Source organism: Pelmatolapia mariae, linkage group LG23 (assembly GCF_036321145.2).
Source record: "Pelmatolapia mariae isolate MD_Pm_ZW linkage group LG23, Pm_UMD_F_2, whole genome shotgun sequence".
NCBI lineage: Eukaryota > Metazoa > Chordata > Actinopteri > Cichliformes > Cichlidae > Pelmatolapia > Pelmatolapia mariae.
In genome coordinates, this window is record NC_086246.1 from 47,855,472 (window position 1) to 47,921,648 (window position 66,177).

The 66,177-nt window shown below is 40.1% G+C and overlaps 2 protein-coding genes and 1 long non-coding RNA gene across 4 annotated transcripts; all 3 read right to left on the minus strand.

Annotated features, from left to right (window-relative positions):
• Window positions 1-12,851: 12,851 nt before the first annotated feature.
• Window positions 12,852-28,717, minus strand: plpp2b (phospholipid phosphatase 2b). 2 transcript variants are annotated; one of them, XM_063467161.1, is made up of 6 exons: window positions 28,478-28,717; window positions 18,821-18,972; window positions 18,345-18,607; window positions 18,074-18,131; window positions 16,900-17,076; window positions 12,852-15,964 (listed from the first exon to the last, which is right to left on the minus strand). In XM_063467161.1, the coding sequence occupies exons 2-6, from the start codon at window positions 18,950-18,952 to the stop codon at window positions 15,809-15,811; spliced, it is 786 nt and encodes a 261-aa protein (XP_063323231.1). In that variant the 5' UTR covers window positions 18,953-18,972; window positions 28,478-28,717; the 3' UTR covers window positions 12,852-15,808. The 2 variants fall into 2 exon arrangements, with proteins under 2 accessions (XP_063323231.1, XP_063323230.1); XM_063467160.1 differs by having other exon boundaries at window positions 28,252-28,717.
• A 4,119-nt stretch (window positions 28,718-32,836) lies between these two features.
• LOC134620664 (uncharacterized) lies at window positions 32,837-35,358 on the minus strand. The gene is made up of 3 exons (XR_010092127.1): window positions 34,918-35,358; window positions 33,924-34,096; window positions 32,837-33,603 (listed from the first exon to the last, which is right to left on the minus strand). It is a non-coding gene; the product is annotated as an uncharacterized LOC134620664 (long non-coding RNA).
• An 8,313-nt stretch (window positions 35,359-43,671) lies between these two features.
• mier2 (mesoderm induction early response 1, family member 2) lies at window positions 43,672-60,008 on the minus strand. Its single transcript, XM_063466243.1, is given in 13 exon segments — window positions 43,672-46,215; window positions 46,217-46,632; window positions 48,797-48,939; window positions 50,321-50,451; window positions 50,547-50,641; window positions 52,520-52,601; window positions 53,110-53,255; window positions 55,285-55,354; window positions 55,957-56,036; window positions 56,806-56,917; window positions 57,148-57,261; window positions 58,587-58,758; window positions 59,916-60,008. Coding segments are annotated over 12 exon segments (1,608 nt in total). The 5' UTR covers window positions 58,734-58,758; window positions 59,916-60,008; the 3' UTR covers window positions 43,672-46,143.
• Between the last annotated feature and the right edge of the window lie 6,169 nt (window positions 60,009-66,177).

Genomic DNA, 66,177 nt, shown 5'->3' on the forward strand with positions numbered 1-66,177 from the left:
CTACAAAGATCCCACTACAGCGTTTCAGCTGGATGGTCCAGGGGCGATTCTAGGAATTTCTAAATTGGGGGGGCTTCACTGGCAATCACAAAAAGGTATCAGAACACTTTCGTAAATTGTCTTATAAGCCAGTGTTATATTGATTACATTTTTTACATTCATACAACAATGATCAACATTTTTAGATATTAAAAGCTTACAGTCGAGATTATCAGTTTTAAAGTATTTGTAACAATCATTTCAGTGTATTTGCTCTCAAACAAATCAATGTTCTCAGCTTGTGCTCTATAGATTTTAAAATTCTCTTACATGCTTCGTTCCCTTACAAACCACAAGCTTTACTTAAAAACACAGACAAATTTAAGCTATTAAAAGTTATGCAGCTACAAATCCAAACAGAAGTAAGGCAGTCACATGAAGTAAGATAACAGTTACATGTTTTAAAATCAGTATTTGCCCTCATAAAAGCTATTCTAAGCATTAAGAATAAGAATAACTTTATTTATCCCGATTACAGCAGTATTTGGCTGTATACTTTGCAACACAGAAAAAAACACAACATCCCAGTTCACAGCTTTAGAGCTTTATAACCAACCATGAAGAAAGATGTGATCGGCAGCCAAGTTGTTTGAAAAAATTATTCCAAGGGGGCATGTGCTACCCCATGCCACCCTTCAATTTGGTATAGCTTTAGCTATCAGATGGATGCACACAGCTCCATGATCTGCTTGGTGGATGGTATGAGGTGTGTTTGTGCTGTTTTGGTTGATTTCTTTCCAAATGTGGTGCTGTGCATTACAGTCAAACAGGACATAGATCCAGAAGCTTTGCAAACTTAAACCATGCTGCCATTTTTTCTGTTTGTTTTTTTCAGAGTGAAGATGCTTTTTTCTGTTAACCCTTCCAAACATACAATACTTGTTTAATCCATATCTAATTATACTGTTGTGCAGTTTAACATTCAACATGCCATCTAAGACCTGTAGTGTCTGAGATATAGCTCTTAACTTCTTTTTTTGTGTGCATGGTCTGACTTTGGGGTGGGGCAGCAGTGGCATGGTAGTTAGCACTGTTGCCTCACAGCAAAAAGGTCAACTCAATCATCAGGCCGGGGCTTTTCTTTGTGAAGTTTGCATAGGTTTATCTGGGTACTCCTGCTTCCTCCAACAGTCCAAAGATATGTAGTTAGTGGGGTTAGGTTAACTAATTCTAAATTGCCCATAGATGTGAATGTGAGTGCAAATGGTCCTCTGTTTCTCTGTGTTACAGACTGGCAACCTGTTCATGGTGTACCCTGCCTCTCGCCCTATGGTAGCAGGGATAGGCTCCAGCCCCCCCCCGCGACCCTGATAAGGATAAGCGGAGGAGGCTTGATGGATGGATGGATGAACTTTAGGATGAATTTTGCATTGTATTAACAAACATCTGATTGTTCCAGACCAGGAAACTGCCAAAATCAAGGGCGTTTGAGGTACTGTGACCTTTAGAAGCACATTGCTGCTATTTCCTCACTTAATTCTCATGGAAGACGTAAGGGTGTACTTGGTTGTACTTAAATGTACTTTCTGAAAGTACATTTGAGAATTAAATTTTAACTATTATTCCACCTTGATGGAGATCTAAGTATTTTGTAGTTAGCACTAAGCGCCTAATTATCATCATGGTTTCTTGAGATTTTTTAAAGTTTGTTGACACTAGTATAAGCTCATAAGCCATTATTTTTGTAAGAAATCTTCTACTTCAATGTCTGGTACCTTATGGAAACATTCCAGCTCATAGTCATATGTAGTGGATAATCTTAAAATGAGTTTATTATATAAACTTTTTTAAGGTAGGGATCAAACAGCTCCACAACAACACACATAGAATCAAGACTACACAAACAATATAAACAAGAAGTCACATATAGAAATTACCTGAGGCATTTAAAACAAATTGACTTCTATGGTAGCACAGTCTCCTAAAAATGCTTTGAACAGAACACACCCAGCATTATTTAATCTCCTGATTACTAAACTCCTCCCATCTGCACTGATTGGTGGATACCTCTGCCCACTCCTGGTCTTACAGAACAAGCTTGGGATTCTTGAGCAGCTGCCTGTTCATATTTGAAACTGAAGCTGAATTTCAAACTAATTTGTAATTAGGTTGCAACAACTGAACCAGATAATAAGGGACTGACATGCTGATCCTCTCTGTTTCTGTCTTACTACTGAGATGATGTCTCGCACTTTTCTAAAGTCTGGCTTTAGAAAACAGTGTGGAGGAGGCTGGGAAGACTGTCATCATGGGTCAAGTGCAGGTTAACATGTCTTCCTTTATTTTGCTGCGTGTTCTATACTCAACAGGGAAAACTGCAAGTCACCACAAAGTTACAAGCTGTGCAGATTTTTACAGAATATGATAGAAACTACCGCAAATAAAGAAAATGCTACAATAAATACTGAAAAAGCTGAAATTAGTTCTCAGTGTACTTTGGCTTAATTACTATTAGCATTTCAGTTTTGCACCTGAAAGAAGAATAACATCAAATGATGTGCTTCTCATAAGAAACCCTCAAAAATAGAAGTGTGTGTGGAGATGCTTCCACAGTGAAATGCAAAAGTGACAACTAGACTGAACAGCACAAATAACCTTTAATTTTTTTTTAACAGTCATTGCAAACAAAGAAGAAACCAAAAAAGAAGGAAATTCATGAGTGTGAGAAGATTACTGAACAACCTTCAGCTTCTTTTTATGCTTGTCTGAAAAGTTACTTGCACATAAAATGCTGTATATTTGTGCTTCACATGCTGAACCATAACCATAGTTTGTTTAGATTTTTGGTCAAAATTTCAGACCACCTTACAGAATTAGCAACATTTCCCATACTGTTCCACACAAACATACTCTTTGTCCCACATTTAGTTTGTTGGGATCAGGTCTAACCACAGCACTGACAGATCACTGACCAGTAATGGTTCCGCCCCAGCCTGGGCTTTTTCAGCTTTGCAGGGAACTGCTGGCATTGTTTTTCCCACAGCTGTTTTCAGGATCCATGATAATAACAAATTCTCCTGCTTCTCTTTCACAGTTGTGACAAGTGTGGAGTAACCCGGGGCCAAGAAGGTCAGTCGTCGTCTCCTACCAAGGATCTCGGTCACTGCACACAGCCCAAAGGAGGCAGTTTCTTTCAAGGACTTTTTACAAAGTAAAGTAATATAAAACAAAACATTTTTGCTTGAGGTTCATATATTATTAAATTGCCTGTTGCTGTGGAAGTTAAAATTACTACTATATACTAAAGATGATGATTTTGTGGTTGCTGAAAGAGGAACTGACAGGATGTGTTTGAGTGACCTTCACTGCCTAAACTTGGTCCCCGGCAGAATTTAATGCACCAAAATTGTGTAATTACCACTTGTAGCCATGTAGGCTGCTTTTGCAACTGCTTATGTTGCTACATACTGCAATTAATTTTGACTTTGAAACAAACTTAAGTCTTTTTTTTTTTTACTTTGATGTTTCAAAAGCATAATAGTGACCTCCTGGAAAAGTTCCTGAGCCAACATGAGCCACAAAACATACAGACTGCTAAAAAGGAAAAAGACTTTAATTTTAGTGTTGTTGAAACAGTTACCCTTTGTTGGCACCTTCTGTGATTAAGTGTGTGCTAAATGTCAATTCTCACAAGGTTGGTGCTGAAAACCTCTGGCGATAGATTGGATATGTTGGAGGAGGACTGTCCTGCTTGTTTGCTTCACCATCAGGCAGCTGATGGAGTTTTTAAGCATTAGAGAGGTTGTGGAAACTAAATGGGTCTGAAATTAAAAGCCATAATAAAGAAAAAAAATAATAAGAAAGCTGTAACCAATAAAGGATTTTGGCTTCTACATACTGTATACCGCAATCTATTTGTACATTTTACATATCAGAATAAGTAAATTCAGATTATAGTAACTAATAACCAAAAAGCATAGTCTTTTTCTTTGAATTTTTGTGTAAAGTCTGCACAAATTGGGAATTTTGTAAATAGTATGGAAATATGCAAACAACAGTAAACCTACCCAGGAAAAGAAAAAAAAACATTAAAGATTTTTTTTTTTAACAGTCATTAAATGCTTTAGCATAATTCATACAAAAGAAAAACAGCACTTCAAACTCACTTTAAAGAAAAAGCTTCCAGTATTACATACTTTACCTACCCTATCTTTAAAAGAACATAATCCTTAATGTCTCAGGCCCAGACTGTAGGTTTTTCTTTATCAGTTTTACCTTCTGAGGCAAAAGGAACTTTCTTTCTTTACCCCTTCTAGTAATATCTGCCAGCACTTTCCTTTCTTCAGAAGATTGTTGAATTTAAGAATATGAACCAGTCTTTCCTTCTCCGTCTTGGCTGGCATTAACTACACTAACATTTTCCCTTCTTTTATTCACTGTTTGTTCTTGATCTGCAGATTTCTGGCACAGGAAGGCAACTTGTATAGTTAAGCAGACCCGAGCCTCCAGTTTCCCCTTGTGGTCCTTTTCTCTTTTCTACAGCTACATGCACTGCGGCTACACGAGAAGAGAAAAGACAGTTGGAAAGATTAAAGATCATTTTTCTGACAGTCTACAGAGAGGAAAAACTGACTTAATGTTATTCATAGCGAGAGTGAAATCTTTTTCAAGAGTCAGAAGTCAAATACTCGTGTATATGTAGAACATCCTCATTCTGCTTTCTCCTTCTGGTCCTGCTGTTTGAAGAGATCATGTAATCTTGAACACAGTCCAATAGAAAGAGGGAAAAAAAATCTTGCAAAGCTGTTGATTTCATATTTGGCTCTTTATGACAAACCCAAGTTAGAGTCGCAGTATTAAATGACAAGCTCTACGTGATATACAACACCTCCTAACCCCATTGGGATGACTGTCTGTGTACTCGGCATGGCTGATTTAACAACTGGTCAGAACGTTTAGTTTTCATTCCAAAAAATGCTGTTAAAGTGTCATTTAAGAAATACGAGAATTGTGAATTACCATCTCTACACTGTGCAAATGCTGAGTTAGAGAGTTTGAACTGTATGTCTTGGCCTTGTTGTGGGGTTCAATCCACAAATACAGTGCACTGAGGCCTGTATCTGCTCTAAGTTTCCAAAAGATAGCACACATCTCTCTGGAATCTAAATCTGGAAACTCCAGCACAGCATAATAAAACTATAAAACAGACTCATGGCTCTTGGCTGATGAGATGGGTGGTCTCTGTAGAGTCTTTTACAGTCTGTTACTGTATATTCGCATACCATTTTTCCTGTGTAAACATGTGACAGAAACAGAACTACACCTTTCCGGATTAACCTTCTTGTGCATTAATACTAAGAGATGAATATATGTGGCCTCGAATACATGGTGCACTTCCATTTGCAATGACATCATTTGAGTCTGAAACAGGACCTTGGGCTGTTTCCCAACGCAGGCCGTGTCACACATGGCAAGGTTTGTTTACCTCTCTGTGTCACTACTATTCCACAGTGGGACACATTTTCCCCTTAACCATAAATCTACAAAGTCTTGCATGACTTGCAGAGTTGAGGTGGAGGGACATGAAGCCCATGGTCAAAGCAAGTAAAACAGTGTGTGTGTTTAAATATATAAATCCCTCATCAGGGTCACTGGTGGTAGTGGCGAGGATGGCCAGCAGCCAGATAAGCTGCTTCTGCTCTCTCTCCTTCTGACTCTCTCTGAGCTGCCTGAAAGAAATGTGCCATTATCCAGCGAGGCCCCTGCAGCCGGGCCCCTGAGCACAGAACTAGTGTCCAAAGCAACATGCAAATGCCAAGACACTGGAGACTGGAAGCTGCATGGGAGAGAGCTTTAGATACCTCCTCAGACTGTTTACGACCACCTCTGCTACAGCCAAAAGTTCCTCCTGCCTCACTACCCTCTCTTTACTACTTTTTTCTTTCCAGCAGGCCACTGCTAGTTAGAATGAAGCCGTTTCAGTGAAGCTATGCAGGCTTTCCTCAGCCAGTGTGAGGCTGATCTCCAGAAAATTAAAATTAGTCTGGAGACTTTAGAAGGCTTTTCTCAAACAAAAAGTCTCACTCAGCTGTCCAGACTGCAGCTAAGATTGCAAGAGTCACAAATAATGCATTAAATTTTCCTGCTTACTATATGTTCATCTGACTGTTAAGCAGTAAGACAGGCCTCAGTAATTCTTTTAGTCACTTATTTCTCTTGGACACTTTGTTTCAAGAGGGAAAAAAAAGGTGATGAGTAAAAGCATGCTGTTCAGCAACAACTTCACGACTCTATATGGATGCGCATTCTTTGATCCATTCTATGGTCTTTAACTGAGAGACTCAGTGGGCTTTCCAAGCGGTGCTTGGAACCAGAATACGATACTGGTCAAAGTCAGATCGCAGCCATATGTGCTTCACATGCAAATATTTGACAAGAGGTCAGAAAGTTCATTTAATCATTAGTACAACAATGGCTTTAGAGTCCTGTCCTTGGACAAGTAATGGGTAACTGTTTGTTACAGAGCAGTGCATCAAATAAGAAACATAAAATACCACTATATGTGTATGTGTGCTTTAGCTCTAGTTTCTTCTTTTGCTAATGTGCTGCAGTAAACTGTGCGGTCAAAGTGGAGATTTTGAGATCAGCTTATCTCTTCCACTTTGTTGGCAGCCATGTCTGTGTTGTCTGTTAATACAGTGTCGTAGAGCTCAAGAAGCCTGGTAACTACCGATTATGACCTTAACTTCTTGAGAAAAACATCTGCAAATAAAATAAATAAAATTTTAGAAAAATTTATTATTATAGCGGTAGCTTCTCATAAAATAGAGTCCTGATATAATTCACATGCACCAGGCACTGTTGATGTTCAAGAAGCTGTGGCTTCCCTCCCTAGAAAATGTCCATAGCTGACCATCAGTCAATTAAATACAGGGAAAGCCTACTTGTAAACTTTATATTACAGGCGTAGTTGGGGTTGTAGTGTTGTCGGGCTCTGGCTACAGTTACGCATCACAACTTTTGCTGCAGCCATGACAAGATGGGTATACTGGAGCCAAAAAGGAATGGACACGATCAGTGTTCTGTAAGGTACCCATTACATCGATAGCAAGGTGACCCTGATACAAAGCAGAATGGATTCCTGCTTTCATCATGTTGAATTCAAAATCCTGCTCCTCACATACAAGGTCTTAAATAATCAGATCCCATCTTATCTTAATGACCTTGTAGTACCATATCACCCTATTAGAGCACTTCGCTCTCACACTGCAGGCTTACTTGTTGTTCCTAGAGTATTTAACAGTAGAATGGGAGGCAGAGCCTTCAGTTTTCAGACCCCTCTTCTGTGGAACCAGCTTCCAGTTTGGATTCGGGAGACAGACACCATCTCTACTTTTAAGATTAGGCTTAAAACTTTCCTTTTTGCTAAAGCATATAGTTAGGGCTGGATCAGGTGACCCTGAATCCTCCATTAGCTATGCTGCAATAGACGTAGGCTACTGGGGGATTCCCATGATGCATTGAGTTTTTCTTCTTCAGTCACCTTTCTCACTCACTATGTGTTAATACAGCGGTCCCCAACCCCCGGGCCTCGGACCGGTACCGGTCCGTGAGTCGTTTGGTACCGGGCCGCGAGAGTTGAGGCTCGGGTGTGAAATGTATGGTTTTCAGGGTTTTTATCGGTTTTCAGCGTTATTTTGTTATCGTTTTTATCGTTAACTCGGTTTCTCTGGGTCTTTTCACGTGTGTTATGAATAAATCTTCTTTTTTTCGGTACCGGTACTAGTTTTATTTTGTTGTATTTATCCGCAACACCTTAAAGGCCGGTCCGTGAAAATATTGTCGGGCATAAACCGGTCCGTGGCGCAAAAAAGGTTGGGGACCGCTGTGTTAATAGACCTCTCTGTTATTAATCTCTGTCTCTCTTCCACAGCATGTCTTGTATCCTGTCTTCCTTCTCTCACCCCAACCGGTCATGGCAGATGGCCGCCCCTCCCTGAGCCTGGTTCTGCCAGAGGTTAAACCATCTTCTCATTCATAAAATGTAAAGCCTGTTGTAGTATCTGCATCATAGTTACTGTTAGGCTGGTATCAGCTGACCCACAGAACAGCTGTGTCTGTGTAACACATAGGACCTAAAAAAAAGATTAACTACTAAAACTCTAACCATAAAAAATACAAAGGGGTCACTCCAAACTATTCTTCAGACTAAAACTTGAGAGCCAATTATACTTTAACCTACTGGTTGATGATCCTGGATAAATAATGTAGGTATGTTTGAGAATGTCCTTTTGTATGAGGAACAGAGTGGCCTCAATTAATGTGTCTCTCTGCAGAAGCATAGCTTTTAGTGATGATGAAAGGACTAGCTGCTGTCTATAATAGGAAGAGAAAAACAACAGAGACTAGCTGCTCATTTCTGGAGGCATTTTAATTGCTAGAATACAGAGCCAAGCTAAAAATGTCTCCACTGGCTTCCAGCATGAGAAAGTAACAAAAGCTGCTCTCTGTAACACCTCCGAATCAATACTGGAGGGGAAAAAATGGTAATTTTCAAAATTAACATCATACAGCAATATACTAATAGCGCTAGATGAAACTAGTTCTCTGCATCAAAAAGCAAAAAAGAAGAAAAAAAAACCTGCTAAAGTTTACAGAGTAAAATGATATTCTCAGTCAGTAGCACCAGTAGTTCCAATAGTGGTGCCCCATGCATATCTGTGGTTATGAGACTCTAAACACTAATTGATTTAGATGCCTGTCCCCCTTTAAGTGCTGAAAATATGATATAATCAGTTCCAGCTCAATAGAAGCCACAGAACAATTAAATTAAACACTGGAGCCACTTCTGTTTATGTAAAACAGCTCATGTCTGATTCCGACCTTCCCTTTTCTACTCGCATTCTCCCTTACTCTCTGTCCATAAACTGATAGATAGACAATACAGATTATTGTGATTGATTTTCACTTCCCCTCCTTATATTAAAAACTATAATTTTTCCATCAGAAATTCACTCATAGTTACAAAGATACAGCAAGAGGAAGAGAAAAAAGGGAAGCAGAATTAAGAAGAAGAGAGTTCTAAATATTTACAGTTTCAGGACTAAGATGATTTTCATAGTGTGAAATACACGATCGAAGGATTTCAAGCAACACCCCTTCCTGTTTTAAATATATGGCCATCTTCCACGGGGACGTTGACCAAAGTGAGCATATAACATCCAGCGTTGTCTGCCGCAGCATCAAAATACTGGCAACTAAGTCTTTTTCTGTCATGCGTTACTGCTTTCAGTGCTGAGGTTTTTCCAAAGCCAGTCATCTCAAGAGCCACTTTGCACCAGACTCTCAGTCATTCACATAATTCCATCTCGGAGGACGGGACCATTCATGGTTTGTGATGGCTTCTAAGGAATATTTTTCAGCTTGTTTCCGTAGAGTAGATCCGATCCATTTGTTGTTTTTTGTTTTTGTGTTTTTTGAACATGTGCTTGAAAGGAGTGAAATACTGGAACTGCAGAAAGTAGCTTAAGTACAGATTTGAGTGTTTCTATTTATTCCCATTCAGCTGACAAAAAACATTGTTTTTACTTCTGCTACACTTGAGCAGGTGATGAATAGCTCTATGATTTATTTTGGTAATAATATAGACTTTTACACACCACACTCTCCTGTCTGTACACAGGGTCTATGGAAACGGCTTGTTAAGCAAGCTTCCTAGTTAGCTGATAACTTTACATACCACTGTTTCCTAAACACTAGCAGTGGCCAAAGGGTTAAAATAAAATTATCCAAACAGGAGTTCACCAAGCAGTGCGTGAGTCATGGGTCTAAGTATACATAACCATACACAGAATCTATGGTTGGAACTACCACTACTACTTTTAGTTAAGTACAGGATGTTAAGGCACTATCAATTTAGGATTTTGATGCATCACTACCATCATTACTGAGTATTTCTTCCTCTTCTTCTTCTTTTCAAAAAAATCTAAAACCAGTGGAATCTCTGTCTGCACTTTACCTGAAATATTTCTTAAATCTTTCATTAACCTTTAGTTAATTGTTTAGTAAACTCATAAATGCCCTGGTTACCACACAGAATACATCTCGTGACACAAAGGGTTAAATTTTTCACCAGACCTTCAGGGTAATTTATTCAGTAGGGGTATAGTATGCATTTCTCTGGAGAAATTAATGACACAGCGGTGAACTCACATATTGTAAATCACCCTGAAGAAGAAGCAGCTAAATGGCTAAATTGTCACCTAAATAGAAGACGTTAGTGTTTTCCATTTCTACTTGTTTTGACATCGCAGTAAAAAAATAACCCTGTGTCTGCATAACTTTCACAACATGCAAGTGAGTAATACTGTTTTAAATGAGGAATGGTAGTGGTTTTCAGTACAGCTGCCAACAAAACTCCCACAAATGTACCCCATGGGTCCAGTGTTTATTTCGTTATAAATATATGTGTTTATTTTTGTGGCTTGTTCCATTCTCCAGCCGAGACGCACTGACACAGTACAGCGAGGCTTGATTAACCCTTCCTGATTCATCAGCAACAGGATTTTTTTTTCATGATGAAAAGAAATACATTTATTCAGTATGTCTCTCAAGGTAAAACTAAATAAGAATTTCAGTGCAGCAGCACTCAAAGCATTTGTTGTATCTGAAACCTCACATACTGTGTGAGTCTAATATTACCCATTCTGACATTTGAAAGCAGCAAAAATTCCCTAAATGTGATTTATTTACTATGAAAGTCACTGACTTTTCCAAAAGTGACCACAAAAACACAAAAATGAAAATATTTTTAAAATTCTACACCACTGTACAAGTGCACCAAATTTTTGTATATTGAGGCTGCTCCTGTTCAAATTTCACCTGTATCTGTTCAGATCCACCGGTGTGGGTCAAATCAAGGAAAATTGTGGTTTAGGGAATCTTGAAACCGTGAACCAGTACATGCCCTATCTGTGTGTATTTGTTTATGGGACGGTGGTGACAGAGATTATACTAAACCTTGACACTGTCAAAAAGAAATATTTGTATTACAACCACATTGTCCCATGTTTCTGCAGAGAAAGGTACCTGCTGCCATTTGAAAATATAAAATAGTAAAACACCAAAGGACCAATCATATATGGTGCACACATGGAACAGAGGTCATATAGAGGTTAGAGGGTGCCCTAACACAGACATGAGATCTGCCCCTGCAAGCACTATACATAATCTAAAAATAAATTAGAACCAGGTTGAGATAAAACCAGAGGGGTTTAAAGGCACCTGAGGAGAGGATATTATATGAAGGTATTTAAAATCACATCCAAACAGTTAACAGCATAACAGGTTGTCCATTTTCTTCTCTTCACTTCTAATATAAAGTAATCCAGTCTGTGAGTTAAAAACCTGTTATGTTGTAAACTGTTTGGATGTTTCTGGGAAAAGAGATTATTTTATTGTATAAAATAGCACTGCTGCACAGTGAACTCAGCCAGACAAGGAAAAATCCGTTTTTGACTCCAGCCTGTCGACGCAGTGAACTCTCTCATTTAAAAAGTGCTTTACAAAAAATGAACATTACAGCTAACATCAACAGCTGATGCAGCTTATTTGCAGGATCAGGTGGCCCTGAATCCTCCCTGAGTTATGCTGCAATAAGTCTTGGCTGCTGAGGGTTTCCCCTGATGCACTGAGAGCTGCTTCTTCACTCACTATGTATTTATACACCACTTTGCATTTAATTACTATTATTAATCTCCTTTTCACAGTGTGTCTTTTGTCACACCGTCAAACCTCTGGCAGAAAAGGTTTCTTTCTGTTAAGATTCAGTTTTTCCTTCCCACTGTCAACAAGTGCTTGCTCATAGGGGGTTGTTTGGTTAAATGGGGTTTTCTCTCTATTATGGTAGGGTCCTTACAATATAAAGCACTTTGTGGCAACCGTTGTTGTGATTTGATGATATATAAATAAAACTGAATTGAACATAAGTGAACTGAGCAGTAGAGGTTTGGGAAATTTAATGATAGATGCCATCTCTTGTCTCTGAAACTTTAAATAAGGATTAATCATTACTAAAGTCAGAGGGACTGACATTTGAATATCTAATATTTCAAATAGATCTCTAATTTAAGATTAATTATACACAATCATTATTAGTAATTCCTTCCATTTGCTTCCGCTTATCCTTTTCAGGGTCGCAGGGGGCGCTGGAGCCTATCCCAGCTGTCAAAGGGCGAGAGGCGGGGTACACCCTGGACAGGTCGCCAGTCTGTCGCAGGGCTAACACACAGGGACAGACAACCATTCACACTCACATTCACACCTAGTGGCAATAGGTTAATTCTCCAATTAACCTATCCCCACAAGCTGCATGTCTTTGGACGGTGGGAGGAAGCTGGAGTACCCAGAGGGAACCCACGCAAACACGGGGAGAACATGAAAACCACACAGAAAGACCCCGGCCTGATGGTGGAATTGAACTCAGGGCCTTCGTGCTGTGCGGCAACAGTGCTAACCACCGTGCCACCATGCTGCCTTATTAGTAATTCTTGAGTCAAAACTGGCCTATATAATACTGAGAACACATGAAATATTAACAGTATCTAAGAGCTAGAATTATGGCTCAGTACCTTTATGTGACCTTGTGATTCTTTCACATAACTCTCTTCAGCAACCTAAACCTGAAGACTCTAGTAATGCCTTTATAAAGCATGGCAATATCTATATTATATATAAAATCTATGAAGCTTCAAATCTTATTGTTAACGCTTTTCATAGTCAGGTCTGCTTGTATTGTAACATCAGTCATGCTAAAGAGATACATTCCAACAATACATTTGAAGTGTAAATTATAACTTTATTTAAAATTTGCTGCTTTAAAGACTATAGATATAATCTATAGGTTACACACAAGCAAACACAACATGAACCACAGGCACAAGTAAATATATAAACAGAAGTATCAAATCTAAAGTATTAAACCAATAAAGCATACACATGGAGACATATCGCCAGCTGAGAACTTTAGTTTCCAAAAAGCTGGAGGGGAGTCGAACACCATGATACCTCTACACCCTCATCCTCATTTTCTGCCATTCGTCAGGTTGAGTTATATACACATGCTTTAGATATAAGTAGCAAGCACAAGCAGAGCATTGCACATCCGTGCAACCACTTCCAGATGCTTCTTGTTGTAAATGTGCGCTTTAAATGTGTGGAAATCCCTGTGGACCAAGGTTTGCCATAGGATACCCCACCCCCACTGCAGCACAGCTTTGGGGCCTCACAATCACTGCCAGTTAAGATTCCCTCTGTGTTCTTTTCTCACCAAGTCCATCAGCCTATCAGGTTTGTGGTCTGTCTGATCTATTGTCCATCATCCCTGTGCTTGTTTATACACTGTACAAGATCTACACATGAGACCTTATTCACACCATTCATCAGCACAGGAAGGGGAAAAGGAACATGGACCAATGTTTGAAGTGGAACCAGAGCAGTGTTACAAGCTTCAAATACACAGCTGGGTATGTAACTCTTTATCATTACAGCAGCCATTTAAGAGCCCTGCCAAGGCATCTGGCATCCGTTTAGACCTGGAATTGGATTTGTTTGTGTAGCAAATCCAACAGGCACCAGTCTGAGAAATCCCGGGCCAAAGCACACTGTACAGGTAAGACTAAAACATCCCTACATTTGAAATAAAAGCATACAATTTATATATTAATCATTCTTTTTGTTGTTGTTTTTTATTTATTTCAAATATAGGTGTATAAACACACACATGTCCTTCACAAAACTTAAAAACATGTCTTATAGCATTCATGGATACAGTATTTGTGGCTCATAGTGGCAAGCTGGGGTGATTGCACAAAAAACCTTAGCGCTGGCACTTCCAACATTATAAAAGTACATAAAGAACATTTTATATTCAAAATAACTTATGAACCGTTTTCAAAATGGCTGTCTCGTCCATCTTTGATTATTATTTGCTAAACAAAAAAAAATTTTCTAACAAAAAATTAGAAAAAAAGTGAAAAAGGGACACAAGATGGAGGCAACATTTCTTAATATTTGATTGATTGTATAGTAGTGGTATGACACATCAAGTCCAGCAGAAATAAAAGCTACAGGCATCAATGGTGGCTGCTACTGCAGTCCATTTCACATAGGTGATAAATAAATCATTAATCTAATCCACAATTACATGTTTACATTTCAGAAACTAATGTCGACAGCCTTTCCAGTCTGGACATGAGCCTAAAAGCTGAAGATTCGATATGTCCTCACCTTACCTCAGTTTCATGCTAAACGTAATGAAATCAGTGATATCACATGATATTTAGTGAAGTCTGCCAACATGAATGAGTACTAATCTAATTAGTGTGTTGTCAGCTGGTAAACCTGTCTAGCCACTTTAAGAACAAAATGTTTTTTCTAGCAGAGACCCAGATCTGTTTGTACAGCAGTTATGAAATATTACTGGATGTTCTTGTTTCCCATGTTGGTTAACCGGCTCTACAGCTCATCTAAGCAGCTCTGGATGGTCTATAGCTAACGTTTCAGGATTTTCTTTAGGGCCACACGCCAATAAGATTTTAGCCAGAGTCAAAGAAAAACCACCACAAAATCAGCAATGTAATAAAAAATTATAACAACATTGTTAATTCGGGTAATATTTACTCAAGCATTTTAAAAATGTGTTTATCAAACAGGCAGCAAGATCCATAGATTTCTGTTGAACGAGGTGACACGGACTCCACGATTTGGTAGACTGCCAGGAAAAAACCTGTATTTTAGCTTTTGAGACATGCTGTCAACAGGATGGCATTATATAGGAAAATAAGTTAACCGACAGTCAGAAATTCAGTATTCTTCTACTGTAGGTCCAATAAAATGACATGAATCCACCAACACTTAGAAACATTCCTGCCTGAACACATTCTCTTTACAATTATTCCAGACAAATTTGGTTTTCTACTTTCACAAATCAAAAAATACACTCTAATGTTAAAGCTCCATTAATCGGTGTCGTTTTAATTAAAATGAAAGAACTCACTGGAAGTGAAATAGCTGCTTTGAATTCTGAAACCGTGCCCAGATTCTGGTGCAGTTTTCGGCACTTTTCAGGCACTTTTAGGTTATCACTGCATTCACTCTGTATAACTGAAATCTAGGTGCTGTCACTGATCCATTCTGGAACAGATAACGTGCATACTGCATAATAATAACAACCCTAATTTGCAAGTAATGAGTAAAGAAAGTAGAATATGTATCAACACAAATGCAGAGAGACTTTTATCTGACATTTTTTTGTCAGTGTGCCGGAAAAAGACACTGGAAGCTTATAGCTACCTGCATTGCTAACACAGGTAACAATGTTACCCATGTTGCATTTGGTTTGTGATGTTTCAGTTAATGCAGTTTTTTTGCTTTACCGTTAATAACGATAGCTTAAAAATATGCTTCTTTCTCTCTTACAGGAGAAAAGTGTCATGGTTGTGTCTCAGGTGCCTAGGGATGGGCTGCATCGCTCAGTCCAGTGCAGCAGGTGGAAAGTGAGTGGTTGATGCAGAGAAAAGAGGTTGAAAGTTATAGGCCAGAAGTCTAGCTTTTCCTTTCTTTTTAAAAACACAAATACAAAGGGCCGATTGCCAAAATTACCAAAACATTAAAATGTGACACAGTTCCAGGACAGAAGGCATCCTGAAGAGTCAGGATTGCATATAACCCAGGTTATTACCTGATCTAACCAGGTTGAAGCCCCTGGATTTGATGCTATCACACAGGTTTGGGGTCTGCAGGTTTGCAGTCTTTGTTCCTAAGTCCACTATCACACAGTGCCACGACTGTGGTAGTTGTAATGGTTGCTGTTCTCAGAGTCTGCAATCTGCACGCTGGGTTTCCTTTCTGCTTCCTCACTATCGCGAGTGCCAGGCCTCTTGGAACGTTTAGGACACTTTTCGAAGAAATCCGACACAAAGTGCACCTGCAGAGGAGAGGGAAGGAGAGATTAAGAGGGGACAAAAAAAGGAAGCCAGACAAGATTGCAGGTCACTTAGAAAATTATTTGTGCTACAGAGATTGGAGTATAAACAAGTAAGGGACACTGAGGAGGTACGGGCAGAGCTGGAAACTGTGATTACACATGTCTGGAGAGGACTGTGAACAGCTGTTAAATGACACACTAACGCAGACTCTCACACACATCAGAGAGGAACACACAGAGAGCAGGCACAACCCCTGCAGACCATAAAATCCTATGCCCAGGAGGGTCTCTAATTGCGTGCAGCACTGTGAAGGCCAAAGGTGCAGGCTCACATCCCAATTAATCATGCATGGACACACACAGACACACAAACACACGTTCTACCACTCCAGAATTTCCACAAGGCAGAGCTGACAGTGGTTCAATCATAACAGGGAAGTGGCCAAACAATAAAGAAGCCCAGCTGGATGAAGGAGGTGAATGGACTTGTTACCTGCCAGCTGTGAGTATGTGGGTTTGTATCAAGACACACCATGCTGCTGTCACACTTCACTCTACTCATACTTCCTCTCTACATGGCTTTAACTTTGGGAATAAAATATATGGCAAAAAATATGTTTTGAGCTATTCTGCTAACGTTTCCACTAAATGTCATTTTTATGATTTAGACGGTCACACCTGTGTTTGCCTTTCCAGCACTTGGAAACCACAGGACTAAGATGCAAAGTTAATATGTCATCAGGTAGGAAGCTGGTGGTACAAAAAATGTAATGAAAAAAAAGTCTCCATGTAATCATAAATTCTCAAGAGGAGAAGTAAAAAGAAAAACTGCCAAAAGTTCCCAGGCATAAGCTTTTAAAAGTAATGGCTGTGTTACTATAAAATCACTAATTTTTGTAGCATTTATCTTGTAGGACGTTGCCGTGGAGACTCACATTTAGCAAAGCAACAAGTGCTCCCTGCAGCAGCCCCACCAGCACATCGCTCCAATGGTGCTTGTAATCAGAGACTCGGGTGTAACCCACATAAACCGCGAAGGCCACCAGGAAGAACTGGATGGTGGGCCGGAGAAGTCTGGCCCACTTTGCCACAAATCTCGCCTGCACGTAAAGCTGGAGGTGGAAACAGAGAGGAAAAAGAGAGCAATGATGCTGTTAGCACTGCTGGAACCTAAAAAGGTTATCACACCAATACATAACAGCGTAGTCACCAGTTATATTATGGCAACACTGCATCATACATCATAACTGCAATGTGATATGCTAACGAAACAGTAAAGTAGGGAAATTTCTGCCATTTCTAAATGTGCTTAAACTACAACACTATCAAGATACTGGTTGGATCCTTAAAAAACAGGCTATGACTTTGGTGCTTGAGTTTGCAGTGAAAACAGTAGCTGGCACCTCTCAAATTAGATTTAACTTTAAAAAGGTGCTGAGTACAAATCTAATTTATGTTCTCCACAGACTCAAACCCCATTTATGCTGGAAAGCACCGATGCCAACAAAATATGAATCTGGCAATAGTTAAAAATTCTGCTCGGCTGCTGTTAAAGGTGTAAAAATTGGCATCGCACCACCGTCCGCCTGCCGTATGGCTACGCTGCATTCAACACTATAGCATACTCTTTCAAGGCAGCCCAGAGGACAAGGGCTGGATGTCACAGCTGAGCTCTATGTTTGTTTGCAGCATATGCCTGGCAAAACAGAGAGTGCCAAAGACAGGAATGGACACTAGCTGGACGCTCTTTTCTTGGAACTGAAAAAATAAAAGCTGCTTTGCTTGGAGCTTGCTGTCTAGCTGTGGTGCCTTTTAAAACAAAGAGATGGGGCCAAGTGGAATGAGCTGAATAGGCCTGGAAGACAGGTCAGAGCTCGTGCTTTGCTTTCATCATTGCTGGGAAAAGGGTTGCAGACTATTCCAGATCATTTGTCTCACTACATTCTTCCCCTGGACTCCACTTTTCCCTTTTATGTCTCTGAGTACAGATCTAAATGCATGAGAATGCTCTTAAAGGAGCCCAGAGGTTTTGGAGTTTTTTTATTTACATTTTTTTTAACTGTACAGAGAAATGGGTTTTATTTCTTGAGGCTCATGTTCTGTACTTACCGCTAGGAAAAGCATGCAGTACATGCTAAAAGAGGAGTGACCAGAATAGAAGGACAATCTAGAGAAAAAACACAATTCAGATGTAACTGCTTTACACAGGATATTTGTACAGTAGCATTTTGTAGCATCAATATCATGTAAAATGTGTTAGACCTCATTTTCACAGACAATACCTGATTTTTTTGTTTTACAGTATGTTACAATCTGTGTAATTAGTATGAGGTTCTTGTTTCCTCTATAAAGAAACTGATGGAAGTTCTTTCCCTCCTACCTAGACTCTGTGACATCCTCAGGAGTCCCAGTGCAGTTGATCACCGGCATGTATCCTGTGCAGACTTTCGGTAAACATACTGCCATGAAGTTTGGCCTTGGACGCCCAATAGTGTACTTTGCAAGGTCAGTAAATGACTGGCTGACAGCTCCTCCAAACAAAAAGGTGCCTACTACCTTGTAGAGTGCAGCTATATACTGATTGAACTGTGTATTAGACTGAATCCTCTGTCTGTAGACCAGATAAGCCTCTCCAGATGAGATCTGAGGAGAGAGAATAAAAAAAATAAAAGATTATTTCTTGGGGTTTTTTTTCACATTTTTCCTCCAGTACATAAAATGTCTTCTCCTACTTTCATATCAACTCATTGTCAAGTTCTGGCAAAGTGCATTCATTTATTTAAGAAAGACCATAGGATCGTGTCAAATGAGTAAAGTCAGCTAGAACAGTGTCATGAAACGTCCTGTTACACTTACAATGACGAGAGTGCAGCAGATGGTGACAGCTGCCAGCATACCGGGGGTGATGGTGTCTGGTTTTAGGGGATATTTGATGCTGTCATCATTGCAGTAAATGCCTCTTTGGTATGGCTTGGAGACAATGGTCATAATGATGAAAGGCAGTGCCGCTGGAGGGAAAACAAACCAGATGAACAGTCTTATTATGTTAGACTAATTGCATATTTGGATAAATTTTGCTCTTGCTGGGATGAGATGGATGCATAGGTGTTTGACTGTGATGTAACAGAAGTTCCTGGGCTTTGGTCATGATTGGGCGGCACAGGATATGGATTAGAAGATCCCGGATCCAAGTTAATGTACTTTAAAATCAAAGAAAAATGAGGTAGAAAAACACATTTGGCTATTTTTCTGTATTTTTCAGACATTACCTCATGTCCTAACTTGGAGGATGAAATTTTTTTTCTAAGGATAAATGCTAAGTTCACAAGGATGAAAACAACCCACAAGGAGAAACACATTTTGTGCTTTAAATGTAGGCAAAAATACACAGTGGGAAATAGATTTTATATTCATGAGCATATGCAAAAAGAAAAAAAAAAGATCGGACATCAGACATATACCCATGTGTACAATATAAACAGTTAAGAAACTGTACACAAATTCCTGCAGGCATGTGGTTGTGTGCAAAATAAGCCCAAATATAGCTGCTTACAGCTCCCCTGAGAATGAATGATGTCCTCGAGAGCTTCAGAAAACTCCATTCCTAAACCACACGCTCACCATCTTCCTCTCGTCTAACAGACACTCACTAACAAGCACATTTCAGAATGTGAAGAATTTAAGACGTTTAGTTAAAGCGTGTACTAATAAACAGTTGCTAAATACATTTTGCAAATTGCTTTTTTGCTATGTGAATCAAAAACCTGTTAAATTTGCAGAAGCTCAAATGAGACTTGAAGATATGAGACTGCTGAAAAACAGCTGATACTTATTTCTACATCTTACCAATGTGACCCAATTAAAACGAGCTTCTACTAGCTGTCTTTGGCTATTAGACAATATGTGAGACAAAGGCCTTATATGCACAGGTGCAGAAACTGGAGGTATTTGATCCTACTTTGGGCTTGTTGATAGGAATAGTAAAGTAATTAATGTTCAAGAAATCATTAATACATTATCCAGTTATTGGTTGGACATATTATATAGCACATATATGACACATAACATCCTAGAAATGCAGGGAATAGGTATCTTTTATCCCTTACATGGCACTGCAAATTTGTAGTTTTATAGGGTTACGGGTATTTCTGACATTCATTAGAGAAGTCAAAGACTAAACAATCAACTGACAAATGGCTGAAAATGATCAGGTATCACATTCCCTAGTAAGGAATGTGTTCTCCACCCCAATATCCACTACTGCTATCCATAGAAGGCAGACAGTCTTGGGCCCACTGTGAAAATATCAAGCGCCTGCATGCGAAATGCAAGAAAAACAGCAATGCAAAAGCATCGCAAGAACTTGAAAAGTTCACTCACCAATAGCATTGAATTTCTGTGTAAATGAACTGTGCACCCCTCCCATTTAAAAGCAAAAAAAAGTCTGCCCTTGACATAATTCTAGGAAGACTTCCAGTGAGCCTGACTGGTGAGAGACCATTAAGACTGAAACTAAAGGAAAATATACAACAGGAAGGCGGATTGGGATTCAGCTGAGATAAATGCTCTGTTAATTCCATGTTTAATTCCACCTCGTGACAGATATAGGAGAACAGCCTACTGCAAATGTATGAACACTGTCACAAAGAAAAGAACTACTTAGTTTGTAAGTGGACCCGAAAACTGTCACTTCAGTACATTTAACAATTGGTTAAATTCTTAGAAATACCCCTCGCTATTGTTCAGTATTCTCGGCAACAGGCCATGTATGATGACAGAAGAAGAATAACATGCACTTGATCTTATCTCTCTATGTCGAAGGTGACACGGGATGAGATGGGATATAGTGACATGTCGCCTGCACACCTGTGGACAAAGGGTTTTATGGGCTCAGTGAGCAAAGGCAGCAGCAAAATACAGGCTTTGTGCTGAGAGCAGAATAAACAATAGCGCTCAATTGGATAAACACATGATTGTGCATTGACTCCTGCTGACCTAGCCTTGATGGAGCTGGATTTAGACTAGACAAACATTGAAGGAAAAAAAGTAAAGATGTTACCTTTAACAAAGACAGTGTTCAGTCACAAAGTAACTTTATTTAAAAGCCTTTTGCCAGACTAGTCTTTCTATTCAAAGTACCCTTGGGAGGGCGTGGGAAGCTTTCCCACTATGCGTAAAGACAATCAGAAACACTTTCCAAAACATGCAACTATTGTTACATGCAGCAGCCATAAATTTTTAAGTAATTTTAGTGCCTACAGGCAGTTTAACTGCATTTCCCCCCCATCCCCCCTTTCTAATACCAATATCATTACAAGCAGCAGCTGGTTGTCACCTTTCACTGTGTGGCAGATTCCCACCAATCACTGCATGAGCACAGGACCCCAGTGTGCAGGATGTGGTAAACCAGGATTTTAAAGTCCTATTCCACACATTTTCCTGTTACAGCCACTAAATCCTGTCTGTGATAACGGTAGTGTAATACAGTCTCTTATATTTAACTAACATCCTGTCTGAAGCACCACAGGGGAGCTCGCTGATTCAGATTTACTGATGTGGCTTTTGGGTGGCAGCTTATCCATCTGTATCCTGCATCCTGCTTCCAGCTGGAAAGAATGGAGCAAACTTAAAAAAAAACCCAACAACTACTACTTTTTATTTCTCTGTGGAGTCAGGAAAAAATAGTTGCACTAAAATCAGAGTCAGATTTAAATGAAACCTACCTCCATGAATACATAACACCAAGTTTGAAGGTTTTTATAAGATTGGCCTAGACAAACTCTAGAGAAATGTTTATTTACCTAACACAGAATGGTAAATGTCAAGCAGCAGTACAACATAATTATTTCTATGCTGGAGTCGCATGATAGAACCAGGCCATTAATCACAGCAAAGCAGGAGAAGAATTAAGGGGGAAAAAAACCTTTAAAATGATGTGCCAGCTAATGAAATATCGCACAAATTCACACAAGGCTAAACAGCTTTTGCACGTCCATCATCACCATTATTCTACTGCCAGCAAAAATGTATTCATCTCATCAGCTCAATATCTTTATGTTTTTAATGCTTACTAAATCCTCTTAACAGGACAGGGTTTATGGACTGAGTGAAGTCAGCCTGCAGGTCTTAAAAAAGCCCCTCTGACTTGTAAAAAAAGTATTAATTTTTCATGTCTGTTTTCATCCATGAAGCACTAATTCAGCTGACACCTGACTTTAACTTTTAAGTCATGAATCAGAAGCTCGGATGAAAAGGGGGGAAAACGGCAGAAATAAAATGATGTAAGGAGTCTGGACTGCTCTCATGGGCAAAATAAATGGTACGCCCTGAGGTGCATATGCGAGTGTGTCTCATGAGCAGTCCCCCTGCGTATAATATCTGCAAGAAACAAACCAGCCAGTCTCTGGAAAAGCAGACATACTCCAACACAGTTTTTAGACAAAATTAGACCCATCGGCACACAAAATAGGCCTCCAGCATACCACGAGACAATCCCACAACCCAAATTGACATTGCTCCAGAGCTGCCTCCACTTAAAGACCGAGCAGTGTCTCTGACTCTGCTGGAGATTTTTCTGTTGAGAAAATCTGAAAGAACACAGAATACATGGAAGTAACAATAAAAAGAGTAGACTTATTTCTTTAGCGTGCGGAAAGCCTTGTTTTTGAATGTTTCCTCCAACGATTGAGGGAGGAAAATGTGGCCAGGAAACGCTCCTGCCTGAGCCTCTAATGTGCAGTCCTTCTGCCTCCATTTAAAGAAGGTTCACTTTAGAGTCTTTGGTTCCACTTTGCAGTAATACCTTGGTGACTCCCACTGCTACAATGGATACTAGAGCAAAATGAAGCTATATGAGAGTAACTGAGAATGACTGTCTGAAGAATCCAGCTCAGTCAGAGGGAGATTTCTGCATTAATTGATACATGAACAACACCAGCATGTTCATTCTTTCCACCGCTGCTGAATCACATCCTCTCCCCCTGTTTCTCTGTCATGGTTAAAGCCATTCATTCTTCTCTTTCTGTCACTCACTCGATCACAGTGTCCTCCCACACACTTCTCCCTCTGTTGTAAATATAGAGGCCTCACTGGGTGATGCTTTATTTAGCTGGTAGATGTGCAATTATGCAGGACCATTTGGACCACAATCGCACTCTGGTGCTGACATTCAAGGCCCGTCACATCCTCTCTTTCTCACTCTCTGCTAGCTTAGGTCTTTTTCTTCCATTTCCCTTCCCTCCTTTTCATGTCTACATGTATTTGCTGTACAGGGTCCATTTTTCTGCTGTGGAGACCTTAGTCCCTTGAGTCAAACTGCTATGATTATCTGGAAGTCACAGTTTGAGAATAACTGACACCTACTGACCGTGGTTTCTCTGACATAACTCGCTGCACCTGCATAACCACACAGATGGACAATTATGTTCCCTAATTTGAAAAACATACAGTCTGGGTTATTATTATGCATACCTAAAGAGTGCATAGCCTGTGTGTGGCGGGAGATGGGTGTTCCCATGCCCTTAGGCTGCCCTGCGGGGCCTAAAACTTTCCTTCGGGGTCGTAGCTGGAACATTTGCCCTTCCATCTAATTTCTTCCACTCTGGTTTCCTGTCTTTGCAGCATGAAGGTCAGCCTCTTCTTATTGTATTTCTAGCCTTCTTTTCTTCCTGTTGACAGTTTTAGTTTCATCTCACATTTCACCACTTCTTAGAAATCTGTGTCACTCTTTAGTCATTTACTCAATTCCTGACTGCTTCCAATTCCACCCTGCGTGGATGAGGACAGAGGGAGGCTTTCCCTCCCCCTTTCTTTTAGCTGGAGTGTTTCCACTTTTTATTCCTTTGAATAAAAAATTCTCTCCTTCGTTTGTTCCCTCCAATTCAAACATGTTTTTATGTCAAAGCAGGTCATGCTCAAGAAGATGTGTTGCAGTTAAAAAACCAGCTAAAGCTCTCTCTCCTTCTAACTGTCTCCCCTCCAAGCTGGACTGACTAATGTGGAAGGTATGTGCTGAGCCTACAACCTCTGCCGGCGTAGGCCTCTGGAATTCTAATTCACATGAGGAACGCCCAACTTCACCAGTCACACCAAATCCTGCTGCTGCTGCTGTGGTCCATTCTTTATTTTTAATCCCACTGTTTCACTCCGTCCATCATTTACGCGTGCTTAGCTTCAAGCAGAGCAGAAGGAGACATGGCGGCAGGCGAGGCTGTGCGAGTGGTGGGAGAGCAGCTAAATCTGGGTGAGCAATCAAAGAGTCTGGGTTTGGAGGGGATCAAAGAAGTAGGCCACACAGGTTTCAACCTAAACCAGAAAGGCCTGCGGGAGGAGTTAAAAGGCAGTCTGATGTGTGTAGCTACAATGAATGATCCTGACCTTACTAAATAAGCTGCTGCTGCCTTGCTGTGTCGTACTTTATCCTGTATATATTTGATGTTGCCTTTGTACATTCCCAGTTTGTTTGGATTAGTCCTTAAAATCTAGTTTGGCTTGACATTAACAAGAAACATGTCTTTTAGACTGCGTTTGGCTTATTTACAGCTCGTATCTTTTTCTAGTGATCAAACAGCACTGTTTACATTTTTGATACTCGAGGTTTTATATGATGTCAGTGACAGCTCTGGCAGTGAGCACAGCAGCCCCAAACACCTGCTGTTCATCATTCAGAAGAAAAGGTTACCTAAGGAGAGAAGTGCTTATAGAGCTTATTCCAGAGTGCACGAACTGGGGGGGTTACACCAAAACAAAGATTATTTTGAACTGTGAATCATGCTAAGCTCTGGTAAAGTCCAAACTAATAACGTAGATCTGCAAAGAGCAGTAGGTATCCTGTAATAAACACCAATAAATATACAGAAAAATAGAATATTGGATTTTGATATGGCAGAGCTACATAAAAGAACATACAAATAAAAACTTTAAAAACAGTAGAAACAAACAGTCAAAAATAATCAATGTATGCCTATAAAATACCTGAATTCCACGCTCAACCTCACTTGCAACGATTTAAAATAATTTGAATATCAGCAACCAAAATATAAAGAAACTAAGTTCTCTCAGTGGAACGTGTCTGTTTGTTTAGAAGGGCTTCAGTTTCCATGACATGGCTCTCCTAAGGAAAACCATTCCCATCAAGCATCTTCATAGCTTTGCTCTGAGAACTCAAGCCAATCAGTCTTACCAACAAAAACCACAAGAGGCCCGGCTCCCAGGAGACGCCACTGGATGGCTTCACTGACAAACTAACCAGGGTTGGCAAGCAACACAACAAGGGGACAGAGTGCATTAAAAGTAAAAAATGCAATGAAATGCGTAGAAAGTCTGATAGTTTTCCTGCCATGGGAATCTGTGAGCAAGCGCTATTGTATGTGTCAATGTGACTGTGATCATATAAAATACTGAGAACAACTTAATATGTGTAGGCCAGGCGAAAATCAAAAAGTCTGCTGCCATTGTTCTTTGGGTGTGAAATGCAAAAGAAACCAACAAATGCAGAATGATAAGTGATAAGTATACAATTCACTGAAAACAAAATTATAAAATACTGTAAATCTTTGGGATAGGCTCCAGCCCCCGTGACCCTTATTAGAATAAGCAGAAGAGATGGATGGATGGACTCTAACACCATTTTAAGAAATGCAGGCCTGTTTCTGAAGGTTAAAAAGAAAAAAAGGAACTTTTACATACTGTACAATACATACATAACACGTTTTGTAAGTGGGTCAGCAATCAATGACACAGAACAGGTTTGTCACAATCTTACAGACAATAACGAGCGCACACATGGGAAAACAAGAATGTGTTTGCAGTGCCTTGCCCCAAGGCCATTTAGTCTATTGGCCTAGTGTATTATCGAGCACATTACTCACAATTCAAAATGTCATTCATTTTTCCAACAGGAGCACCCATGAAATGAGGAATGTGAGCTGTGACATACATGTTACACCTGCAGAGCTGTGGACAGGGAGAGGTTAAAACCCGGTCTTTCCTTTCTCGAGCCAACACCCACCATCTATTTGTGCTGAGTGTAGACTTACACAGACGGGGTAGGGAGAGTGGGAGGAAGGGAGGAAGAAAGAATAGACGAAGAACTGAGGCCAGAAGTTCACAATAAACAAGAAATTCAAAACCAAGGTAGATCTTTGACAAGTACAACAACCTCAAATGTCCCTCACAAAAAAAAGAGACAGGAGGCTTAAACTAGACAAATAATACATAATACGACAGACTTCGAGTAGGAAGGAATCAGTAAACTACCACAAACCAGCTATTTTACACCAAATTCATCCATTAAGGTGCTCAGTAACTGTGTTGTGGACTGTATTAAACAAAAAACCACAACAAAAAAGACAGAGGCATTCATATGATACCAACAGTTATCAGTGTAGTTTGACCTGGGCAGGGCAGGGTGAAAGAGATAGAGAGCATGCCAAAGAAATCTTTCTTTCATGTTACCATTGATTTTGGCCTTTGGATTCCTGAACAAAAGATAGATGAAAGCAGTCTGCTGAATGTGAGACATATTTCTTCGGCTGAGCAACAGTCCAGAGAGAAGAAAATGGCAGACGCTGATTTGAAAGGCTCACAAATTCAAGAAATGTAAACAGTCTGAAAATGCAGAAGAAACCCAACTCAACACTGTTTCCATACAGGCTAATGGTCAGCATAATTATAAGCTCTATCGTGTTGTTATTACACGCCTGGGGAAACCTCACATAAGCTTGGGGTTGACTTGACGATTATTTGGGTGAATGACATGGGTGGCAGTAGGGAAAGCGAAGGCAAAAAGGGTGGGATAAGCCATCGAGATCTGACCAACCATCCGACCAACCCAACCCAGACATTAATCCCAGACTTGTGACAACGAAATGGTAAGGTTTATCATGTTCAGCAGTCTGTGGATATTCCCATTGATGGAAAATACTCCTAAGCTCTTTGTAAAGCCCGGGATGGAGTGGGGGCCCTGGAAGTCTTCGTCCTGAACTCCTTCCTCTTTTGTAACCGAGACAAAACAAGGTGCCAAACACCACACCGTTGCAAAACAGATGGCTGTCGTGCTCATGTGGCATTAACACAGTGAACCAACCTCCCACCACACTGGTATATTCCACATGTGCATATTATCCTTGTGTCCGCATCTGAAAACAATTTCTTCTGGACATGTTAGCTCAGAGTTTTTATGTTTGTTGTTTTTTTTGTTTGATAAAGTTGATCTAATCATTATCTTTATGATGAAAACATTTGTCAGATTATTAAGCTCGGTGATTTATTTATTTTGGCATCTGTATTTATATGCTTTTAACAAACCCCTTTGAATCTCAGCTAATTATTAAAAGATTCACACGTCTGTCAAAAGTCTGTACAGTATGTATATTGTTATTTTCATCATGCAAATCGTAACACGGTGACATTAACATTTCCTCCCTAATCGTGTTCCATACCTTGAAGATGAATGTCAAAAGACACTCATCAGTGTGGAAAGCTGTTAATACAATGTTTGTTAATATGGTGCATTTTCTGACACTATCCAGAGGAGGGAGGAGACGAATCCGATACATATTAGTTCATTGGTTACAGCAGAAAATACTGTTTCTTGGGGGGGGGGGGGGGGGACCGAATTCTGCCTGAAGTTAAACGCGGAACATGCGTTTCCGAGCGCAGCAGAAAGTCAAATGTCGAGAAATGCACCGAACGTGGGAAGTGGGGAACAGTCTTTTTAGGATTCCTGGCAGACAAAATATGTGGAATAAGCGGGGCGCACACATGCGTATCAGATTTCCATAAACAAATATTCAGCTTCCTGGGGCACTGTAAAGTCCTGCAAAGTTTTGGTGAGTAGGTTGGAGCATGCAGCCTTGCGAGGAGGATGACACTGAGGTTTCCTCTTATGTTCTGCCATGGTGCAATTGCACCAACATTTAAGGCCGGGACGTTATCCCAGCCCGGATCTCCATAAACAAAGTGAGTGACAGGCTGCTCATTTAGCGCTAGACCCGAGTGTGGCAGTCCAGCTGCTGGATCAGCCATAGAGATTTAAATCAGCAGCCATCCAGAAAACCTTTTGTCTGATTAAAAAAATCGCGCTTGAGTTTAACGTGCAAATAAACAAACACCGCTGAGTTCCCTTTACTACAAGAGACCCTAAGCTGCTGTCATTGGTGCAAAACACACAAAAAATGCGAATTATGAGAAGAAACGGATGTAGCCACAAATATATTACCAGCGACGCCTGCCGACTTTTGCGCATTGTCCGTGTGCTAAATAAAAGGAACAGGTTGTTAACTTACCAGCTGTAACGCACAGCACATCCACCACCACGAACAGCTTCTTCTTCTTCTGATCCTTCATTTTCTTTCCGCTAATTTACTTTATAATCAGAAACTTTGAGAGATAATTTTTTTCTTGAATAAAGTAAACAAGTCCATCTGAGTTCGTTCACTCAGAAACGTACAAGTAACTCTAAAAACAAAGGGTAACCTGTACAACGAGTTCTTCCGGGATCCTGGTTCGTACCTGTGCTGCGATGACAGTGACAGCGGAGGTGTGTAAGTTTCTTATAGCGACACTTTATCCAAACTCCTTTCAGAGCAGCACACCTCTGACGCTCTGCGTCCTTTTGCGCACATAACTGAATTGGGTATCAAATAAAGACCAGAGAGAGACCATCCGATTGAACTGTGACGGAGGCGTCCGCAGAATCCAGAATAAACTCTTTACTCCGGTCAAACCACGCCACTGCTCCTGATCCCTCCTCCTTGCTTCCTCGTCTGGCTCTTCTCTTCATCCGATCGCCACCAGGCACCGAGCTTTTGCGCACATGTGCGCAGAAAACAGGGAGGAAGACGTTTTTTCTCTTTGTGCTTTTGCCAGTGTTAAGCCTTTCATGTATGTTCAGTAGAGACGACTCAATTGCTGCTTTAATTGGAGCTGAAAAAAGTGCACTCAGATTTAAAATACGAAGGAAGAAGGAAGATGCCATTTCCCGAAACGGATAAATGTATTAACAGAAGGAATTGACTGATGGGGTTAATTATTAACGTTTACTTAAATAAACTAAAGTAGCCTCACGTGAATATTCCGCTCCCATTTCTTAAATCACTCCCACACAACACACTTGGTGACCTTTTCTCTTGAGATCTTTCTTCCCCGAAACCCCTCTCACACATATTAAAGAGAGATATTAAAATATGGCTAAGAAGTAAACATATTAGCCAACCCTTTTATATCAGTTAGGACTGAGCACACTTGGTAGAGGACAGAATTTTCATCCCAACAAAACCAGGGAGATTTTTACAAGGCATCCTGCGGCTGAAGCAAAATTAGCATGACTTTACGTCAGTAGGACTCCAGGCCACAGTGCTTTATGCCCCAGGCAGTCAGGATGTTTCCCCACGGCCAGTCATTACAAGGTTTGCTGTCTGCATGCAGTCATGTGTGTAGAGCTTTAAGTCATGAGTGTGCATTAACAGTTAACTCTGTTTGCATGCCAAACACCACGTTTACCCCCCGAAGTATATTAGTTCAGCATCCTTGAGTTAAGCAGATAATCTTGCATGCACACACTAAAGCTTTACTTGAATTTTACACGTTTTTAAGTAGTAAAATCAACTCAGTAGATAAATTAAAATGTTATAGCGTGCAAAGTAAACATCAATAACACACAGAACAACAACAGAGAGCTGCATACTTGGAGTCATTTTAAAGCTATGGCTTCTCTGCCCCCTTCTGGTTGTTCCTAACAATAGACGGCTTCTTTTAGGTGACAGAAGAAGCCAGAAATATGATCCTCCCCCCAAACCCATTCGCCCCCAGTACTGAAGCTAGAAACAGGGATTCACAGAGTCATTCATATACTGAGCAGGCAAGAGCTTCACAAGTGTAGTGTACATTCATACGGGAATGCCTGGTTGTGGTACTTGTTCATGCTCAGCAATCCAGATAAGGAAATCCCATCTGGACACCCCCTTTTCATAGAAATGCTGCATCCAGATGAACAGAATCAACTTTCAGGTATAACATTAAATATGTACACTACTGACCTGATCATGTAGATCAGTGAGTTATGCTGATCCACTGCAGAGGATGTGGTGGCAAAGATGACGTTTGTAGCAATTTATAATGTTATAAAAAAAAAAAAGCACTGATGGTTTAACTAAATACCCATCTTCACTCCTTGGGTTTGCACACCTCTACTACATGTCATTAAATTGTGTCTTCTCTTTCCAGCAATGTGTGTTTTGCTCTTCTGTCACTATGCCCTAATTTTGCTCTTCCATGAGCCTGGTTCTGCTGGAGCTTTCGTACTGTTTAACGGAGGTTTTTCTTTCCCACTGTCACCAAATCCACACTTACAGGGGATAATCTGATTGTTGAGGTTTTCTTTCTAATATTGTTGGGTCTCATTATTACAACATAAAGTATGTTGAGGAATATGGAGGACCAGAAGAGCCACGCGCATCGAAATAAAAATTTCTGTGCTTTAATAATGAATTGTAGAATAAATTCTGCAATTGTAAATTCATTTTTGAATTCCAATTTAATAAACTGCATTTCAAAATCCTTTTTCCAATTGCACTTTAATAAACTGCATTTTAAAATCCTTTTTTCAGTTGCACTTTAATAAACTGCAGTTCAAAATCCTTTTTCCACTTGCAATTTAATAAACTGCAGTTCAAAATCCTTTTTCCACCTGCAATTTAATAAACTGCAGTTCAAAATCCTTTTTCCACCTGCAATTTAATAAACTGCAGTTCAAAATCCTTTTTCCACCTGCAATTTAATAAACTGCAGTTCAAAATCCCTTTTCCACCTGCAATTTAATAAACTGCAGTTCAAAATCCTTTTTCCACCTGCAATTTAATAAACTGCAGTTCAAAATCCCTTTTCCACCTGCAATTTAATAAACTGCAGTTCAAAATCCTTTTTCCACCTGCAATGTAATAAACTGCAGTTCAAAATCCTTTTTCCACCTGCAATTTAATAAACTGCAGTTCAAAATCCTTTTTCCACCTGCAATGTAATAAACTGCAGTTCAAAATCCTTTTTCCACCTGCAATGTAATAAACTGCAGTTCAAAATCCTTTTTCCACCTGCAATTTAATAAACTGCAGTTCAAAATCCCTTTTCCACCTGCAATTTAATAAACTGCAGTTCAAAATCCATTTCCCTTTCCTGTTCGCTCCGGGATTAGCTGCTGGATTAGCTCCTGGATTAGCTGCTGGATTAGCTCTTCGATTAACAACTTGCTGGAGGCTATTCAAATTAGCCACACCGTGGGATGTAAGGAGCTCTCTGATTGGTTGGTCAGACACAGGCTGTCTGCCAGCCTGGATTTTTCTAGCTCATAGCTTCTCCCTGCTACGAAGCGTGTGTGCTTGTACAAAGGCCGTTCAGCCTCGGGATTTACACTTGGCTCGACACGGATATGTGAAGAATGAAGGGACCCTGCAGCGAAACGGAGAGCCAACCTCTGACTGAGTACTTGTTTACGCAGTCTGACCACCTGTTGAAGGTAAGGTGCTAACGTGGCTAACGCTAGCATCACCGCATGTAGCCCCATTATTTTAAGGACATCTTAGCTAATGAAAGTTTTACGTCGCAGCTGTACGAGCTCGCTACGTGTTTTGTAAGCTGCTGTGCTCTTCACAAATAAAGCTGGAAGCAGCTCAGACTGTTAGAACCAGCACTGAGGCCTGTTACATTTATACAGTGTTAGAGCAATGGCTGCAACCTACAGCCTTTAAACTAGCGATTACAATGCTGACAGTAAACTCGTCAGTCCAGATGTTACCACATTACTTTGTGATACTTAGAGTTAAAACAACTGAGACAGGCTGATTAAAATAACAGCTGTCAGTTCTCTCATTCCTTATATCAAGACTGGAGATCACACTACTGATTTCAGTTCATTTAATATGTGAGTGCACAGATTCATTCTCAACTGGACATAAATGATGATCAAAAGTTGTATATATGATGAATTCATCCAATCCCAGCCTCTAACACAGTGCGCTGAATCTTAGCTTTGAATGTCCAGTATATTCTAATCAGTGCAATGTAAGCATTCACTGAACCTACAGTATCTACACCTGTGTGGCAAATGTGTGGTAAAGATACAGATAATGAAGTTTAATTATTAATACAATATACATCATGAAAAATGAAAGCTGAAATTGATTCAGTTTAGTACTTTTCTCTGTATGCTCTGTGATTATAAAGGCCTTAAATTCTGTGATATATATACTGTAAATGATTTTCACAGAGGTCTTAAAGTAGTTAAATCACTGCTGATAGTCTGGTTGTTTGTATTTTCACATGTTTTTGTGTCTATAGGGCTATTTGATGACGATATGAACTCCTCTGGGAGATGAGGACACACCCACATCTGTTCCATACTGCAGCCATTGATGGTGTTACAGCTCTGAGGCAGCTTTGGGCCATCAGACGCACACACTGGAAAACCAGCACCTGGACTTCATGCAGGAGAGACGGCCTCAGTGATGATGGACTCTGCATCCTCTACTTTACCTCTAATCTCTTTCTTCTTTAACACACCATTAAAATCACTCCAAAAGAGTGTAAACTTACTGAGGAAGTCTCTAACTTGTACACATTTGTACTTTTACTTGTTTTATGAGTTATTTTTAAGAAGAGTAAAGTTATTCACATAAAGTTGTTATTCTTCTGTATTTATTCTTTTGTATCATGTACCACAGTCATACTGAACTTTACAGACCTGGTGAATTGGAGAAAACAAAGCTCGCTCTCTCTCTCTCTCTCTCTCTCTCTCTCTCTCTCTCTCTCTCTCTCTCTCTCTCTCTCTCTCTCTCTCTCTCTCTCTCTCTCTCTCTCTCTCTCTCTCTCTCTCACACTCACACTCACTCACACACACACACATATATCATTCAGCTTCAGCAGTATTTCTATTCATCTTATGAATTCCAGTCTAATGTCATTTCACTGAGTTCAGTTTTGGTCTTAAACCCCAGAGAATACCACCTGGTTCAACAATCTTTTTATCTGATTATTGGCAAAATGTTTTCTTCTGAGAGATGCTCCTAGAGCTGAAATTGAGCCCAGAGAAACAACAAAGTTTAGTTCCTCTGGATTTTCCATGGGAAATTGTTTTATCACTCATCCAGGTGACTTCTCCAGTGTCACGGATGAGTGATGAATGTATCTCCCACTGGAAACCATTGTGTCCAGTTAAAGTCATTCGTTTTCTTTTAAGGAGAGTTGTTAGATGCTGTGCTCATGAGGACAATAGGTTTTAACTTGCAGCACAATACAAAGCTGCCATACTGGATCAACGATCAAAACACTTAATTGAGCAGAATTAAGGCAAAATGTAATATCCTCATATGATGACACATCACACATGACCCAGCATTGTTCTAAGAATGCAAACTTTCTTATTGGAAGTTTCCACAGCTGCCAGAAAGGGACAGATTTCTGGCTGGTCTTAATGAGTGGTCGTTGCTCTCTCGTTTTCTCTGGAATCGCGGCACAGAGGATGTAACACCCATGATAAGCGCTGAGGTGTGTGTCCCTGTCAGAAATCAGCCATCCTCAGCTTCCAGGTTAGGAAAAGTGGAACCAGAAGATATTCAAATGCATCTCTCCACAGCTGCTGATTAATTCTACAAAAAACAAAGTTTGTTAAAAACATTTGCAGGTGAATCACCACTGATTTATCAGTGACATCCATTTACTCAAAAATTACTGACAAGTGGACAACTAGAATATATAGTTTATAATTTCAAAAATGTCCTGTACAAAATGATTTATATATGACAAATGTGGTGCTTGTGGAATTTTTAACAAGGACCCTACAAAACTTTACTCATGCTGCCAAACTTTTGACAGCTAGGTGTGCAGTTCCTGCTTTAAATGCATTCACTTTTGAGATTAAAAAACCTAAGTGATAAGAGGCCAGAAATGTTTGAACTTGCTTATGAACCTAAATCACTGAGGCCGTCTCTCCTGCATGAAGTCCAGGTGCTGGTTTTCCAGTGTGTGCGTCTGATGGCCCAAAGCTGCCTCAGAGCTGTAACACCATCAATGGCTGCAGTATGGAACAGATGTGGGTGTGTCCTCATCTCCCAGAGGAGTTCATATCGTCATCAAATAGCCCTATAGACACAAAAACATGTGAAAATACAAACAACCAGACTATCAGCAGTGATTTAACTACTTTAAGACCTCTGTGAAAATCATTTACAGTATATATATCACAGAATTTAAGGCCTTTATAATCACAGAGCATACAGAGAAAAGTACTAAACTGAATCAATTTCAGCTTTCATTTTTCATGATGTATATTGTATTAATAATTAAATTTCATTATCTGTATCTTTACCACACATTTGCCACACAGGTGTAGATACTGTAGGTTCAGTGAATGCTTACATTGCACTGATTAGAATATACTGGACATTCAAAGCTAAGATTCAGCGCACTGTGTTAGAGGCTGGGATTGGATGAATTCATCATATATACAACCTTTGATCATCATTTATGTCCAGTTGAGAATGAATCTGTGCACTCACATATTAAATGAACTGAAATCAGTAGTGTGATCTCCAGTCTTGATATAAGGAATGAGAGAACTGACAGCTGTTATTTTAATCAGCCTGTCTCAGTTGTTTTAACTCCAAGTATTACAAAGTAATGTGGTAACATCTGGACTGACGAGTTTACTGTCAGCATTGTAATCGCTAGTTTAAAGGCTGTAGGTTGCAGCCATTGCTCTAACACTGTATAAATGTAACAGGCCTCAGTGCTGGTTCTAACAGTCTGAGCTGCTTCCAGCTTTATTTGTGAAGAGCACAGCAGCTTACAAAACACGTAGCGAGCTCGTACAGCTGCGACGTAAAACTTTCATTAGCTAAGATGACCTTAAAATAATGGGGCTACATGCGGTGATGCTAGCGTTAGCCACGTTAGCACCTTACCTTCAACAGGTGGTCAGACTGCGTAAACAAGTACTCAGTCAGAGGTTGGCTCTCCGTTTCGCTGCAGGGTCCCTTCATTCTTCACATATCCGTGTCGAGCCAAGTGTAAATCCCGAGGCTGAACGGCCTTTGTACAAGCACACACGCTTCTTAGCAGGGCGAAGCTATGAGCTAGAAAAATCCAGGCTGGCAGACAGCCTGTGTCTGACCAACCAATCAGAGAGCTCCTTACATCCCACAGTGTGGCTAATTTGAATAGCCTCCAGCAAGTTGTTAATCGAAGAGCTAATCCAGCAGCTAATCCAGCAGCTAATCCAGCACCTAATCCCGGAGCGAACAGGAAAGGGAAATGGATTTTGAACTGCAGTTTATTAAATTGCAAGTGGAAAAAGGATTTTGAACTGCAGTTTATTAAATTGCAAGTGGAAAAAGGATTTTGAACTGCAGTTTATTAAAGTGCAAATGGAAAAAGGATTTTGAACTGCAGTTTATTAAATTGCAAGTGGAAAAAGGATTTTGAAATGCAGTTTATTAAAGTGCAAATGGAAAAAGGATTTTTAACTGCAGTTTATTAAATTGCAATTGGAAAAAGGATTTTGAAATGCAGTTTATTAAATTGGAATTCAAAAATGAATTTACAATTGCAGAATTTATTCTACAATTCATTATTTAAGCACAGAAATTTTTATTTCGATGCGCGTGGCTCTTGTGGTCCTCCATAGCTAATCCCGGAGCGAACAGGAAAGGGAAATGGATTTTGAACTGCAGTTTATTAAATTGCAGGTGGAAAAGGGATTTTGAACTGCAGTTTATTAAATTGCAGGTGGAAAAAGGATTTTGAACTGCAGTTTATTAAATTGCAGGTGGAAAAAGGATTTTGAACTGCAGTTTATTAAATTGCAGGTGGAAAAAGGATTTTGAACTGCAGTTTATTAAAGTGCAAGTGGAAAAAGGATTTTGAACTGCAGTTTATTAAAGTGCAAGTGGAAAAAGGATTTTGAACTGCAGTTTATTAAATTGCAAGTGGAAAAAGGATTTAGAACTGCAGTTTATTAAATTGCAGGTGGAAAAAGGATTTTGAACTGCAGTTTATTAAATTGCAAGTGGAAAAAGGATTTTAAAATGCAGTTTATTAAAGTGCAACTGAAAAAAGGATTTTAAAATGCAGTTTATTAAAGTGCAATTGGAAAAAGGATTTTGAAATGCAATTGGAAAAAGGATTTTGAAATGCAGTTTATTAAATTGGAATTCAAAAATGAATTTACAATTGCAGAATTTATTCTACAATTCATTATTAAAGCACAGAAATTTTTATTTCGATGCGCGTGGCTCTTGTGGTCCTCCATAGAGGAAACTGTTGTTGTGAATCGGTGCTATACAGATAAAACTGAATTTAATTGAATGTTTTCAAAAAATATGTTGATTTATTTATAACAAGGGCAAGCATGTTACATGAACCACACTACACACCAAACTAGAAACTTGAAGTGAAATCTCAAGAAACACAAAATGCAAACACATCAAGACAGAGATGGAGAACAATGCACAGGGAGCAGACTGTCGTATAAAACACCAAGAATACTGCAGAAATATTATTCCTCTTAAACTGACACATTCATGAACACTGCAGGGAAATTGTTAACATGCTAAAATCAGTGGAACTATTATTCATGTATGTCGGGAAACTTGCTTTGCATTTTGGAGATTGTACAGTTACAGTTATGGACACCAAGCATTTTTGAGTGCGATCAGTCTCTTATTATTTTTATGTAGCTGTAGTAAATATAATACAGACAGGCATATTTCACTGACCAGCTTTAAGAAAGCAAAAAGTGATTTGCAGCCAATACAGACCTCCACCAGGAACAGAGAGGTGAAGCAGCCAGCTACAGCACCATTAAGTGAGCCTGCAAGCCATCAGCTGGCAGCTTGACACCCTGCAACTCCAAATTCATGAGCTCAACAAACTGTTCCAGAGTCACAGCTTTTCTGATGAAATTTCTAAAGTTAATGAGGAGCTGAACTATAAAATTCACACTCTGTAGCAACAAATTTAACAAAAGCCTGAAAGACATAGCCATGGCCATTGACTTTAATTAAATTAAAGCAGAACGTGAAGCCATGAACCAACAGCATGAGGTGCTCAATAATGAACTTGAGCACATAGAGGAAGAGGTCCACAACAAAATAGCCTTTGAGGAAATGTGTGGTGTGATTAAAAAGTCCACAGAGAAAATTAGACAACAGAACACAGCAATGCAAAAGGAAATCCAGCAACTCAAGGACAAGCATGAACAACCAAACTCACTGGATGTCACAAAAGCAGCAGAATGAAGCTTCGCAACAGGAGATTCAGGAGATCCACAGACATATCCAGAGCAAAATCTCTGCAAGAAACCACAACAATGCAGTGTCAAAAGAGGCCTTGAGTCATCACAGTGATGCCTTACGACGGGAATGCCAGAATCTCTTCAAGAATGAAAGAAAAAGTAAATACTGGAGAGGCTCTGTATGGTTAAACACAATGAAAATGACAAATTGGAAGCTCAAATGCATGTTGTCAACCATCAGCTGCGGATCGAACAAACTTTAAAGGATAGATACCTTTAACTGGAAGCTGAGGAGAAGGCGGCACCATGCAGGCACAGAGCTAAGTCCTAATTAAAACTAATGTGAAGGTCTACAGAAAGGTTCTGAATGAAGAAGCTTGGGAATATAAGCATAAGCTGAGAAAATAACGTTGATGCCTTGAAGAAAAGAATTACTCTCAATGAAAGTCAATAAAGTTTATGAAACTTTGAATACTTATAAGACTAGTTATAAGTCAGAAGGTGCTGAGCAACACACTCTAAAGGGGAAAGGTTTGCAGGAGAAAAATAATGAGCTAAAAGCTGAGAAACTGAAACGCTCTGCAACAGACTCTGAGGTGAAAAAAAGTTTTATGTATGACTGACTGAAAACAGAGAAAGATGCCATCAGCCAACACATTGATTCTTATTTAGTTTCCTCCCCAAATTGTTCATAATTTGCCATTTCATTAAAGTAACCAATTAATCAGTCACTCAGTCAATCAAATAAATTTGGAGATCCATTAAAATAAACAACTAAATAAGTATTTTCATCTGTAAATGTGTGTTTAGTTTTCATTTCAAAGTCTTCTAATACCCTGGTCCACCTTATTGTCTGGTGATTGTCCTCGTGGTGCTGTGTGAAAGTCAGCACAGAGCATTGTAGAAAATATTTCTTTGATAGAATTAGAAAACATAGAGAACATGATGAAGGAACAGGTTGAGCTTTACGTGCTTTACATTCAAAACTAGTCCAATAGATATATCTAAACATAGGTACCACCTCACCCACAGCTATGCAGGGAAAAGATGTGTCAGCGTGACTGTCCTATCAGAACGAAACAGCTGCACATCTTCATGCATGTAGGTTGATCCAAGCAGGAGGTATGTCCTGTACTAAGTCATCATAACTCTTAACTGCAAGTCTGCTTGATGTTCAAGCAGCTTGTTCCGCTTATGTTATATCTGCAGACCGAGTAAAGAGTCTGCCCAAAGAAACCTTGTCTTTTCTTGTCTTTACACGCACACTTAATATGATCCTTAAGGTTCTTAATAAGTCAGAGGTGGTCAGACTCAGTATGTTTTCCCAAGACTGAGAGCGCTCTCTAGTGGCAGATCACTGAATACAATGTCCATATTCTTACTCCTGGTTTGTCTCAGAAGGTGGTAAACTCTCAACATGTATTTGACATTTACCATGAACCTGTGTAGTCAGAGAGCCCACATGGCAAAGAGTTTATGTGCAACTCTGGCAAGCTAGCATCCTCAGCGTGTTGCTTTCAACATAAAAAGAAATCCATAAATACCTTGCAATACAAACTGTCACACATCTTTGGTGCGACACTTGAGGACATAGTTTGCACATCCAATTGAGGAAACTGCTTTAAACTGATGGGTGGTCAGTTCAAGTCCCGGTGCTTCCATCAAAGCAAGCACCAACACTTGTAATCAGCTTCTTCTACACTGCTCAAAAAAATTAAAGAAAGACTTTGAAAACACTTGTGATCACAGTGGGGGGAAAAATAATGCTGAATAATGTATTAGGAACGAAAGGATGCCACATCAATTGTCAACCTGCAGATTAAAGTGGCAAAATGACGCGGCAGGCTGGTCCCTTTTGCAAATATTTCATTGCAGCATCTGTGAATGGTACTCACTAGTTTGTTTGACCTCCAGGTGCCTGTATGCATGTCTGACAACATCGGGGCATGCTCCTAATGAGAAGACAGATGGTGTCCTGGGAGATCTCCCAGATCTGGATCAGGGCATCACTGAGCTCCTGAAGCTTGTGTCGTTTCTTTGCATCCATCTCTCTTTTTTTGTGGTAGGTGAATGTAGTATTATTTGAGTGTTGAGCAGTGGATACACACCTTTGTGAACTTTTAACACACATGAAGCTGATGCCTGGGAAAGAATGCATGGAGCTGCAGTTTTTTACTGGTCCAATCTTCTTCTCGTTCTCATGCTCAGCTGTTTGAGAGGTGACCTTGCTTCTTTTAGTGTCTCTTTGACTTCTCACGGTCTGATGAATGAACAGAATAAAAGATAGGACTGTAGGTGATCTCAGCTTCATTCAACACAAATGTATAGAGGTCCTTGAAATTCTTGTGTTGTGCTTACACTTTCTGTTACTTGCCAGATTTCAGATTCCAGTGGGAAGCTTTCCAGTCTGGCAATTTATGAACAAGCTTGTGATGTTTCTCACAGTTATTCAATGTCAAGCCCCTTGACATGAAGCAGGGCATCTTAACAGACAGTTAAGAGTCAGCACAGAGAGTCTAAGATGTTTCAGAGTGCTTAAGCATTCTTTGGTTAAATTCTAGGCCACTGGGTGAGTCTCTGAAAGCTTTCTGAGTGTCAAATATCTTGCTAAAGCAACAATTCAGGCATGCTAGTAGGCTTCATTATCATTTATGTAGAAGGTAATGTCCATTTAATTTTCAGTCTGAGTTATTCAACTGGAGTGATTGTAATTTCATTAATGAGGAGGATAAATACTGCAATATTCTCATGAAAAAGTGTTTGAATGAACTGACTTTGAATTGCTCTTCAACAGGAACCTTATTTAAGGTGACCCAGTTTGGTAACACCTGAGCAAAGGTGGAAACATCTACACGAGAAGGTGTTGGTATTGTTGTTACTAGCATGTTTTTTGCTTTCATGTTTCTTTGTTTTTAATATACTTAATGTAAGATATAAAACCACAGTTTTGTCTCATATTTTTTTTTACAATGAGCACAGAACACTCAAAACTGAGACATTTTACTACTTCATGGAAAATATTAGCTATAATATTAGTCTCAAAATACTGGAGGAACAACTTATTAGTTTCACTGGCAACAGGTCGGTGAGATGATTAAGTATATAAATGGTGTCTTAGCTCAATTCTAAATGCTACATCTCTGACAGTATAGAGTTGCATTAGTGCAGTTAGTTTCCACATCTGGAAAGCCATCATCTGTGATGAAGTGAAAAAAGCATTTGCCTCCTTCCCTGAGTTCTTTTTTTCTGTATTTTTCACACTTTAATGTTTCAAAACATCAAAGAAATTTTGATATGAGATTAAAAATGTTTTACCCAAGTAAATATAAAATGATACTCTTCATGCCTGTTGCTCACTAAACCCGTCATCTATGGCTCTGTTTTAGACAGTGTTGAGGACTTCTGGGGTCATGGATATGTATCAACATGTCTTCCTGAGTCATTTCAAGGTATGATGAGATTTAACACTCAAAAATACCTGTTTTCTGTGTCTTTCTTATTTTTCTTAGGTTCTTCAGTGAGATTTCTTACTTTGCACACATGAATCTTCCATTCCTCATACACATGCAGCAGCTTGGGGACCTTTAGCTAGATTGCCCTCCTTCTGATTGTTACCTTGGAGAGTATACACCCACTACCAAACATTGGTGTGAATGTAATACTTTCTTTCCTTTGCTGTACTTGACAAGCTAAGTGTGAAATATTCACTGGTTCACTCCACAAAGATGAACATGCCACATTAACCTTTTTGGGAATGCCATACACTGTGTAGTCATAGGATAATAATCACAGCTCTGTTGCAATGTCAGGGAGTGGGGCTGTACTTGATCACTGCACTGAATCCATGAGGGTACTGCTGAAATTGCCAATTAGCTCACGCACTGTTGTGTGGGAGCACATGCTGACAGCATGGAGCAAAGTAGCATTACCAGCAACAAACAAGACCTTCCATCATTTATCTGAACCCAGCTCATAAATGTCAATAAATGAAGGGCGTACTGTCGGGAACCAGGCCAGATAACAGTATGCTGAAATATATTGAAGTTCTGAGAAGTAATTATATTCAGTTTTAAACGATAAAGACCATAAAGAGAAGGGAAATATATGGATAAAATATTATCAGTGTGGCATGTCAGTGACAAACTTCTTTACTGTTATATTACGTCAGCTCACACAGTCATAAAACAAACACTACCGTCTTCCCATTCGAGCTTTAATATTAAAAACTTTCAGGCCTTAGGTTGCAGAGTGGACTCGCAGCATAACTTTGCTTCTTGTTGAGAAGAGTCAGATAAATATTTTAGTGCTGCATCGTTAATCTGTGAGAAAAGGTCCCAATATGTCAGAAAGCACAGCTGACAAATCAGTGGCAGTGGCGGAATTAAGTTGATTTATTTTAAGCCTTCCTAAAAATTATATATAATATTTAATTGAACTTTCTTTTTTTTCTGTTTTTTCTACCTTTGTTTTACTGAGTGATGAAGTCCCCATGCTTCTCCACAGAGCCATGGCCCGCGTACAACGTAGGAAAGCTGCACTGCTGTTCTGGGTCATTACCTGCAGCCTTGTGCCACTAGAGGGCGCTAGAGAATCAAGTAGTAAAAAGGTACAAAGCTGTTTAAATAACAGTGGAGAGGACACAAAGGCAAAATCTCTTAAGATGGTAAAACACAAAATCTAGAGGGGTAAAAATTTGGGCAGAATTAAAGTTGTACTGACAGCAAACTCTGTTCTGGTTCAGCTTCTGATTTCCCAACGGAGTCACCACATGTGATCTGGCACTGGTTTTATACTTCCTGACACAACCCAGGCTTGGGATCAGCACTCATGATCCCCTGAAGGTGGGTTGGTGTTTCCTTGTGGTCTTGAAACGACACTATTAAAGTGAATGTGTTAACAGCTACATTTGGAGCCAGGTTAACCAGCAACAGGCCCATTAACAGTTGCTGTTTTACTATTATAAACAGAGGGGGATAACACAGCGAAAATATTGATATAAACATATAACAATTATTATTTTTTTTTTTTTTTAAAAAGAAGAAAAAAAGAGCTTTTCTTAAGAAAAGCGGCTATCATTAAAGATCAAGTCTGAGAGCTACTGGAGCAGCTGAGCTATGGCTCTTTTGCAATCAATTTCTCCCACGGCAACTATTAGCTGTTAAGATTTCATATTTTTGTAGAACACTGCGTATTGCACAAACAAGTGGTGCCACATCACCTGTGAAAACCAATAATACTTTAGGAATAAATTGAACATTTCCATTGTTCAATTTATTTAGTTGTTTACTTTTTCAAAGCGATTACAAACAAATAAGAAAGAAGCAGAAGCTTATAGATGGCTAAATATACTAGTAAAAAAAAAAAAATAAAAATAATGATAATAATGAAGAAAAGAGAGATGCTGTTAAATGAACTCATTTTCCTTTTCAAATAATAAATGTAGAGAACAAGGCCAGATAAAAGTATGCTTTTTTCATGAGTAAGCCATTTATGTCTTAAAAGACAAAGATCATAAAGACAAAGAAAATATACAGACAAAAATAATAATATAAAAATAATTGTACTCGTTTTCCTTCATTGTCTTATCCAAAGTGCCTGCATATATAAGCATTTAACAACAAGGGAGGAAACAGCTGGGGCCAAATCTTTGTTTTCTGTGGAACTTGGACTAAAACTTACAGACATGCAAGTTTAGTACATTAATGTACACATTACATATGTACAATTATGATTCTGTGAAATTACCAAAAGAATCCATGAAATTGTTCCAGTAAGAGTCAATTTAATAGTATACTGTGTATCATGCACTATACAAACATATATATATAAACTGGCATTCATCATCTCTTGAGTCACCATCATGTTCACCTCTTTTTTAAGATTTGTTAGCTGAGTGCTCTTTTCATTCAGTCGAGGCTCTCAGAATGTAAACAGTCTCTTTGTGGCTTGCAGAGGTTTACTGAGTTTTTGGGACATGCCAGCATGGTTCAATAAATTATCAATTATAAATTAAAAACTTGTCATTTTAAATATATGAGGCTCTAAGAGAAGAATAGGGAATTCCTCAGATCAAAGGTGGGACTTACCTGGGAACTTGAGACAAGCAGGTCTCAGAACTTCTATGATGGAATAATCTTCATACACGACGTCTTGGACCAACAAGCTGTAAATATAAATCACTTTCCACTCTGGATGTTCGGTACCTGTTCGGAGTGATGACTGACTTTATCCACTGACATGAAAAGCATCATTTTACCAGAACCTGAGAAAACTGTTCACCTTCATTCATCAGAGTGGAAAAAGCATTAAGTCCACTCATGTGCAGTATCACTAAACTGTTGAATGTTTAAGTCAAACTTTGGGCTATTGGGTTTTATGCTAAAATAAAAACACGAGCAATATGTGAGTTTGTTCACCTTCTGGATTCTTTGTTGCTTTATTTGAAGTGCCCTTTGGATGGGATATACATAGAAAATTAAAAAACAACAACAAAAAAAAAACAACCTCCAAGGCACTAGCTGGAAAGCAACACATGTAATATCAATATTCTTACAGCAAGGTCACATTTAATCTATAAAACTGAAGTTTTTAATTTTTTTTAAATATTTTTTTATTTACTATATTAAAACATTTAATTTATTATATTAAAAACACAGACAAAACAGCAACAAAAATCTTGAGTTTTTGAATTACTCAGCGTGTTGGCTTCAATGTTTGACAGTCCTCTCAGCTGCTCCTTGTTGAGGAGCTATATTGCTCTGTCTTTCTCTTTAAAATACTCTAATGGTGTTCTGTTGGATTCAGATGCGGTCGTCTCAGTTTAAACTATTTTCTTCCTATGGTACTTTTGGCAGTGACAATCTTTTTTGAAAATTCTGGAGACTTGGAGTCATCTTGTCAACCAGTAATTTATCTAAAGACATTTATCAAGATATCAAGAAACATTCCCCCAACACTTCATCCAGCCACAGGTCATCACAGTCCCACCTCCCTGCCTCACTGCTGGGACTGTATTCACTGTGGTGGTCTTGGCCCAGCTCATGCTAAACATGCTGGAACAAATCTAGGGAAAACAAATTCATCTGTCATCTGACTAAGAAATCTGCTCCTACTAAGCATCAGGCTTCTTCTCATGTTCGTAACAGTCTTGTGCTGGAGAAAGACTTCCTGTTCGTTGTGGTGAACGTTATGTGAGTCATCTAAAACACGTGGCTGTGTTTTCTTCAAGAGCTAGACCGTGCAAGAGAACAGCTACTGTGGTTTGATCTACTTCTTCTGATTATTTATGTATCTGTTCTTTTGCTGATAGACACCCATAAATAAATAAACTGTACGTTCTGATGCTCATGTTAATGGATCCAGGCTAACTGGAGATCAGAGGACTCATTTTGGTTTCAATAATCAGATTTTCTGACTTGTCACTGATCTTTTTGTTGTGGTCAGAAGTTTACATACATCATGGGTATGAACTCTACCAAATCTGCCAAGAAGAAGGGAGAAATTTACAGCTGGAAATGTCAGCTACCAAAGTGTCTGGTTCAGCTGCAGGTCGATAAAGGAAATTTAACCAAATGTTATTGCGGGGGTACGTGTAAATTTGAAAAGCTCTATGTACACTTTTGACCCTGTGTGGATTAGTGAAGATCCAAAATAAATTCAAACTTGGGAACACACAATTCATGTTTGTAAAGTAATTAAAGATGACACCCCAGAAACTGAACAGTTCAAAGAAATAATTAAAAGCCCCAGATTTCAATGACATTCATGCACACGATGACTCGTGTGTAAGCTTCTGACCACAACTGCGTTTGTTTGTTTTTGTGCTTATGAATATTTTATGTTTTTGTTTTATTTTTATGTGGTGGAAATATTTCACTCGTGAACCGCTTTATATTTCAGTGATATTGCACACGGGTATTCTCACTTCTGTATATGGCAGCTTAGCGTGTAAAGTTTTATATTTCAGTCTTTCATTTTTAAGCCCATTATATGAAACAGGCTCATCATGGTAGCAGTTATTCATCATACGAGAAATGGTGTTCATGACTGATGACAAAACCCTGCACCTTTATAAATCTATATACATTTTCAGTGGTGGGAAAAAAGAGGAAAATTTCCACAGAAGCAAAAAGAAAGGAAATTAAAAAAGAAATAAAATACAATAAAACAGGAAATTATTGTGCCCCATTAGGCTCCTACATTGCTGCATATTCAAATCAACCGTAGAACTTTTTTTTCCTTTAAGGTGTTCATATTTTTTTTTTAAATCTTAAGAAAGATGAACTTTTCTGTAAAATAAAGACAAAGCAGATATGTAGGGCCAAGAAAGGAGAAAACATTTTAAGTTAATGTTTAAATAAACTATTCTATGTTGTATAAGTGGACAGATTTTACTCTGTAGTCAGACCCCCCCCCCCCCCCCACCCCACCCCACCCCCGTATTACATCAGGTGAGGTACAGTCCAATAGCAGATCTGAAATGGCTGCAGCAGTGAAAATGCTGACTGATATGCAGAGCATAAAAACAGTCATGTTGTCTGTATTCACGGTAAGAATCTGGGGGGAAAAACCAAATCTGAGCAGCAGTCAAATTTGTCTGTTCTGATAAATAAGAAAACAAAGCAGCAGTGGTCAACATTGTCAATAATCAATTTCAGGAATAATGGACAGCAGCACATAATCAATGCCTGAAAGTAGTGATTAACACAGTCATCATTCCACAATGGGCGTAGGATTCGAGCGCCTCCGTTTAAGAAGAGGCACACAAGCCACCTGCTAACACAGGTAATAGGTCCATCTGTTTTCAAGCAAGTGGCATTAACGCACTTTTTGTCCTCTCATTTCTTTTTTACCCTGCTGTAAAAGATCACTACCAACCAAAAACACACAGGGCAAATTACACAGAGTACCACTTAGATATCTCCATGTCCCCTTCACTGTGTGAGAGAGCGAGGATGCTGGACGGGTGAGGGGTGAAGCAAACTGCCGAATGCCTGGAAGTGTGACGGGAGGACAGCGGTTGAGGATGATGAAGAGGACGGCAGGCTAAATTCCACCTGCAGCATGTGGGAAGCACTGGCCCCACCGCTCACTGTACCACAGTCAGGGCCCTCAGAAAGTAAATGTTCGCCACGCATGTGCAGCTGAAAGAAACAAGAGTTTGGGAGCCCGTGGTTGTCGTGGAGGGCCGGAGAGTTCCCGCAGGCCCACTGGGAGGTCTCAGCAAAGAGCTGAGACTGGAGCTGGACTGGAGCTGAAGGACAACAACTATCTGAGCCAGATTCCTGCAGGCCGTCTATGGGCGGGAGAGAGAAAGGACATCCGAACAGCTGCTGAGGACACTCGTCGCCGCACAGCTCTGACAAGCCCATCACCAGCTCACCATCTGGACAGACGTATAGAAATTCACAGGACGACAGATTAATAAAACCTCCGTTACTGTTGTCATATATTCTAGGGTGTATGTTTGATGTCTATGGTTACAATGGCATCTGAGGAGTGCTTTTGTGCTCTTCTAGCGTACCTATTTCTACTACAGAGTACCCAGCAAACATTTAAACAGCTGGCGGTCTTTTCTCGAACGATAGTCATAGTTCCAAAATGAAAGTTGAACCGATATCACGAATGTTACCTTCACATCAGCACCAACTTCAACCTTCACAGTTCTTCCTAATATAAACGAGGTTCTTGTCGAACGTCCTTGTTAGATTTTCAAGCACGAGAAAGTTTGTGTTTAAAAATTCTGTTTTACTGTCTATTTATTGATCAGAATAAAGGAAACAGAAATTAAATTCTCTCAAGAAAAGCATGAGAAGAAAAGAAGAAACCTTAGTGGTGACTCAAACTCGTGACCTCACGCTTTCAGGTCGAACTTCATGTTTGAATGAAGCATTCCTGAGTTTATGACGTTGACGTCGCAGACAGAGAGGGAATAATTGTCCAATGTGCTAAGTTCACCAAGCAACAAATGAAAAGGATTTTAGATTTACGAAACTGAAAACAACTTAAAAGTGTTGTTTATTTCAAACATTTAAAAAGATTCCAGGAGCACTACTCTGTGAGTACGTGACGATGTAAAATCCACGGAAATATTCATGTGGATATCTGGTCACAACCACATATTATTTGTGAAAAAATAATGAATAAGTAATAAAAATGGCTATCATTCCATCTTTGCAATAATTTAATATTCATTTCTCACTGTTTAAGAGACGAGCCGACGTCACTTTTGTTCTATGCGGAAACAACATCTGCATCCATCGCTCTACATCGGCGTCGTACCCCAACCTGTTCTGACCAGGGACGCGACGTCGCAGTTTGAACCATGTTTGCTGGGTAATCTCCTCAAACATCCTCCCCATACATCTTCCTGGGATGTATCAAACAACAAATTAAAACTGGGCATTATGAACTATCTGAAATATCTACACAACTCTGTTTACTGCATGTTTTATACTGTGAATTCTACACATGCCGTGCTATGTATATCAGCAAGCCACTGCAATAAATGCATTTTTTCTTAGCAAATGTAACTGTAGAAGTTTTGCTACACTGAGTTTGAATTTTATTTTAATACAGAAGTCTTATTTTGAAAAGACGTGATGGTATATAAGAGAAAAACTGTATTTGAAAAAACTTTTTCAAACGCCAAGGGGAAAAAGCAAAAAGCAATATTTTAAATAATATCTCCAACATTATTCAGACATTATTTGCAAATGCGGTAATTATTACACAGTCAGAGGAGGCTGTTTACACTAGACCTGTTTCTTTCCTTTCTCATTAAACTTTGTCTATTTATTTGTCTGGTTATTTCCCAGTGACCACATTATTTTAGTTTTCTGTACTCATCCTCTTTACCTGCAGGCTGCTCAACCTGCTGTCTGTGGCCTGAGTGGACTGAGGTCATGGCTTTAAGAGAAAACGGGGAGTTCGTCTGCGCCTGGGGCGGCCCTCTTCTTCTGGAGCACCATCAACATGCACAACATGCCCAAGCGCGCACACACAGACACACGCGCACACGTGCATACATGCGAGCAAAAACACAACACAAAACAAATGTATACCATGAAAATATTGGGGAAAACAAAGGAAGGGAGACATAAAATGTTTCATATGAGACAGGGATAATAAATATGTCAAAATAAACAGGAAGAATATATAAACAAACAGGAAATCAATGGAGCCCATGTATAACATGACTGAAAGATGATTTGGCATGTATGTTTCACATGGCATGTAAATGGTTTATGTACAAAAAGATGGGTAAACATACATAGCTTCAGCTGTATCAGACACTGAAACGTCAATGTGGCAAACTTTTCTGTTTATCTACTTTTTCTTTTGTGAAGAAGAAGAAGAAGCTTGTGTCTTTACTTTGAACTTAGGCCACAGTTAATAACACTTTAGACTGAAGCCTTTGCTTCACTATTATTTGAATATTATTTTAGTTCTCTGTAAGAAAGGACATTTTGTGTGGCAAGAGCTCACCAAAGTAAATATAAAGAGCTTCCATCTGAGCCATCATGTCAGGTGTTTTCTCTGGTTTTTACCTTGTTTGTCCTGGTCCAGGTTCGACTGTGGAGGTAACGGGGACTCCAGCTGCCCTGTGCCCATGGAGCTGTGAGACAACAACCTTGTGGAACTGTTGTTTCCCTCGAGTTCCACAACCTCCCCATCCTGGTCTCCATCCTCCCTGCAACACACAGCAGAACTACTTCCAGCTCTGATAAATTATGTGTTTGCTACCTACAGAGCTCACAGTTTTTACTCAGACAATTTTTTTTTTTATAACAAAAGTAGTTGTTGTAAAATATGTTCATATAACTTGGATTAACCAGCTCTTTGCAGACCACCAGCATCATGTCCTTTGAGTTGAAAGACTTTAACAGATAGTTCACAAAAACTTTATTTGCTTACATATCAAGTGAGGTGGAATTTGTCAAAATGCTGTTAAAGTGAAGCAAAAACATGTGGGAATGAAGAATAAGGCCCTTCCAGGTTCCAGTTGTAATAGGTCATCTGGTGTAACCTGATGTAGTTTTAGTGTAGACTTTTTACTTACTTGTACTACATTTATTTAATTTATTTGGTGGACTGGAGAGAGAGCGTAACAATGGTTTAACCTAATAGCGCACTAAAAGCGCGCATCAGGTTTTCTAATTTGCAAGTTAGGTCAACAATTTTTATTTATCATGTTCTTAAAAATTCTGCAACATCTAGACCAGTTTAATCTAAAACTGAGCGAGCCAAGAGATCATCAATACCATCAGGATCACCAGGATCATCAGTAACCCACAGAATATTAAGGAGGCCTTGTCTCATGAAAATACTGCCCAATGGCAGCATGTAAAAATTAAAAAGTAAGGGATTTAGAATTGATCCTTGAGCTACCTGACAGGTCTCACGCTTAGAAAGTAGACCTCTCTGAAGTCCAAAGCCTGTCTGGCAATTTTACAGGAAGTGATTCTAGACATGTACCAAAGTGTAAATTAGCACTTCCTTTACCCAAACTCTACCTCTTTATCAAGTGTCATGAAAATGAGCTTCATAGTTTTTGTATGATTCTGTTATGAGACAGAAAAACAAAATACCAAAAATTTTTGCAGGTGTGTCAAAAAAAGCAAAAATGTTAAATCTACTTTCAGCTACTCTGGAGAGCATGTTTGATATGGCAGAGTTTGGAAGTACTTCCTGACACATTTCTAAAAGCAGGTATCCCCTTCAAGGCTGTCTCCTTATGCAACACTTTAACACTTCAGAACTGCTCTCTGTAAAGTCCCACTCTGATCACTTGCAGATGTACATTTGCTGGATTTCTGTAGTCCAAACTGTTTCCATTTAGATTTCATTGTGGGGTACAGTACAAATTCACAAAGAGGATCGAGTGAATTTGTTGTCCATAATTAAGATGCAAGTGGACAGATGGGAGCAGCTGGGAGCAGTGCAGTGCTCCACAAGGAGACAAACCTGAAATCCGATGGCTGTTCTTGCTTTTTATGTGCCGTTCTTTCTGATTGCACCTTTTATCTAAAAGACTCTGGTTATCTTCAGATTGGTGTCCCAGCAACACTCACATGCTCCCTGATTGCAGGCTGTACTTCTTGCGGCTCAGCCTGGTAGCCTGCTGAGTAAAGTACTTGTGACGCTCAGACTTCTTCCACATGTAGTAATACTCCACACACTCACCCACTGAGCGTGTTCGTACCTGTGGATAAGAAGAGGTTGTTTTTGCATTAGCGGAAAATAGTCAACACTCTTAAATGAGCATATCAGGTAGCAGGTCATCCTCTGGGTGCTCACCTTATTTGCCTGAATGAGGTGGAAGTTTTTCCCATAAACTCGATACCCATGCTCAAAGTTCCTGCACTCCTCCTCGCTCCAGGAGCAGAGCTCTTCTAAAGACAGCGGACATCAAAAATAAGTTTATAAAGCTACATAATAATTTTACATTTTTACATAATTGTAATTACAATCACATAAACTAAATACAACAGAAAAACTGAAATGAAAAGTGACACTCTTGATATCATAATCTGTTAATTTTGTTTTCCTGTTTCTAGCATAATAAAACAGTACTGGAATTAAACTGAAGGCTCATTTCTGATTTGAAGGTCATGAGGTCACATCAGTGAGTTATTCCTTCTCTGCAGTGATGAAGTTGGCAGCTATATTTCCACCGAAATGGTAATGAAACGTCATACTTTGCACCGGAAAAGAACTACACTGGCCTTGGGTTGTTGAATAAGCCTGCATTTCTCTCTTTTATTAAGAATACCATTGATTTTTCATTGACACTGGTATGCTGTTACTGCAGATCTAATTCTAACACAGGCTTTATTGAGAAGACCAGGGGAGGCTGACTTTCAACGACTGCCCTTTTTCATACTCGCTTTTTTGTCATGGATACTTGAAAATGTTGTGGTAACACAACTATTTACACATCTACAGACCGATCAATTCATTTCCCTGAAACAATTCGGCTTTAGACCAAAATATTCCACAGAAACAGCAACCTGTTATTTTACTAACAGTATTAAGGGCTTTTTTGGTGGCAGTTTTGTGGGGGTGGAATACAAACAAACTTTTGAGAGTCTTGTTATTCTTGATCTAAAAAACGCATTTGACACTGTCAACCGTGATATACCCAAATGTGCAGTGTGTGATGGATGAACAAGAAAGAAAAATAGTGAAACTATTGAAAAACAGAATAGGCATTCCCCAAGGATTGCTACTTGTTCCAATGCTTTGCACTCTGTTTATCAGTGATTTGCCTGCAAGCTACCCAGAGGCTGATGATAAACATTTTACGTTTTTAATAATAATTTGAGATCCGCAACTCAAATTTGATAAACATGAAACAAATTCAAAGACTGTTAAGACCAATCTGAGCGTTTTCAATCTTATTCAACACTAGATGAACTTTGCGGCAGCCCAGCTGTTTATGCATTCTTTCATATTTTCGCAATTTGTGATATTTTATGACAGTATGGGCCTAAGTATCACCATCTACAACTAAGCACCTTGTATCTTTATATAAACAGACTCTGTAAATAATGGATTTAAAAAAAATACAGTCCACTTAGTTTTGATGGTTTCATTCATATCTTTTGTGTTAAAGTAGTTTTTAAATGCAGACTGGCCGCATACATCTAGATACATAAGACGGTGACATCAGTCACTAGGACCATGTTGGACACTGTAAAACACCACATCATAGATCTAAATTTGGACAATCAGCATTCTCCATAATGACCTGTCACCTATTCAGGAGGCCTGACAGGACAAGCCTCCTGAAATCAAATTAATTATAGATATTGAATCTTATTATAAGTCAAATTTTGATTAATGGCAAATAAGAATTATTTGTTAATTTCTGTATCGTTTTATGTGCATTTCATTATATTTATGTTTTTCCCCAGTTATGTCTATTTATTGACTTGTATCTATATTGTATAGTATGGTAATGGTTTTATGTAACTAAATATGATAAAATTTTGTGTTTTGTGGGTATAAATGCCTAACTAGGGTCAACGGTTGAAAATAGGCCACAGTTTCATGTCTGGGAATTCCTCAGTTAAGTTTTGCCCTTGCTAATGGATTAAAAATTTGTATAAAATACTGTAACTGCAAAAACCTGTGACATATGAATGCAATGATTTTCTGATTACTTTTAATTTACATACTATCAATCATTATTACAAACTTATTCTGGGTTGTTCACAAAGGTGTAAAATGCCCAGTTGGGGAAAGTAGGACAACAGGATAGTTCTTACCACTGAATACTTTCACGTTGAAACGAAATCGCCTCAGTGCCTCTTCGACATTGAAGTTGCATTTCACTAACTCATACAGTGCCTGAAGGTTTAGAGGAAACACAAAAACTGTCACTCAGTGAAGACTTACCTCTCTGTTTAAGGCAAGTTAAAGAAAACAAGAACTCTTGATTATGGACATAAAGGCTGACCATGTTTAGCCATGGTCCACTATGAGTTCAGGTAATGCAGACTAAACGAGACAAGTAGAAGAAGTCTTCTGAAACGTCTTAAGGAGATTGGGATGAGGTTAGTAATCCACACATCTGAATAACAAGACAAAAGTAAAATCTTCAAGTACACATATCTAATAATACATGGACTTCTTTTTATCCAGCTGTTTGTTTCTTTCAGCGTGTACAGAAGGCACATTTATTATATTTTACCACAGCTAAAAACTTGGTTAAGATGAGTCATTCGCCTTTGTGTGGGGGGCAGTTGCGACATTGTCATGAAGGAAGAGTACTTCGTTACTGAAGTGGGGCGCTTACGTGTTACTACAGACTAGCTTAAACAAACAAAAGTAGCCAGCAGTGTTTGCTGAGATGTACCTGTTCATTGTCTTGGACAATGACCTCCTCGGTTCCTACTGCCTCCTCCTGGCCACGGGGTCTTTGTGCATTCAGCAAGAACTCCTCCACTTCATGCACTGGCAGAACCCCTGGCCTCCACAACAACTGGTCTTCGGTGCTGTAAGCTAGAGGGTGACAGGCACAGTTTCTCAGACTTACAGCGGACACATTAGGCACGTTTACTTTGTATTGTGTTCGTGTTCGCACTGTGCTTTACATTATGGACTTGAGTACACCTCAGTTTTTCTCAGTGCCTCAGCTCCTCTCTTTCACACTCACTCTCTCTTTCATGCATCAACATGCTTTGAAAGGCAGTCTTGCCGAGCACAATGAGGTTGATGTATTTTTTTGTGGATGTATTTGGGCGTTTTTTTAGAAGCGGTGACAAATTGTCCTCCCACATTCCTTATAGATTTGTTAATAATGTAACAGCAATTTTTAATGAAGGCAGCACGACCACACTCTGCACACTGAGCTGAGTCCAACAGAACTGTGTTGGGCCTGTATCTTGAAGCAGGTCACAGCACAGTACACATCAATCACACCAACTCTGAGGTGCTTGGACACAGTACTAAACACGTAATCCCCTCTTCCATTAGTACCTCATCCGATCAACTCGCCACGGTTCACCACAGTTTTCAGGATTTTCCATTAGATCATACCTAAAAAAAAGTACCAGGCACAAGGTACTAAAAAAGTACCTGCTTGGCCGGGGTTCCAAGTGATCCGAGCAGGTACCAAAATGTGACATCGTCAGACTGCATGCCAACGATTGGCGGGTCAGCGGTGTCACTTAATGAGTCAAGAGAGTCTCCTTCACGAAAATCAACATCGCCATTTTTAAAACCCGGCAACGAGGGAAATGTCTACAGAAAACAACACTGTGGTCCCCGAGTCTGATGAAAAGCCACAGACTGAGCAACAGGTCTACTTCCGAGTCGAGTCCTGGCGAGTCAATCTGAGTAGGTTCTAATAGAAACGGGGTTTTAGATTGATTTGGTGATATATATGTGTATGTATTAGGGGTGCAACGATACACAAAATTCACGGTTCGGTTCGATACTTTGGTGTCACTGTTCGATATTTTTTCGATACAAAAAAAATGTTCATGCCTTTTTAATTTGTCATTTATTAAAATTATAAATATATATTTTAACTCAAAAGTACAGTTTTTAAATTTAATGTTGCTGAAACAACAAAGTAATAAAAAAAATAAATCTATCTGATCGAGAAATCACTTATCTTTGGAAAAGAGAGTTTATTACAGAGAAATGGCTCTTTCCAAAATAAAAGCTATACTATACGCTTCTTCTGGGGTATACTCTCAGCAGCATATTAAACATATCAGGTCCCCATAAGGAGAATCATGTGCTAACGGCTGTCTAAATGACTCGGGTAAAGTTTGTAGCATGCGTGCTTGTTGTTTTTGTCTGCTTCCACTTGTCTTTGCACTAGGATGATGTCGGCGTAAATGTGCAGTCATATTCGTGTTCCCACTAGTGCTGTCAGCGTTAATCTCGTTGAAATGACGTTAACGCCACAACACGGCAAATGTCCGTTAACGAGCTACCGCGGATCGCCCCGTGCGTGGGGCTGGACTGCGTCAACACGTTAACAAGCTAACTGCGCTAACGCACTAGTTCCCACCAATGTAATTGAGCATTGCCTGGCACATCCCACATACTGTATTACTTTTGTCCATGGCCCGCTTACCTTCAGGGTCATACGTCACATGAAGACCAAAATAGTTCCAAACGCCAGATCTGAATTAGGGTGGGGGAGGTTCAATTTGCCATGTTGCAACGACCTTAACTTCTGTCACGCTAGCTTGCGCTGCGCTCAGTGTATCTGTGCTCGACAGTGCAGCCTAGGCGGATAAGTCGAACGCAGATTCACTGAGCGGTCAACACAGACAGCATCGTCAGAAGAAAAGTTGATAAAATAAATTAAAAATTTTGTATTGTTCGATACATATGCGTACTGAACCGAAAGCACTGTATCGAACGGTTCAATATCGATACGAGTATTGTTGCACCCCTAATATATATATATATATATATATATATATATATATATATATATATATATATATATATATATATATGTATTATAAACATGGAACAACTGTCAAAAATGACATTTTCAGTTGCTTACCTCTCTCCTGGTAGGTGTACGGGCTGATTGGAGGGATTTTTGCCTGATACATGGAGCCAACCATGATCTCCTAAACAGGAAATTCAAACATGAATAGTCATAATTGTGAAACGTGTCATCATGCCTATAAAAGCTGAAATTTTATTTTAAAATGTACACGTGTTAGTGTTCTTTGTGTAGACCTACAACCATGAGAAACACAGGCCTGTCCAAAACAAGCTGTTACATTTAGAAAGCTGAGCCACTGTGGTTTTAGAACTTGGGAGATTTCTTTCCTATTAACCACTTCTCTGGCTTATATGAATTTGAATTTTCTTAAGTAGAGCATTTTTGGCCAGCCCATTAAAAGCATTGTGGTTCTGTTGAAATTAGGTCTCAGCTCAGTAGCCTAACTCTGAATTATAATTAGTGCCAGAGCAGGAAAAAGTGTCATGTTTATATAAATGTAACCAAAGCCTAGTGTGTATTCAGCTTTTGATTGCACTGATCAAAAGAACCATTACCAGATGATTGATAATCCATATTTTATTGCTGCCTAATTGTCTTGCTATTGGTATTTTATCTGATTTGCTTTCCAATAAAGACAAGTTGCAACGTAATGTGTCTCCCTTAAATTTAAAGGTGATTGAGAGTAACTTAGTCAAAATAAGATTATTATGCTCAGTAACCCACCTTTTGCTCTTCATTGGATGGAATAGAGACATCATCAGAGTCTTCATCTGATGAACTGACCAATGTGTCTTTGTCTCCACCTAAAACACATGAAATATTAGAGAAAGATCAGGAGAACATTCAAATAACGCCACAAGATTTTCCATGCCATCTTAAAAGCCAAATCTTTCTGCTGATTAATAAAGGAAATCTTAAGCATATTTGAAACCACAATCCTTTAAAGTCATGATAAAAAATAAAATGACAATACACTGCATCTAACTCAATATGAACCACAATTCAGTATAAAGCAGAACACGCACAAAAAGTACCCTATCAATGAGCAAAGTGGCACCTCCTCTTTTTAACGTGTTCAGTGTGTTCAGTCTGTGCACCATAAACAACACTAAAGCTGCATACCTGCTGTACATTTGGTTTTCATGTTTTATAGACTCAGCACCTTTCAAATAGAATCACTATCTGGATATGACTGTTTCAATATATTAAAACTCCTGTAGTTTGAAATATCTCTCTGCCTTTGATTTAATGGTCTCATATGAAGAGTGACACATATATGCTATCAGACAGGAACGTCTCATAACAACTTCCACAGAACTGTATAAAATCAATGCTTATTATGAGTGCATTTCCCTAGGATCACAAACCCTGGCAGGTTGTGTTATTTGAAATGTCATCAAAGCACCAGAAACAAAAGAGCTGGGGATGTTCTTTCTTTCACAATTGTACACAACTTGCCAGAAAAGCAGTTCAATTCGATTTCAAATTGCGAACCTTTCTTTAGCTCAGAGAATTTCAGCGAGTTTTAGTGTTATATGAAAATGTGTTAATGCATGTCTCCCTGGGTGTTACCTTGGATGTGGCGAAGCAGATCTGAGGTGTTTGAGGTGACTGAGGGCGTGAGATCGTCGGCTAATGATTCTTCTCCCCCCTCCCCAGGGAAGAGGTCCTCAGTTATCTGATCCTAAACCAAACAAGAAATAATAAGACAAAAAAATAAAAATAAAAGACAGAATAGTAAAAATAGAAAAACAGAATTAGCATATTCATTAGATGTACAATCATTCAATTTGATATTTTTGACTGATTCTCAAAAGTTCTCTGACCGATTTGACCAATCAAAATCTGTTTTGATAAATAAATGAAAGACAAATGAGGCCACGGGTGTGTTCTGGTGCACCTGAGGTTGTATACCTTATCCAGTGTCATGTCTGGCAAACTGGCAGCCATGTGACAGGTCTCCTTCTCTGGATCTGATACTGTATAGCCATAGAAAGCCAGCAGCTCCTCCAAGGGAAGCTCACTGGCCTACAAATAAGGCACAGAGGGAGGCAGTGACAGGTGGAGGGGAGGTGATGGGGTATAAGAGGGAAAGAAACCACAGAAATGTATAAATAACATCCACATTTCTTGAAAATCATCTACATGTCTGTCAGTTTAGCTATCTCAAGCACACTTGACACTTTTCCCTGCTCTGTCCAAATAATGCCATCAGACTGATTGAGCAGTCTCCTTGTAAGATGCCTAAAACACCCCCAGAGTGTACTCAGTTTACTCAAAGTAATTGAACTGTTCTGTAAAAATGTCAGAGTCAACATCTGCACATCCCATGTCATTTCCTGAACATGGTGTTCAGAATTTCAGCATTTTTAAAGGTAAAAATGAATATTTCTTTACTTTACATGTTATTACAACAAGCGTAGAGATTATGAGAAAAGTAAATGGTTCTGTTAACTATTTAAATCGTCTTCTTCTTTGACTGCTCCCTTTAGGAGTCGCCACAGTGGATGATCTGCCTCCATCGCACCCTATCCCTAGCATCCTCCTCTGTCACACCAACCCTCTGCATGTCTTCCTTCACTGTGTCTGTGAATCTTCCTATTTTCCTGCTGCCTGCCTTTTTTCCAGTATAGCCACAAACTCTCCTCTGCACATGTCAAAACATCTCAGCTTTCCCTCTAACTTTTTTCTCCAAACTGCTCGACCTGAATTGTCCCTCTGATGTACTCATTCCTAACTCCACCAGCTCATTACCATCTTATAAACCTTTCTTTTCACCCTTCCTGCTATCCTTCTGTCACAAATCACCCCTGACACTCCTCTCCACCCACTCCACCCTGCCTGCGCTCTCTTCTTCACCTCTCTTGTGCACTGTCTGATGCTTTGGATGGTTGATCTCAGGTATTGAAACTCATCAACTTCAACTTCATATTTACTCCTCTGTTAAACTAGAATTTGAAATAATTCTGATGAAATGTTATACTGAAGGCAAATAATGGCCATAAAAAGCGGAGTTTATTAAGAGTTATCGATGCTGCTGGTTAGAGTAATTATTAAAATGCACATTCACTTACAGTATGTGGTTGATAAATTTTGGTCCTCAAACTGTTTTTTGTTTTTGTCAAAAAACGCTGTTGTTAAAATTTCTATGAACTACTAACTGAATTATTTCAAAAGCAAATGTTACATGACTTTAGAGTAACAAAACTGTACTGAACAATAGTAGTCGATGCCATTACTGTCAGTGATGTAGTACACGCTGCAACTATAAGGTTCCCATAATCACAGGAAGCTATTTTGCTGAATATCTTTGTGTTTATCACACATATAAACATGGCAGAACATGATCATACAGTGTGGGATGGTGTCGCCATCTTCATCGAGCGAGGACTCTTCTCCTCCTCCAACTCCTCTAAGACCCGTAAAGACTTCTGCTTCTCCAGATGAGGGCCTTCATTGCTGTATCTCCTCCACTCTCCACTAGGCCACAAGCTCTGCATTCATGTTTAGATGCTTATCACCCAACTACAAACATGCACATAGATAAAGACAGTATGCCTGTTATGTTGCATTCAAACAAATGTAAAATAGCACGGTACATTAAAATGGTGCCGTGGCACTCGGCACAAATGAACACATGAACAACACAGGATCAAATAGTGGCTGATCCTGGCTCATCCCATTACAGGTCAGCTGACTCCTCACTTTTCAAGGGCTCTTTTTTCAACTTATGAGACCTGCTGCTATCCAGACTTAGGTATTAAACTTAATAACAGATTGATCATAGCACTTGTGGGAAGTTTAAGCGCAATATAATGTAACTTTAAAGATATTTAAATGTCCAAGAGCTTATTGTGAATTTTCACCACAGGATGGTCGGTGTTGCTGTGATACAACATTAAAAAAAGAGGTTCACGGTGGTTTTACTGATTCATCGACACGATTCCAGGCTAGGCTTTGGTCTGAACTAATCAGATACAATGTACGTACAGGATGAAGGCCACATAAAGAGTTTATAACCATAGTGAGAAACTTTGGGTAACACGCTTACAGCAGTAACCGTACAAGAATCTCGCCCAAACCTACTTCACATAAAGTCCCAGCGCTCTCTAAATTAGATTATAATCTACTTCTTACGACGCCAAAAGTCACCAAAAATCTCCCAACCCGTCGGTCGCTGTCTGACTGACCAGGGGCGCTTTCCTGCGACTTGGTGCTGAACGCCTCTTCCTCTCTCCGGCTCGCTACGAGTGGCAAGAAGGAAATAACTACTTCTCAATATTTCTGAAAGAGACGGCCGGAGTTTACCGCCGCCGAGTCATGACATGTCTCCCAACTTTTTCACTAAACCCACTTCGCCGGCAAGGCACACCTGAAATAGTTCAGCACCCCCGTGTTAGACCCTACCGGGCTCCCTATTGTTTTCTACGGCTTTACTATCAAGGCTGAGGGAATGGCTCTTTAAAGCCAAGAACGCGGAGAGAGGCGATACGCTGGAGAGGTTCTCCATTTCTTCCGCCGCTTCCCAGTTAAATAGCCCCCGTAGCTCTCTTTCAGCGGTCGTTCACTAGCCGGCCAAACCCTCGGCAGTCTTGTGTATCGTACGGAGTGACAGAAGTCTTAAATTCGGCCCAGCTTCTCTAACATTTGGGTCATTACATTTCTCGTTTTCGCTCACTTACCTCCGCCATTCCGTTTCTGCGCAAGCTGACTATTGCCCGGATGTTGTAGGTCTACTCTTCTCTGCTGCTCCGTTTATTGCCGCAACGATTCAGCAACAGCGGCTGCAGTGCAGCGTCGTACACAGTTACAATGACTTTTTTTTCAGTAGTTTAGTTTAAGTTTTCAACTTTTTTTTTAAATCCCTCGTAGTTTTAAGTATTTTTTGAAATCGCCCGAACCAACACTTTCGGTATCACCTCTAAAAATTTTGTTTTACTGAAAGTAACAATTCTAAAAAGATTTCTAGAAAAAGAAAAGAGAAATTTATCGACTGATCAGTTCACTTATTCTTCGCGTTAAAACTTGTAAATAGTGACCCAATTTCTGCTCCTCTGCTATTAAATTAGTAAACAATAGTTTGGCACTGAATGCATCTTTAAGTTAAATGTAAATGCCCCCCCTTTACCAACACGTCCACGTGCGGTTGCTGAAAAACACTACGGTTTGTGCTGATTATGCGAGTGGAGGAGGGGACAGGACATGGCCAAAGCAGATAAAGATTGCTTATATGGCTTTGTCCTCAGCCAGTGACTGCTCAAAGTTGTCAGCGATTATAGAAGCATATAATGTAGCTCTACGTGTTGTCACCATATTCTCTGACATGCCTTAGCTAAACTTGAATATCAAGCAACGAAAAGGTGAGAATATTTTTAAAAAGAAAAAGAAAAAAGAAGCAGTGGGAAAACAAAAGTATCAACATTTAACTAGGAAGATAAAAAAAAACTTGTTAAATACCGAAGAATGTCTGCTTAGGATGGCATAGTATTTGCATAAATGCTATTCAACGTCTTCAAAGTCTTGCGCCACCTCTTATCTCTTTACATTTTGCTTTCAAGGAGCCAGACTTTATTATAATTGTCTAAAATGGTTTCTGAAGGTCTTTCAAAATTTTTCTTTGGACATTGGTTGCTTTTTCAATTATTTTCAGTCCAGTTGTACCTGACCATTTCAAGAGGAAGCTTTACCTTTGAATCACTGAAGCAGAGAAAGGCACCTAACTCATGAGACGAACCAGACAACTTAGCAAAGCCCTCATTTTAAATTGTGTCTTCAGGCATGTTACTACTAACAGCTGAAACACATATAATCTGTTCCAATATCTTTAGATGAATCTGTGATGAATGCAAAAGATAACACGGGCACAAAATAATATTTCTGGACCATCAGGGTGCTTCCCAAAGAGCTATCAGCCAAAACTTGGTGCAGTTTGTCTTTTACAACAGCTGGACATGTGGAGAACAAAAGTAGAAGTGGCGTAAGCGCTATCTACAGCAGATGAACAGTATCTGGAATTCAGGTCTCTAAGAGATAGGAAGAAGACCTGACACAGGATCTGAGACATGCATCAGGCCCTTCAGTTGATCCATACTGTTCACTGAAGCCTCATCAGAAATGGTCTCAGTAGAAGGGTGTTTGTCAAGAAGCTCATCTTAATGAGGGAAAAGGAGAAATTTATACCAGAGCTGAACTGAACATCGGTGGCAATAGGTTTCACAAAGTGGTGAATACAAATTTGACATTTGTGGTTCAAATTGTTGTCAGTATTTGCAGAGGAGGTCAGGAGAGAGGTACAGCAGTGAGTGTAAAGCATGGTGGAGGCTCTGTCATGGTGCATGGCTGCATTTCAGTCAGTGGGGTTGGGGATTTTGTCAAAAATTGATGGAATTTTGGACACATAAAAGTAGAGTCAAATTTTAATGCAACATGCAGTAATGTCTGGTAAGCATCTGATTGGCAATGGCTTTGTGACAGGGTTCCCAAACACACGGCCAGTGCAGTAAAAGCACACCTGGATACAAGAAGATACAATGGAGCCCTATAAGTCATGGAAATGAACTCCCCAGAGCCCGTGTGTGGGATCATTTTGACACAGAACAGAACAAAAAGGAGCCAAGATCCAAATAAGAGCTTTGAATGTCCTTCAAGAAGCCCAGAGAACTTTTCTTGAGACTGAACTTGTCACGGTTCTGGGTCATTTTGACCCCACTTTTTCTGTTTCTGTTTTGGTGTTTTTCTAAATTATGATTTGTTTGGGGTTTTCACTTGTGCTGCTTTGATTTTGTATTAAGGGTTATTCTTGGTTTTGTTCTCTTTACGTTATTTGTTGTTCTGGCCTCTAGTTTAAGTCACTGTCTTCTCTGTTTATGTGTTATATTCTTCCTGTCGATCTCTCAGTGTCAAGTTTGCGTCTTTGTGATTTGTTTCTTATTTCCTGTTTTATTTTGATAGTCCCAGTCCTATGTCAGTGTATTCATTTTTACCTGCCCCTGTCTTGTTAGCCCTAATCTCTCCCAGCTGTGTCTCCCTCCTGTTTCCTATTCCCTGATTACTCGCCTGTGTATATAAGCCCTGTGTTTGCCTTTGCTCTCTGTCCTGTTGTACTTTCGCTATGCTGTGTGTTTGTCGTGTTCCAGTGTTTGAGTTCCTCTCTTCTGAGTTTTGTTTTGTTTTTGTGAGAGTTATTTTAAAGGAGATTTTTCGAACATTAAAGCTGCATTTTGAGTTCCAGTCCTGTCTTTGTGAGTCCTGCATTTTGGGTCCCTTTTCCTGCCTGCCTGTCACACAGCCATGACAGAATGGCACGACCAGTACATGGACCCAGCAGAACTCGCCCCGTCTGATGAGCTTAAGGAGGATATAATTTATTCAATGAATAAATTATGTGACCTGTGGCTGAATCATCCAGAGGAGGAGTTTCAGCGTGCTGTAACCTACCGGCTACAGCGACTGGTTTCCGGTCTCCCCTGGCTTTTGGACTCGCTTCACCCACTCATACAGGAGGTTTTCCTTAATGAGCTTCATCTGCATCCCCCTGCTGCTACCGCTTACCCACCCAGCTCGGAGAAGGATGTGCTGCCCGGCCTGCTGGACTTGGAGTTGCCCGGCTCACCGGAGCCATCACCGAGGAGGAAGTGACGGCTGCGCCGCCAGCGCGTCACCCCTCAGCCGGACTTCGTGATATCACTCACCGGCTGTGGTGAGTGAAAAAGACACTTTTTCTGTTGCTTTAGACCGTGGGACTATTTATTCTGGGGCTATGTTTTTTGTATCAGCTGCCCAGCCTGATGCGCTTCAGCTGCCCAGCCTGATGCGCTTCAGCTGCCCAGCCTGATGCGCTTCAGCTGCCCAGCCTGATGCGCATTCAGCTGCCCAGCCTGATGCGCATTCAGCTGCCCAGCCTGATGCGCATTCAGCTGCCCAGCCTGATGCGCATTCAGCTGCCCAGCCTGATGCGCATTCAGCTGCCCAGCCTGATGCGCATTCAGCTGCCCAGCCTGATGCGCATTCAGCTGCCCAGCCTGATGCGCTTCAGCTGCCCAGCCTGAAGCGCATTCAGCTGCCCAGTTGTCCCCAGTTCAGTCTCCTGCTGCTCAGCTGTCCCCAGTTCAGTCTCCTGCTGCTCAGCTGTCCCCAGTTCAGTCTCCTGCTGCTCAGCTGTCCCCAGTTCAGTCTCCCACTCAGTCAACCTCAGGTCAGTGTCCAGTGTCCCCCGCTACCTGTAGCTCGGTGTCCAGTGTCCCCCGCTACCTGTAGCTCGGTGTCCAGTGTCCCCCGCTACCTGTAGCTCGGTGTCCAGTGTCCCCCGCTACCTGTAGCTCAGTCTTCAATTCTGTCAGCCACTCAGTCATCCATCATCTCTATGCAGGGAGAAAATCTCATTCCCACCCTGGGTGTTTCTCATAACTTGGCTGCTTTAGGTACATTTATTTACTCCAGGGCCTCCCCAGAGGCTAGGTTTCAGTCCCCAGCTGATTCTGGACCCCTGAAGATTAAGTAGCCACCTGAGAACTGCACCGTGTCAGCGCTGCCAGAACAAAGCCACTGTCCTGTGCAGCTCCAACCAGCTTCGTTCCTGCCAGAGGTCCCCGCACCTGCTGGTTCTGTTCTGTCTCCGCCAGCAGTCCCCGCACCTGCTGGTTCTGTTCTGTACCTGCCAGAGGTCTCCGTGCCTGCTGGCCCTGAGCCTGTCTCCGCTGGAGGGTTCGGGGGGCTTGTTCAGCTGCCTGTCTCCGCTGGAGGGTCCGAGGGGTCCGTTCAGCTGTCTGTCTTCGCTGGAGGGTACGAGGAGCCACTTCAGCCATCTCCGCTGAGGGGTCCGAGGAGCTGCTTCAGCCATCCGTCATTGATGAAGGGTCGGAGGAATCGCTTCAGCACCTTGTGGCCGCTGACTGCACTGAATCCAATCTGCCGCCTCCTGCGTCGCCTGCAGTGCCTTCATCAGGGGCTTCCATGCCATCGACTGGAGCGCCACCACCCGCAGCTGCCACGCTGCCATCTGGTCCCACCTCGTCTGGTCCCGCCTGGATCCTGTCTGATCCAGCTCGGCCTGAACCACCTCACCTCTGCCAGCCACTTTCCAGGCCACTAGCTGGACATCATCGCCGTCGAGGGCAACCCCCTGAACAAGGTCGCCGCCGCCACTGCCTCCCACGTGGTCGGCCTCCGGACCTGCTCTGTCGCCGCCGCCACTGCCTCCCGCGTGGTCGGCCTCTAGACCCGTTTTGTCTCTGTCACTGGCCTCCAGGTCGGCCACCTGAACTGCTCGGACTCCTGTGCTGTCAGCCCCCGGGTCGGCCTCCTGAACAGTCTCAGTCAACTCTAGTTTGGTTAAGCTCCTGGACCCCCTACCACCCACCCAGGTCTGGTGGTCTGTTTTGTTTGGGGCTGTCAGGAGCCAGCCCTTAGGAGGAGGGGGGGGGGGGTGTCAAATTTTAAAGCAACATGCAGTAATGTCTGGAAAGCATCTTATTGGCAATGGCTTTGTGACAGGGTTCCCAAACACACGGCCAGTGCAGTAAAAGCACACCTGGATACAAGAAGATACAATGGAGCCCTATAAGTCATGGAAATGAACTCCCCAGAGCCCGTGTGTGGGATCATTTTGACACAGAACAGAACAAAAAGGAGCCAAGATCCAAATAAGAGCTTTGAATGTCCTTCAAGAAGCCCAGAGAACTTTTCTTGAGACTGAACTTGTCACGGTTCTGGGTCATTTTGACCCCACTTTTTCTGTTTCTGTTTTGGTGTTTTTCTAAATTATGATTTGTTTGGGGTTTTCACTTGTGCTGCTTTGATTTTGTATTAAGGGTTATTCTTGGTTTTGTTCTCTTTACGTTATTTGTTGTTCTGGCCTCTAGTTTAAGTCACTGTCTTCTCTGTTTTATGTGTTATATTCTTCCTGTCGATCTCTCAGTGTCAAGTTTGCATCTTTGTGATTTGTTTCTTATTTCCTGTTTTATTTTGATAGTCCCAGTCCTATGTCAGTGTATTCATTTTTACCTGCCCCTGTCTCGTTAGCCCTAATCTCTCCCAGCTGTGTCTCCCTCCTGTTTCCTATTCCCTGATTACTTTCGTACTTTCGTACTTTCTCCATGCTGTGTGTTTGTCGTGTTCCAGAGTTTCAGTTCCTCTGTTCCGAGTTTTGTTTTGTTTTTGTGAGAGTTATTTTCAAGGAGATTTTTCCAGCATTAAAGCTGCATTTTGAGTTCCAGTCCTGTCTTTGTGAGTCCTGCATGTTGGGTCCCTTCTCCTGCCTGCCTGCCACACAGCCATGACAGAACTACAGTACAGTCTAGTAATAGTAAAGATATTCTATTACCCAGCATTTTATACCCTACTTTTTTTTTTAACATGGTTCAATATGTCTGTCATCATCTTGTTAATTATGTCATTAATTACAACAATTATGTTGTTATTTTACATATTGAAGAGATTGCACATGAGCTTTGGACATAAATCAGCATGTGTACAAACAGTAGGCTATAAGAGACAGTGATAAACTCCCTCACTGAGAGACCTCATTTTAACTGCCCAATGATAAGGGTTTTAGTGGGGTCATACAAGCAATGACACAATGAAAGTTGTTCACAAAACAAGCAAGTGAATGTTTGTGTAAGGTAAGACTTTGTTGGTGCTAAAAGTTGTATGAAAGTGTAAACGTTACAAACACTATACTTAACAAATCCTTCCATCACAAAATGAGGAAAAAATGGAAGCAATTGATGAGAGGTTAAAAAATAGTACCTTCTTTTTGAATGTAGCAATAATTTATTTATAATATGTGCATAACTGGTTATGCACATAACAACAGATCAGTGTAAGCACTTGGACTCAAAACTGGAGAGAGATTTGTTATCTTCCATTTACATCTTCAACAGATATCATCAGTTGTAATTTCTAGTATAAACTTGTACAACATTTATATCTGAGATAGTAGTTATG

What these genes read in the sequence shown, in the direction of transcription:
- plpp2b (XM_063467160.1), bottom strand. Translation starts at nt 28,312, where the DNA reads ATGAAGGATCAGAAGAAGAAGAAGCTGTTCGTGGTGGTGGATGTGCTG. An exon ending in TCTGCTGCACTCTCGTCATT is followed by an intron (nt 18,608 to 18,820) that starts GTAAGTGTAACA and finishes CTCTCTCCTCAG; the next exon opens with ATCTCATCTGGAGAGGCTTA. An exon ending in GAGGATGTCACAGAGTCTAG is followed by an intron (nt 18,132 to 18,344) that starts GTAGGAGGGAAA and finishes TTTTTTCTCTAG; the next exon opens with ATTGTCCTTCTATTCTGGTC.